At 42.3% G+C, this 60,948-nt stretch overlaps 1 protein-coding gene across 1 annotated transcript; it reads left to right on the forward strand.

The window, feature by feature from the left end:
• The first annotated feature begins 20,517 nt into the window (after positions 1 to 20,517).
• On the forward strand, positions 20,518 to 56,535 carry ELAPOR2 (endosome-lysosome associated apoptosis and autophagy regulator family member 2). Its single transcript, XM_082060940.1, has 20 exons — positions 20,518 to 20,696; positions 21,387 to 21,534; positions 24,283 to 24,369; positions 27,529 to 27,634; positions 28,275 to 28,427; positions 29,452 to 29,540; positions 32,680 to 32,860; positions 33,585 to 33,713; positions 34,777 to 34,867; positions 35,973 to 36,075; positions 37,221 to 37,358; positions 38,165 to 38,428; positions 39,547 to 39,720; positions 41,204 to 41,393; positions 45,253 to 45,349; positions 46,581 to 46,682; positions 48,945 to 49,071; positions 49,754 to 49,932; positions 50,927 to 51,092; positions 54,460 to 56,535. Exons 1-20 carry the CDS (start codon positions 20,533 to 20,535, stop codon positions 54,517 to 54,519), a joined length of 2,748 nt encoding a protein of 915 aa, XP_081917066.1. The 5' UTR covers positions 20,518 to 20,532; the 3' UTR covers positions 54,520 to 56,535.
• Positions 56,536 to 60,948: the final 4,413 nt, after the last annotated feature.

Below are 60,948 nucleotides of genomic sequence, written 5' to 3' on the forward strand. Positions count from 1 at the left end.
GCCCTGAAATGGACATTTAATTTGAGAGGAGCTGTGCCCTGTGTCTGTCAACTGTTGTAAAGGACCATGAGGTGACTATCTCAGATGCAGAACTCTGCACTGGAGACATCTAACACTACATGCACTGGGTTCAGGTACCTGGGCAAGGAGGACCACTTGGTGCCACTCGAAATCAAGCCAAGGTTTGTACGAGAAGAGGGGCAGTGGAGTTGGAGAAGACACTGAAGGGGATGTGCCTCATTGAATTGCCACTCAGCCAGCTCATGGTGGTCTGGGAGCTGGGGAAGCGCTGCAGAACAGGAGGTGCAGGTGCCGCCACAGAGCCAGGAGGTGTCTGCTGGAGGTTTGCACAGGATGTGTACAAGGGTGGCAGGCCCACGCCATCAATCCCATATCAATGCTTTTTGAACATAGGATGTTGGAAAAATTCTGTCATTTTCCCCCCTCCCCCACGGCAGAGCTGTGACCAGTGCACCATCTCTTTGACATCATGTGCATGCATGAGGGCATCTCTTTGTACACAATGTCCTTCAAAGAAAGCGTACGTACGTCAGATAGTTTCCTATAATGGCTTTGCGTGGTACTGCAGATGTGATTTCACTAATTCTCCAAGAATAATAACACAAGATTCATTGTAGGGTAAACCAAATGCACTTGCCTATTTTTGGTGACATTTTTCAGGTTACTATTAACCTTTCATTTGAAATTTAATGCTGAGGACTACACACTGATTCTGAGCAGCTTCTTGGAACAGCATCAATTTTCCATTTAGAAAATTGCTTTTATTTTAAGCTTAACCCTATATGTGGTGGTGTTCATTTTTTTCCTGAGAGACATTTTACTATGGAAACCTACTCTTTGAGTCTGAAACTCAAACCTTTTTTGCCAAAGCCTAGGATTTATGAGCAATAAAATAGGAAATGTTATAGGAAATAACAGCTGAACTGGGGGAGGGACATGTTTAGAACATTAGGGCCAAGCCCAGAAAAGTAATAAAACAGAGTCAGAACTACAGTTAAAACGAAAACAGGCCCATGGCCAAATTTAAAGATACTATATGTTTGGATGATAGTGGGGAAAAAACACTGAAAGCAAAAACAGAGTAATAGCTGGCAACAGATAACATCTGGCAATGGGTTTGCAATGAAATTCATTTCAGAGAATGGGTGGGTGAAGAAATTTCTCCATCAGGGAGGAGAAGAAGTCCCAGCATAATGGAACAGCACTTTTCAGTGAGATGCAAAGGTGGTGTAAGCATCCCATGGTGCTGAGGAGGCTCCTGTCAGCCTTCTATATTTGGAAGTTCAAATTGCCGAGGCAGATTAGAAGCGCTGAGCCCAGTAAGCCAGTGTTAATGAGCGATTTCCAGTGCTTGCATACATCATGTGTGTCAGTGCTGCCATCAAGGCTGCTTCCAACTCGTAGGATGGACCTGAGCTATGCTGGGTGCTGAGGACGGCATCACCATGGCTTCTAAATCAGCTTGAGATGCTGGATAATATAGCTGAATGAAAGATCTATGCATTTATATTCACCTGCTATAAGTAGCCAGGGTGGTTAATGTAAAGCTGGCAAGTGGTGCAGCCAAAGTTATGAGCTGTTGTCATGTCTGCGATGCAACACAGATATATTCTGGTTTTAAACAAGAGATACAGCTGTACCCTCAGTGGTTGTTTCTAGGGAGAACTATAGCATAAGGGAGAAGATGGTAGCTGGAATGGATTTTGGAGCGGTGTGTGTGTGACCAAGGGCAGAAATTAATTTGCAAAGTCATTATTACAGTCAGTTACCAGAGGAACAAGCAGGTCCATGGAGCAGTTTTTAGACATAAAACTGAGTTGGAAGTCAGATAGAAAACAAACAAAAAGAATCCCCCTTCCATAAGAGAACTGATCATGGTAGAGGAAAAAGCAATGGAAAGAGGCCATGTAAGAACTTTGTTCTGCTGTACAACCTTCCTAGTGAGTCTGGAGACTCGTCGGTGGACACAGCTAGCTGCACACAGAGATGGGGTGGTCAGAGGGAAGGACATTTGCTGGGTCTGTCTCCCCTGGAAACCTCATTTGGCTCATTAAATTTGGAGAGATTTCCATGAAGAGATGAAAGAGGAAGGATGGAGACCTGACTCTTCCGCCTGAATGTGGAATGAGAGCAGAAACCCTTTATTTCTTTATAATTTTAGTTACTGTCCTGACTTTTTAATCTCCGGTGATAGCTGACAGTCATCCACCATTAGAGGGGCTGTTCCTGCAGGGCATGGGGTGTCCCTGCCAGCCGCACCACTTCTGGGACACCCTGGCCCCTCCATGGCTGCAGAGGGGTTGCTGGCTCGACGTCCCTTGAAGTGGATTTTGAGAGGGTGGGGGGCCGTGAGAACAACCTGGATTGTTGGTACAAAACTGCTTTCTATAATTGCTTTGACCTGATATGAAATAGAAATGAGATCTGAAAATGAGTCAGATTCAGAGAGTTTCAATATCCTTTTCCTTACTTCACTCCAGTCTTGCATATTTAATTTAATAGATCATTTTTTCTTATGTCATATGAACTATGAAGTGGATCTTTTACAGATATGTTATTTATATATTCTGGTTGTCTTACAGGCAGTTTTCACATGAAGATGATTAGAGACTGTTTTTTTTTCTGTTTGTTGAAGATTGTATAATGAAAGAGGGAAAATGTGTATTTTAATTGAGTATATTCATAGAGTTGAGAATGTGGTATATCATATTTCATATATAGCTCTGGGTTTTATAGTATCTTCCTATACTTTGATTTATTTTTGAGACAAATAGTTTTTCTTTCTGCTGTGCTGTTAGTTAAGTTTTTAAACCACAGGCTGAGCCACAAAGGCATTTATTGAACCATGAAAATATTAATTCCAGAGAAATCATAATATTATTTGCACTTGGAAGCAAAATACCAAAGGCTTTAATGATATTTAGATAGAACTATATTAACGTCTGAATATCTCTGGAGAGCTATGGTAACAGTAAGAGAAGTATTAAACTCAGTGTTGTTTGTTTTTCTATAAGTAAATGAGCAGAAATGCAAGTCTTCTTGTGAGCCAGCTGAATATTTGCAGGGATTAACTAATTTATACCAGACCCAGCATGGACCGACCTTTTTCCACCTGATTCTCCCTGTTCTGCTCCATCATGTGGGATGTTGGCACTGCAGGGGGTTGTAGAAGGAGTGGGAAAAGATCTCCCCCAAAATAATCCTTGTGTGCACAGAATACCTCCTCCTCAGGGACCGTAGTTTAGGGACTGACGTCTGAAGTTGTGGTGGCACAGATCTTCAGGAAGGCAGATTTATGTTGCCTCATGGGGGAGCTATGCCAGCTAAGGAGCGCTTCTCCTCGTCCGTTGGGCGGTGGACATGACCATTGCCTTTCCCCACTTTGGTTTATGGCCAGTCCTGCCAGGACAAGCCAGATAAATTGAAAGGAACCAACACATTTTATAGATCCACCACATCAGTCTACCGTAAAGCTGTGTAAATCTTGAACCTATGGCTAAAGCTCTGGTCCCATTTTCCTCAGTCCCATGATTTTGTGTTATTTCTATGGGCCACATAGGGCTGTGCGGTGTCAGAGGTGGGGTTCCCCTGAGGAAATGGAGAAGTCTCCATCCAAACCAAGTGGCTGGTCTCCCTCTGTAGCCAGTGGAGAGAAAGAGACTTTCCTAGGGCCTGTGTTATCTCCTTATCCACTCTGGAGCAGGTATCTAAAATAAGCATGTGGCCAACACTTTCCCTCTGTTAACCGCAAAGGGAGCTGGAGGTGGCCTTGCCCCTGTGGAGCCATCTCATGGAGCTTGCCAGGATGTGTCATTTTAATATAGGTCTGTTCCCTTTGAAGAAAGGTATGCAACAATTCTGCCAGCTTCATCCACACTCTCTTTTGATAACAAACCAGTTCTAGAATGAGATGTTGCTGGGGTTTATTTAAGTAGTAAAATTCTGGGCCATGAATTTGGAAATAAAGCTACAAAGACAAAACTAAAAATGTGAGTCGATATGAGTCTTGATTGTATTTAGGATCTGAATCAATATTATTAATAAGATAACTAGCTAATATTCTCTTCTAGCTAGTGCTAGGAAGTTTATAGCTTTTCGGTTAGACTACTCAGGGTTTATGTTGGTCACAGAGACCATGGGGATGATCTTCCCCACATCCTACCTTGAGGCACTCCTCAGAGTTGAACCTGGATGGCATTTTCAGGGGTATCCCAATACTGGGTTTATGTCCCCTAATTTCTCTGGGCTTCCTCTGAAATTGGTGAAGAGGGGAAGGCACTTGCAAAAGATGATTCATCCCATCCATCTTAGACATCCAGCCTAATATGAGATGACTTGTGCTCTGGGTACATCTTGCTCTTTTGACCAAAGAGGAAGCCTGGCTGGGTACTGTAGATCACATACCATGATGGCCAGAAGTTTGAAATCAATCCTGCTTTAAGAGACTGGGAAAAGAATTCTAGTGGAATCTGTGTCCTGTCTCTCAAGTGCTTTTGCAAATCCCACCCTCTGCTTTAACATTTGTTCTGCACAGCGTCCGATGTGCTTTGTGCTTGCTCTGTAATGATACACGGTGATCATCAAAGCAGTGCGAGTGCTGCACAGTATGTTCCACTCCAGTTACTTCCTTTCTGGTTTAATTATAACTGAGTTTGCTAATCCCAGTCTTGATTAATGAGCTTAATATGCAAATGTTATGATGAAACTGAAACTCTTTGTAATTGCTTGCAGACAGATTACCACTTCGAGTACACCGAATGTGACAGCAGCGGCTCCAGATGGAGAGTGGCTGTCCCGAACCCATCGGTGGAGTGCTCTGGACTACCCGACCCGGTGAAAGGGAAAGAATGCAGTATGTTGGCATTTATCATTTTACAGACCACTGTTAGCTGTTTGTGCTATTTACCCTTGTGTGGCTTCTTAGCTCTGTCTCTGATGTCCTGAGCATCCCTGGGCTAGTCCATCCCCTCCAATCCTTCTATTCTCCTGGAGCTGTAGAGCAGGGATTGTCTTTGTAGTGTAGTTGTACAACTCAGTATCTGCTACAGGTCTAATTCATAGACAAGCAACGTCTCTTAAAACACCACTTGAAAAGATGTGGTTGCTTGTGTTGAGCTGCCATATTCTTAAGTTCTGCAGCTCTCCAGTTCGATTGTAGCTGTATTGGACAAAATGGTGACCAGGAGTGGCCAAATTGTATTTGCATAGTGTTCACATTCTCCTTACCTAACTAATCAGCTAATTAATAAGCTGAATGCATAAGTAGTGGCAAATATCTTATTTGCCTGAGTTATTTTCATGATTAAGCTTTTGCATTTTATTTATTTATATGTTTATTTTTAACAACTTGGAGTGTTTTCGTATGATGTGGTCCTGCAATTTTTTAAATGTTAACACACTTCTTTCTATCTGAGGACATAAGTGAACTGCTGCTCTGCAAGCACTTTTTATCTATTCCCTCACTGATTTGTAGCTTCCCAAGCTGAACGCCCGTTCCCATTGTACTTCCTTGCTCTAGCAATTCTCTTCACAAAAGATCCTACAAGTGCTTTACTTTCTTAATAGTTTGTATGAGGGTATAAATTTTTGTATCTGACAAGTGGGATGAACAATGGCAACATCATTTCAGTTGTACTGTAGGAACGGTGAGATTTTATTTACTTCTGACTCTCCTCCTGTAAAGGTTTATTGTTCATTTCTTTACGGCATATATTCCAGTGTAAGGCATATAAATGCTTTCTGTAGCAGTGTTGACCACTGGAAAGATATCTGATTGCTTGCAAGCATCATTTATAAAACTATCTGTGTCATTCCTGGCATTTGGGTTTAGTTTCTAAGGTTTTAAATGTGACATCTCTGTATATCCTTAGGATGTGTTTTTTAATTACAGAAATACAGGGCTGGGAAGCACCTCAGGTGATCCCATAATTCACGCCCCAGCCCAAATAGCAAAGTTGCAATGACTTTGTCGTTCATGGCTGCTGCTTGGCTGTACTGTTCTCAGAGACCCTGGTGATGAAGGGCCCGCAGGCTCCCCAGATATTTGCTCATCTATTTTGTTCTATTCATTTTCCCTCCTGTTATAGCTTTTTCTGCTGTTTAATCTCCCTTGTTGTACTTCAAGCCTGTTACTTTTTTGCTGTCTGCCCTATAAAGGAGCACATAGTGTTATTCCTTCTGCTGGGCAACCACTTGTGGTGTACGCCAGAGAACATAGGTATAACTAATTTTTTCAGTTTTTCTTCTTAAACCTTGTGATAAATGGTTTGAGGTTCAGCAATGTTGCACTGTCCTCGACTTATTGCCATAGATTTCAACAAATGGTGCACTTCCCTCTTCATCTCCTCTTATTTGTGTGTCTTTTTGGTCTTAAATCAATTTCAGTGAAAATTCAACGGTTTTATAACAATAGATTAATCTCTGGCTTCTCCATATCTGCCCCCCTGCTAGACAAGGGGAAAATTTTGCCCAGTCAATTGTCTGCGATATTATACACCAAAGTAGAAGATTCAGTTAAATACAGTGGAAAACTCATCTCAGTTGATGCTTCTCCTCGTGTTGCTGTTAAGTCCCATGACAGTTCAGCTGGTTTGAGAAGCAATTGGGTATTTGACTTTTTTTACTGAGCCCTTCAGATCTCATCTCTCTGGGGTCTTAAGAGTGCAGCAGTGTTAATGTAGTTCTGTCTTTTTTTGTGTGTGTCTGCAGTAGATTATCCGGCTTCAGGAGATGTCTGGCTGTATTCTGATGGCAAAAGTCATTTTAGGTTTCTTGTCTCATAGTCTTTCACCTTTTGCTTTAAGAACAGCTAATCTTTCAGGCTGAAAACATGAATCTGTCAACAGCAGTCAATCACTGCAGGAAATGTGTAGGGAACACCCCTCCCATTCGGCTTGGCTAACGTGGTGGCTTTTACTGCAAAATATTTGAACCAGCGTTAGAGTTTGGCTGACAGTCCATTCTGCAATGGGTGAGATATACTGGGAGAGGCAGCTTCTGAAAATTATGTGCCCTCCAGCTCTTCAGAGTTTGCACAATAGGGGTTGTTGACGGTGAGTTGTACTGAAAATGTTGCCAGATAGACTGTTCCTCACTGACTTGTCTTCTCTGAGTTGGTGGCTTCTGTCTCATCTGACAACACAGGAGCTGGAGCAAGCATGTCTTATACTAAAAAGCACAAATTGCTATAGCCTCAGGAAAATGAAAGTTTTTGTGTTTGGGGCTGCTACAACATACGTTCTCAGTGGATCATGTGTAGAGTGAGAGTTGTGCTACAGGCTTGGCCAGGGGTCGCAAACACATCTCACCAAGTAATTAATGATTCCATGGGATGCCTTCCTTTTCTCTTATGTCTAGAGTTATTTCATCTTGAGGCATATCAGGATATACCGTTAAGCATGGCATATCCTTAGAGATGAGTGATGAGTCTTTCTGGTCATTCTACACAGTTATTCAGATTCTACTACATCTGGTAGGTCCTACCCTACACCAGAGCATCAGGACACTGGGGCTCATCCTGATGATTGGTAGAGTCCTGAACTCCCTTAGATGTCTCTTTCAGTCCTTCAAGCTGCAAAGCTGGGGACCACAGTACAATCACCACAGGCAGATCTTCTATCTTCAGAAGTTTTGGTTGTTATCTACTAGTCCTGAGATATAACTGAGCCAACTATGTCTCTCCTCTTAAAAACGGGTTTCAGTTGTATAGCAGCATGAGTTCTTAGGGCTTTTTTTTTTGTCTCCTTGAGGCTGGCAGAGCCCTCAGTGGTCCTCGGCGGCAGTTAGGACACTGGATATGGAGGAATCTGGGAGAAAACGTGTGGTTTTTTGGAATACATCTGCCATTGCTGCTGACTTCATGATGCACTATTTTCAGTTGTTTTCATCTCTTCAGAAATGCCTGCCACTTGAGAATATCTGCTATTGATCTTTACTGCTCCCTGAAAACAGAAGTGACTTGCAGGCTCTCATTAATTTTGGATCCTGACAACACTCTGCCAACCTCTCCCACTTCCAAATGCTCAGCAGTCATTCTTTTTAAATTGTCCCTGAACTAGGAATTTGAAAGACGGTATAACAATGCGTTAAATGTCTCCAATCATCTCTGTAAATATGTCTAGTCTGTGGTCTCCAGTGGAGTGGAAAGACACTTGAGACTACTAAAAATGTACCAGCTCAGGTGCTTCACGTATCTGGAGCAATCTAACTGTGGCACTGGCACTTAGCCGGTGTCTCGAGATGTGCTCATTTTCAGGATGTTGTGTTTTATGGCTTTTCATTCGAATGAACCCATTTCAAATTAGGTTGGGTATCTCTGTGCTCTGCTGCGTTTTGAAGCACATGCTGACCTGCAAAGCACAGCTGACTGTGACCTGCCGAGAGCAACTGCCCGAAACGGCTGTAGGCTCCGAAACATGCCAGGATTCATCCCGTTCTGGTCTTCAAAATCTTAATCAGCAAAGTTTACTTGCAGAGAACACAGGGTCCTCTGAGAATTAATCATGAGGTTCAGCATAGAAAAGGCTGTAATATTTTGACTGCTTTATGACCTGAGTATTAGATGAAGGTTTTTTTTTCTTACTTTATCTTGCACTGAGCACAGAGCAGCGTGGTGAGACCACCTTCCCCTCCTGCCACCATCCCTACAACACCTTTACTGTCCAGGGAGGTAGGAAGAAAGGAGGAACCTCACCTGACAGATATTTGTGATGCTGTAGGAGGTCCTGCCATGCAGTGACCCCAGAAGTGGGAGGGAAGGTGCAGGAGCAGCTCTGCAGCACAGTAGCTCACTGACAATGAGCTGGGACAACATTCCCCTTTCTATATTTCACTCTCCTCTATTTTTTTTCTCCTCCCATCTGCTTGGCCCTGTGAGGCTGTGGCCATTGCCACTTTCAGACCCCACATCAAGGTGTCAGCCTGCATTTTGTCATTGGGTGCAGTACCTCAAGGTATAGCCATGCCAGACTGCTCGGCCACCTCTCCTGCTTGTCTTTGGTCAGAGATGGGCCATAGTTATGACACCGGCATGTGACAATTGCAAAGAATCCTGCAGAGAGGTATGTTAAAAGTGCAGCAAGGATCTTGGCCAGGAAAAACACAGTATTTATGACTCCTAAAGCTACTCTGTGTGGCTCTCCTCTGCTAGATGTTTAAGATGTCCCCTCTAGGCATCTTCCCAGAACCATTTTGGAGTCAGGGTAGCATTGTGCTGGGTGAGTGACAGACAGATATCCTCCCTCAGCAAAACCCCAACTTCTGAATCACTACATTGCAACTTGAATGTGCTTAACTAATTTGGTCTTGCTCACTTTTAATTACAACAGATCTCGCTATGATCTCCTCATGCATCTCATAGCAGGAAAGGAATTTAGCTCATAAGGATTGCTGCCACCAGGGCAGTGTGCCTGGCTTTTTAAACAGAAAATATTTATGGCAGTCAATGGGAACAGTTTACTTTGGGAGCTAAGCCATTGCCTGCACCCCCATAAGGCTGGTATCTCTGAAAACCCTCTGTTTTGGCGTGGGGGCTGTGTGCTGTGTCTAATAGGGACCATTCAGGGCCTGGCAGTGGGAACAGGACTTGGCATGATGCTCCCATTGACACTACACTGTGTTTCGGTGGCCACAGTCAGGTTTTTCTACCAGCCCGACCATCTGCTGCATGTTTTACAGTCAAATTAAAAGTCTGCATTTGGACGCTGCCTTCCTTCCACATCTCCTTTCCTTCCTCTCCTTTTGTCTCACTTTACTCAAGTACAACCCAAATATCTGGTTCAGAGAGTGCCCTTGCTGTGCCCAGGGGCACTGATAAGCTTCTTTCAGCAGAGTTTGTGACCAAAGAGGGCTTAAAAGGTTCACATTTGTCCTCTAATTCTTGTTTTAATATTAACTATCTTATTCCACAGAATATGAGTTATTTTTGCCATCCTAAACAGGAATGGGTTGCACCTTATTTCATAAGTATTTGTTAATTTTAAGGATGCCATGTGCATAATAAAGCAACTGTAGAGAGAATAATGGTGCAACTTCAAAATGAGCTGAATTTACCATGTTCAAGGGGGAAAAGTGCTGATAGGGACACTGCTATAGTCAGCATCTAAATACCAGCTGGAATCAGCAAGATTTCTTAAGAAAGGAGACACAAAAATATTGATAATATGGAAGAACTTGACCAACTACAGTGCTGTGGAGTTGTCAGTGTCTCTGCTTAGCAAACTCCACCTTTACCTGGTGCCACTAAGGCGGGAGCAACTTCTTTGAAATCAGAAACGTGCTTCAGTTTTGAGGTGGAGGCCTGTGAGCATGTGCCAAGAGGTCAGCATGTGAAAAGCTCCACTGACTTCAGAAAATAGACTGTCCTTAATTACAATGGGCTTTTCTGGGGCAACTGACTTTACTGGGGACTTTACCAAGAGCAAAATTTGCCTAGATTTATTGCTACTGAGCTGTGTTTATTGAGTTTATTCTAACTTGTGTAATCTGCTCCTAGGATACCATAGGAGGAGATATGGATCTTCCTGCTAATTGCTGTGCACTTTAGACACAATTAGGTCAAATGATCTTTTTTTAAGACTTGTAGGTTTTATAACACTTCAAGGCAATTTAAGTGATCTGCAGAAGTTTTAACATTATGCTTTTGTAACAGAAAACTTAAATAGAAGGTTTTAAATTGTGTTCTCTCAGTCTCTGGTAAGACTGGGTATCTCAAGCCAGTCAGAAGTGGGTCTGCTCCTAATTCCTTTGAAGTCATTGGGAATCTGGGAATTTTATAACATATGGTATATAAGCATACGTACCTCTGTATATGGATAATATAAAATCAATGTTATACATCTGGCAAAATCTGTGTGCTTGTGTTATGGCCTTCTGACAAGTTTACACCTGTTCATTTTCAACTAGATTTGTATTCAAGCAAATTCTGTGTAGTCTTTGTGCTAAAGAATTGATTCTTCTGGAGTTTTACTTAGAATTTTCAAATTTGGCTAAAAATAGCAATGATAAGTTTTAGTAGTTATTACACATGTGGATATGAATGTCCATACAAATACCCCCATGAGAATGGTGTTATTTATTAAATAGTCACATTTAATTATCTCAAAATACTTTGTTGTATAATCAAAAAAATGTATTAACACCGCAGTGTCATTGTCTTCATAAATGAATACATGTAGGAACTGCTTTTCATAGGGCTTAAATGAGTCCAGAGTTAGAGCCTCTTGAAGCAAACGGGAATCCCAAGAAATCCTCAGAAGGGTTTTTTTCCTTTTTTTTCTTTATTTGACATTCACTGAGGATTATTTTCAGGTCTCATTAATGGGCTTTGAAATGATTGGAACTTCTTTGTTTCAACTGAAGAGGAAATATGGTGACACCAGCATAGCTCTGAGGACTAGACATGTATCCATTCTCATTTTTTCTCATGGCTTGAAAGCACTGGATCTTGTCTTCATCAGCCTTGATGTACTAATAATTTTTTCATTTTTGTTGTCATTCAGACATTGCTTCTTTGAGTATTCACCTTGGAGGAAACAGTGAGGTCAAGCTATTAATGGCTGCTGGTGTTTAACCATGTCATTTAGATCTGACGTGTGCACATAGCTATACATACATAAGGTGACAGATGCTATTGGGTATCCTGAGCTGCAGGGAAGTACTATTTTGAGATAATGTTCAAAAAATGTGTTCAGAAGATCTCCCATTTTGTTCTTCCATCCTTGAGATTGCTCACTCGAATGGTACATGCTGATGTCTTCCCTCATTTTCACTAACACCTTCTCTTCTCCCCTCTCTGTTGAACAGTTGTACGGCTCCCACAAAACTGACTGTCAACATATAAGAGTCACATATGGAAGGTTGCTCTCTCAAACCTTAGTAGGAAAAAAGTGGATTCTTAGTGGGCATGAAATCCAGGGAATCTGAGAATTTCTTCATATGCTATAGATTTGGCCCTTGGCTTGTCATATATTACCTGGCAATTAAGGATGTTTGACAGAGAAAACAACAATATAACTTTGGCTCTCGAGCCACCTCTGACATGAACAGCAAGATGCACAAGAAGTAGATTTCAGAGTCCTGATCTTTATAGGGGCACTTTTGTGTGTATGGACAACAGGACTGTGCAACTCAATTTTATCTGGGTCTCTTTAGTACCTGTAGGAAAGTTTTAATGTATTTTCTGGAAGGAAAAGACAAGTCTAGAGCACCCTGTGTGGGGGACTAACACACATCAGCAGAAGCTGCTCTGAGGAACACTTTGAAGCTGAGGAATTAATGCAAGGCTGTCACGTAGCAAAGATGTTTAGCCAGCAGTGGCGTGCATGGCATAGTTTGAGAGCTGCTGCTAAAAGGCTGTGATTTAGCAAAGCACTCAAGCAGATGTTTATTTCTATTCTTAGAGCATCCCTGCTAATGCATGTTCCTAACTCAAGTTGGGTGGATAAGTCCTATTAATGGCATTAGGTTTACCACCTGAACTGAGGCTCGAGGCTACATTTTGGCATGGCATTTCGATCTGGATGTTTTCCTAATGCGTATTGATACCCTGAGAGATACCCCAGTTTTACAAGTAATTTCTTCCAGATTTTGTCCTCTGTGTATGAGCAATACATTGTCTTTGCAGAAAAAGTCCCATTGTTGGCTTTTTGAAGCAAAGATTCTATGATGTAAATAGTTAAAAAAACAAAAGGGCTTGCACTGAACCCACAGAGTTTAATTCCTGGAGAAGAGTTACTGCGAACTGCATGTGGATGTGTGTATAGAGACTTCCAAGAAAATTGTTTGCCTTAGTATCCTTTGATGATTTTTTCACCCTATTTGTGTAGATGGTATAATTAAATAAGTTAAATGCATCTTCCTCTGAGTCACTGATTTCTCTTTCAACAGGAAAGCAGCCGGAAAGACCTTGAGATTTGCTATGACTTGGTAGAGGTATGAGAGGCAATCACTGTGTGTATGTGTGTGCAGAGGACATCTCGAATGGCACCAGAAGCCATTTGCACCAACCATTTTGGTTGGTGAGCAATCAAAATAAGCCTGATGGAGTCAGTGGGGTCTGGAGTTGCCCCCATGATGTGTTTTCCTCTCACTGTCCATCAGGATATTTTCTATCCAGCTCTACAGACCTTAGGAGCTCAGATACTTGTTTCCTTGCTATTGGCAATCCCTTGTCAGGCTGATCCGAATCCCCATGTAAAGGTAATTGGTGTCAAATGTGTGTATGTGCATATTTGTTGAGGTGCCACAGAGACAAGCTGCAGGAGAAAGTATGAGGTTGCAGTAGTGCAGGGTAAGGATAATAGATTTGTAAGTGACAGAAAGGAACAGATGGCTTTGGTTGTAATGCCTCTATTTATATTTAATGTTAATATTCCTCTTGGAACACCAGCATTTCAGTGCTGGAGAGATACTTACTCACTTTAAGGTATTTTTCATGCTATCTCCAGTGCTGAACCATTAGGGTGGTTGCTGCAACCCTGGCAGCAAATGTGCTTGCTAACCTCTTGGTGATGACTGTTTTCCTCCACTGTATGCCTGATTTTCATGAATTTATTGAGTATTCCCATTCCAAAACCACACCTTTGAGTCCAAATGATGAAATAAAAGTGATAATAAAACTGTCCTATGTGCCAGGCCGACTGGGGTAAATGTTCCTGTCAAAGATGTGAACTGGAAAAAGCATTGCTCTTTTTTTTTTGTAATTTCTTGGATAAAAAGAAAAATTATTTACTTCTCTCCAAGTTACATCAGCTTTCAGTGTGATCACATTTCAAGCCTAAACGGCCTTGACAGACTTTTTCTTAAATTAAGATTCAGTCTGGTTCCTGGTAACACATTGGGATATAATGACTGAAGAAAACGAACATCAATTATTCACAGTCTATTGGAGAAGCCTTGTATAAATTATTCACGGGAGACATTCTGAAGCTAGCTGAAATTATAGGAAACATCAATAATGAAGCAATGATTTACTCCCATTCTTTAGCTTTCTTTTTGTCTCCTCATCCTGTACTTTGGTTGGTCCTTGCTTCTATGTTGTGTGGACCCTGATGTCCCAGGGTATCACTGAACTCTATGTACTTGTTTTTTGCCACATCTTCCCCTCCAGGTTTGTGGCATGTGTCTGCTGAACCCTGCAGCTGCTCAGAGGGACAACTATGGGATGCTGCCCATCTCATATTTCCTTTCTGAGCTACAGTTTTCACCTCTGCCCATGGGAGGCTGAGACAATTCAGCCCGACCCTGCCTGCAGGAGATGGCAACATCTCACCTGCATCCCAGGCAGTGGGGCTCTGGATGAACAACATAGGAAGTGAATGGAGAGAGATGGAAAGCCAGTGTCTGAGATTATTTTTCCTGTGTCTTTTCACTGGTTTAGGTAGAATTGCTCCATTGCTAGCCCCTTCTAATAATGTTATAATCTGGCAAAACCCAGTCCTGTGTCTTTTTTAAAACTGTAATGTGTTGAGAGCCAGAGGGACACAGAAGGATGCACATGAATATGCACGTGCTCAGTGGCAACAGAATAAACAGAAGAGCTGAAATAGTTCTAGGTGTCATAAGTGAAAAATGTCTGGAGAAAAATGTCTGTTGAGAAGACCAATTGTGGTAGAAGTAGTGGGTCCAAGTGATGTGGGATGGGAAACTACCTGAGGGAAGGTGTGAGACTGAGCAGCCAGTGCTGCATAAAGGAGGAAAACGATTAAATATGTTATGGTGTTGGTGCAGGGCACTGAGGCTGCTTTGATTGATCTTAGAGTGAAATCACAAATATTCTGATCCCTCTAACAGGGTAGCTGTATCTGAGAGATATTTGACATAAGAAAACACTCCAGATGAAAGTTTCATACCTCAGAAGAAGCTGAGTAGTAATATACTTGTGAGTATCTACTCTGTTAGTCCAGGTGTGTTCATGATTAGCCTGTCCTGAGTGCCAACATCAGAAAATTAAGCAACGTGAGATTGTTAGGGTCAGTGAACAGAAGAGAAATGTGCCAACTGACATTGATGCCAATCCATCAAAATCACTGGGAGGGCCACAGCTGTACTAAAAGCCAGAACATGACCCCGGAACCTTGCAGTCAAAGGGCAAATGAGGCAAGCCGATTTATGGTCTGTTTTGCCTTTTGGGGAGCTGTTTCCATGCCTGCAAAGTGATTGGAAAGTGCAATCAGATCTGCAAAGTAATCTGTTGCAAGCACTCCTTGGAGGTGGACACGCAGTGGGAAGGGGTTCTGCTTCAGGATGCCCCACATCTGTGGTGTGCCCCAGAAGGGAGGTACGAGACCATCCTTCTCCACTCACAGAGTTTAAGTGAAGGGAGGTTAATTAGATTCAGTAGTTTAACCTCTAAGATTGAATATAAAGAAGGAAATTGATACGAAGGTGAGATAACACCATCATATGGTGTCCAGTTATGGTATGAAGCACTTGAGAGACAAAGGGTCCATCACATGCCATGACAGATTGTTCCAGCAATCAGTCATTCTTTCTATTAGAAATAGGTGCATTATGTCCAATTGGAATTTATCAGGGTTCAGTTTCCAGAAGGTGGTTCTTCTTATGCAGTTCTCCTCTTGATTAAAAAGTCCAGTGTGATCCTGTGTTTTCTCCTTCTGGAGATACTTACATATTAATCAAGTTGACTCTCAATCTTTTGATAAACTAAGAAGACTAAGCACTTCAGATCTCTCACTGCAAGAGGTTACCTCTCATTTTAAAAGCACTTGAAGTCCTTTTCTTTTGCATTAACCTCTTAAAAATGCTGAATCACAACTATATTCAGTATTTGAACAATCCACTTGCCTGCAATGTGCTCTAAATATATCTGCAGATCTCATTAACACCTTTTTGCATGTCTTGATGAATAGTGGATCCACTCTGACCTTCAGGCTTTCTCTTCTCCAGGATACATTTCTGCCTTCTGCAGACTTTGAGTGGGCTCAGGCTTGCTGACAGATACGAGTCGCTCATGTTACTTCAGGGTTTATCACTCTATCAGTCTCTCACCAACCAATTTTAATACCTTTTTTTTTCCTATTAGCCTGCAGATCATTGATAAAAATGTGGACTAAGTCCTGGGGCTGGCAGAACTGGCCCCTTCCTCCCTGCTCAGTGATGGTTTCCCACCGACAGCCCTGTCTGAGACCTGTTACTCAGGTGGTTCTTAATCCATTTAAGATGTGCCTTACTGGGACTGTGTGGTGCTACCTTCATCAGGATGACGAGCAAAACTAAGTTAACTGTATTGGAAACCCTAAGTCTATTATATCCGCTCAGTTGCCTTTATCAAGTGACTTGTAATCCTCTTAAAGAATGAAATGAGACTTATACAATGGTTTTGGTGGGTATTTGGTGGGTATTCTATTCATAAAAAAATAACATGAGCTACAGTATTAATACTGTAGCTCATGTTAATTTTTTATGAATAGAATTTTGTGCCAGGTTTATTGCGTGCATGTATGAATGCATGTGGCTGCCTGTGGCAGTGTCTATCTAACAGTACTTTACAGCTTCTTTTGTGATCAAGACCAGTCACCTGTACAAACCACAACATTTTTTTTTCCCTCTGTATTTATTTTAAGAAAGCTACAGCTGCAAATCACCAATAATTGCATCGGCTTCGCTGGAGCTAGTGAAGACATCAGTGTATCCAGCACCACACCATGTTGGGCCGTTGTCAGCTGCCTCTGTAAATGTTCTTCCAGGTCATGAAACGTTTTAAAGCATTTCATAGGTTTTTTCATAGAAAGAAAGAAAATCAAATTCAGTCGTCACAATGTGTGTGGTTCTGTGTAAGCTGGTGTGTACTACTCAAACTGATATTCAAAAGGTGTAATAGCAAAATATGGAGCTGGAGAGGGAGAGGAATAGTAATGTCCAAACAGGATCAATAGTGTCAATTCTGGGAAAGATTTCAGAATTGCTCATGTGATTTAACACTTAATTCTGTTTTCTGAAACACGTTAGACATGTAAGGAGTTATTCAATAGAGATGTTTTCTCTGAAAAGTAGGTATCAAATGCTTAAACAAATAGCCTCTGGGGCTGAGGACAGGTGGTGTTCACAAAGGCTGCCTCTAAGCCAGGAGACTAATTTTCCCTCTGGAGGCTGAAGCAAGAGGGAGGGTTTAGTGGGTGATGAACCAGAGCTTTACATGCTTTAGATTCCTGAAACTTCACATTGCACCTTAACCTCCCATGTGGTGATGCTGTCCTTCCCGTTGACAGCATCTTGAGTGTGTCACCCCCACAAACATAGCGGTGCTGCGATAGCGTCAGATGTTTCTGTAGACAAGGTCAGCCCTGGATCTGTGCTCAGCAGTGTATAAGTGAGATGTAGCACCCACAAATAAGGTGACGTGCCAGTGCCCTGGGACAAATCATCTGTCTGTGCCCTGTCCCCCAGGCAGGTGCCTTCTGGTCCATCATGGGGGACATCTGCTCTGAAGGGTCCCTCTGGACACAGCCACAACCTGCCCAACTCCAGCTGGGACAGACTCTGAAATTGATGCTGCTTAGATTTAAGAGGGTTTAGCCTGGCTTTTGGTCTTCTCCCTTGCTGGAGCAGCAAGTTATGTGACTCTAGGAGATGAGACCATCTCAGTGCTTGTCAGACGCTGTGTTTCCTCCCTGTCACCATCCAGCTGCTCCCAACTGCCTGGAACGAGACCAAACGGTGCATCTGTTCCAGTGTCGAAAGTGGTTCATGTTGCCATTAGCCACGTTCAGCCCCAAATTGAACCTGGCAAGCAGCTGGCATGCTCAGAGCTTGTTTGCTTGCAGACGCATGTGTTTTGACGGGAAATGCTTCTGCCTTTGAAATACGATTCTTAGAAAAGAGAAAGAAGGTAATTCCCTCTTAAATAAGAAAAAGGCTCATCTCTCTCGTGGAAGGTGAGAGATGGATGGCAGTGTCCTGCGCAGCAGCCTGCCTGATCTCTTATACTTTTTTTTTCTCTAAAATGATCAAGCTGCAAGGAGTTAAAACATATTAGCACACTTAAAGCAATAATCTCTGCTCAGCCTCACTGGAATTGAAGAGGAGGCTCTGCTGCCGTCTGCATCTTCATTATGTCACGAATCTCTCGCAGATACTGAGTCCTTATTTGAAACTCAAAAATCTGGAACATGTGGTTAAGCAGCGCTCTCTATTTCTTGATATTGAACTTTCTTTAAAAAATGTTGAAACTGTTCATGAATTTGAATATGTCATGAGAGAGCTTACTTTTTTTTTTTACTTCACTTCCTGATGGCTTCCCTGTGCACTCTTCAAAAGAAAAAGATAAAGCAGGATTTATTAATAATGCCAAAGCAGTGAGTCAGGACACTTTCATGTATTTAAGGTGAAAAGCTTTATAATATCTGGTCCCAGCTGGGGAAGTGCTCACTGTTTTTCTCTGGGTCTCTGAAGAAAGCTGGGCTTCTGACCCCAGCGGCAGGTGCATCCTATGGCTTGAGCTGAGGTTGCAGATGTAGCCAAATGGGATGTTGGCCCTACAGCTCTGTCATCACTGCCTACAGAAAACCACTTTCCCCCTCTGAGTGTGGATTATTTTCCTGTCTGTTCGTCTTTCACAGAAATCCATTGATATCCCCACCCCAGCGCCCGTCCCTGCGAGGCTCCTGCCCACTTTCCATCCTGATCCATCACCAATGAGTGATGGGGTTAGAAAAACAGATTTGTTGGCTGAACCAGTCCACTGGTTCAAATTCAGAGTATGTTGATATGACCAAGAGGGAAAAATGACCCTTTGGCAGATCTTTTCATCAAAATGGACGTTTTATCTGGATTCCATCAAGGGTAATTACACAAGAAAATGCTGCAAGAGCCAGCACAGAAGTGGGAACCTGCACTGCAGTTGGATTCAGATGGAAATTAGAGTTACTCAGTCATGACTTCATCAAAGTACTTACAGCCAAACAAGTTTTTCTGCAGTTAGATAACTATCAGCACATCTATGGAACTGCATATGCTGGGATTTCAGCTGGCATCAGTTGTTTTGGGCCAGTTTCATCACTTTGGCTGGCAGTCTGGTCTCGTCCTACTGCCAGACTATGAATTTATGTCTCTTAAAGCAAGTATATGAAATATCCACCATTGCACAACGTTGCATGCGTGAAACAGTAAAAAATCCCACCATCTCTTGGTATGCGAGTTGTCTGCTTTGCTCTGAATCCTGCTTTGGCTAAACTGGCACAGTTAAGTTTAAAAATCTGCAGGCAACATAGGAAATACTGTGTTCTGCAGAAAGCGCTCATTTGTTTTCCATCCTGGATGTTCAGTCTCAGAGAGGACATGGTGCAGCATGGGGCTGGGGAAAACTTTCCTTTGAGGTGCCAGAGCCCTGGATCAGGCTGCCCAAATAGGTTGTGGAGTCTCCTTCTCTGGAGACATTCAAACCCACCTGGACACATTCCTGTGTGATCTGCTCTGGTGAACCTGCTTTAGCAGGTGGTTTGGACTGGATGGTCTCCAGAGGTCCCTTCCAACCCCAACCATCCTGTGATTCTGTGAAAGCAGGATGGTCTGCTGTTGCAAAGAGCGTCTGGGCATGAGTTACGATTCCTGGCACAGACATGAGTCTCTGTGGTCACACGGGACTTCAGCCACTGTCCAGGTTTCATCTATATAACGAGAATATTCTTCTCTTGGCAGGTAGAGGTGATCAGACTGGAACATGGGGTGCGTAGTTACTTGGAGCAAGTAATTTTAGAGACATCAGTAAAAACACTTTGTGGACATTCATTCTAAATTATACTTCCCCTAGTTACATATGCTATTACTGTCTTTGCTGTGCTGGCAACCGGTGTTTATTTTCTCAGCATGCTCGTATCACCCCATTTGCAAGACACAGGCCCATTAGTGATCTTTTCCAAGACCACCTGCTCTATCAGGCAAGATGTTCACTGCTTTGTCGGCAGCCCATGTGAGGAAAAATGTGGGGAGAGCCTTGGATTAGGCCTGCAACTCTCAACTGAGGCTTGTAGTATTTTATTACAGTCTGTATGCTGCCATATGCCCTTCTTAGCTACTGTACGGGTGTGTGATACGAGTCTACTCTGGCTCTCAGGTGCTGGTGATTTTAATTGAGTTCAAAGTATAACAGATGGGTGAGCAAGGGTGAGGAGGACTGGATTACAAACCCTCAGTCTCACGAATTGCTTTTGGACAGAGTCTGTGGGTAGAGATTTTGTTTCTAAAACCTTGTTTTGCCAACAGAGACAAGCTGCAAATCAAGAGCCGTCATCTGAGATCTGGTTTCAGTGCTGCTGCATCAGGGAAAAAACAGGCACTGGGGAACATCTCAATTTTGCAGCCCAAGTTGATAGTTCAGCTTTTGTGTTCCTGGGGCTGGGGTGTTCTTGTTTGATTCTCTTTAGTCACAGTTCACTCTTAATTAATTAAGCGGCATAAAATTAATGGAAATTAATTGGGATTAATTTATCCATTCATATGTTGAAAATTATTGTCTCCCCAGCTTTCTCCTGTGCCTCTGGTGAGTACCTGGAGATGAAGAACCAGGTGTGCAGCAAATGCGCAGAAGGGACCTACTCGCTGGGCAGCGGGATCAAGTTTGATGAGTGGGATGAGCTGCCAGCAGGATTCTCCAACGTGGCGACTTTCATGGACACGGCGGTGGGCTCGGCTGAGAATAAAGCCGACAGCTGCAACAAGTAAGAAGTTCTGTTTGCGTCTGGGTTATGCAGCCATGGGTGAACCTGAGACAGCTAAACAGCATAAATCATAGAGTTGTAGAGTCAGTTTGGTTGGAAGAGACCCTCAGGATCATCCAGTCCAACCCAGCTTAATGACTCACCCGAGCTCTCTGGAGGGTGACCAACCCCAGTAATGGCCAACAGCAGTGGCTGGAAAGCGAAATTTTTAGCAATCTCTTTGCTGTCATCATGGTCTCCTCAGGCTCATCAGCAGTTAGTGAGTCTAAGACCAGCCTGGAGCTGCTCTTAGTTGTAACTGGAAAGCTCCAGGGTCATGGTGGCTAAAATGTGGCTAAAATGTGGCTAAAAGGTACTTTCACAGCTTATTTAGAGACACATGGTGGTTGCAGAAGGCTGTTTCTGAGTGTAATTGAACATATGTTGGGCCTGGATAATGAACCTTTCCTATGTAGGCTAGGTCCTAAATTTCTAGTACCATCCCTTTTCCCATACATATTTTAATGAAAAGTATTATATTTACATGAAAAATAAATGGGATTCCAGTAATGAATTTAGAAATTCACTGCAGTTAGCTATTGTGGGATTCTGGGTTCTTTCTTAAGTAATAAGTTTTTGTATAGTAGAGTAAGAAAAGTCTCCTCAGTGTCTCTGCTCTCAGCTGAGGCTTGTTTTGTTTATGTTCATCAGCTCTTCGTGGACACCTCGAGGGAATTACATCGAGTCGAACAGGGATGATTGTACAGTTTCTCTCATCTATGCTGTGCACCTGAAGAAATCTGGTTCTGTCTTCTTCGAATACCAGTATATTGACAACAATATCTTCTTTGAATTTTTTGTAAGGCCTTTTATATGATGAATCCAACCTTATATTGTAAGAATTAAATCCAGATAAAGACCATCAAAACCAGCTTTTTCCTTCCTTTGCATTCCCCATATGCCCATAGCTTGTTAGTGCTGAACAAGATTTAAAAAAACAGCCCTTTTCTTTCTGCCACTTATGCTGCCTTTTGGGAATGAATTTCAGCTTCAAAACTCAAGACTAAACTGATTCTATCTACCATATGCTGGGATTTTTTCATTAGGGATCATGATGGTCTCAGTTAGTCCAGCCTTTTATAAGGCAGCTGTTGGTAGGTGCTTCAGTTTGGCAGTGGTTGACTTGAGATGCCTTTCAAGGCACTTGAAGTTTTAAAAGATTTCTTCCAAGGTGGACATCCAGAGCCTGAGGTGCTTCAAGGCATTAGTCTTAGTAGAGACTTTAGTTTTAGATCAATTTGGGTCATAGCAATTGAGATGAAAAGAAAAGCAGGAGAAGAGACAAAAGGATGATCCTTAAAGAAGAGACGGAAACAACAGTTCTCAAGAGAGATTTAGGAGTAAAAATTCCGATGACTTTCAGTAGGAACTAAGCTTTGAGGGCGCGTCCGCACTTCAAAAATGAGGGGCTGGGGATCATTAGCTCTGAAATGGGAGCAGCCTGACTGGGATTGTACCATGCTGTACCCAAATTACTAAAGCAGTCTGATGAGCAAGGATCTGAATGGGAAGGACAACCGTGCTCTGCCCACATGGATGGACTGGTTGGGGTCCAGAGAGCCAGAGGGTTCCCAGATGCCCCACATCACTGAGATGCTTTGGAAGTTTCTACCAAAAGCTACCTTGCTTTCCCTGGCAATGTTGTACCTGCCACTTGGGACAGAAAAAAACCTAATGGGAGGGCAGCTCAGAGGAAATGACTGGAAATTTTCAGTCTTCTCTGTTACTGCCTCTCTCTCTGTCTGGTGAGTTCCGGTTTTCATCCAAAAGACACAGCTCCTGGTATCTCACAGAAGTGCCAAACCTCAGCTAGTGTTGGTTAATGTTTCTTGAAGCTTGGAGAAAAGTGCAAAGTATCCTTATCCTTAGTAAAGATGGGAAAAGAAGAAAAATAAGCTGCTGGAGGAACCCTATTGCTGCTACATCAGTGCAATCTATTATGCTTTGATAATGGACAGTGCAGACAATATTATTTAGCATTTCAGTCTTATATTAGACTATCCTGCCTTCTTCACGGAGAAAAAAGCAGACTGCTGTCAGACGAATGCACCAAGATTACAAATCCTAGCTCCAGTTGCTTGGCAGACTGATTGCTCTGCTCTTGCAATGAAGCAAATATATTGTTTCTCTGAGCACTGGCTTTGAAAATGTTTTTTTCATTATTGCATTTATCCATACACCACTCATTCAACTCCTTAAATTTATCATTCGCTGTTCAAGCAGCAGCGAGTGGTGCAGTCCTTCATAGAAATGCCCATGTCAGTGACTCCTAGTCAACCTCGGTATTTCAGGGAAACCATATTTAACGTTGCTCCCAAAGTATTTTTTTTTTCTCCAGCATATCTTTGTACTTAAATATATTCAACAATGACACTTCAGCTCTGGACAGTGACATTTCAGTGGCAGTGGCTTGCAAGTTGCTGGGAAAGGGTGAAATTTTTGGGCTTGCCAGGCAGAGGTGGCTGCACTGCCAGTCTGAGGGTAAGCAAGGAGATGCCCTCAAATGTGGGAAGCAAGTGTGGGTGCTTCTTGTTAGATACCCAGTGCCTCTGCATTCTGCCCTTTCCAGATTCTTTTTACACATTGATGCCCTTTACACCTTGCGAGAGCAGACTACATATTCTTATCTCCATTTTGCAGATGGGAACTGAGGAACAAACATGCTGTAGTTCAGATTGTTTAAGATAATTAGGCAAATACCTTCTACTTAGATACTTCTTCTCACCTCTTTTCCTCAGATCTGTTGATCTAGGTGGGAATTAAGTGCACAGATGCTTTGGAGGATATGGGGTTACGCGACTCAGACTTGATGTGGAGCAACTTTGAGGAGGATGCTTGGTCCCATGTCTTCTGAAAGTGTTGAATTGGCCTTTCTCCCTGGTGGAATAAAAGCTGAGTAACTGAATTCGTACCTCAAAGGGATCTGACACTTTTTCTTCAGAGAAGACCATGATGAGAAGAAGGAAGTGGACCGTTGTGAGGCCGTGCACCCAACCCTGCTGCAAGGAAAGACTGCTGAGCTGCATTGGACCTGGGCAAGGGACAATCGACCTCCCACCTCTGCCAGGGCAGACCCTCCATGGCATGTTGCCTCTCCCTTGATAACACTACTCTCATCCCTGTTGAGGTCCAGTTGCAGGGAGATAAAGACATAAGAGATACTGGCTGCAGAGAATGCAGTTTGTCTTCTAGCTTTGGCCTGTCTACTCCTACCTCCCCTCTAATTTAGAAGCTTGTGGCCTCTGGATTTTAGAGAATTTGGTCTTAGTGGGCTCAGAAGACAGAGTCTGACCAGATAGTGAGAGGACAAGGCTGAGATCTCCTCCTGCTCTCAATTTTTGGTCTTCATCAGAGGTGGTCATTGGAGTCACTGTTAAGCTGCTAGCAGGTTTTGAAAGTTGAGGTTTTTCTGCCACAAATAAGGCAGCTGCTATCCTAAATATGTAGACAACAGAAACAAACCTGAATCTTATAATTCCTTGCCAGCAGTGATTATGCTGACAGATACATCTGATGTGGTCACTGATCTCTCGTTTTTAATTAACAGATACAAAATGACCAGTGCAAAGAGATGGAGTCCACAGCAGACAAGTGGGTGAAGCTAACAGACAATGGGGAATGGGGCTCTCATTCTGTAAGTGTGCAAAAAATTCCTTCTGAAACTTTTATTCCATTTGTAAATGTCTGTGATTTCCTCTGAGCACAGAGGAAATAAGGGCCAGATCCTGTGAATGCATCTGAGGAAGCGCAGCTTTCCTGGCACTGTGGGCAAAGCTAAGGGGCTGATCCCAAAGCATATGATATAGATACAAGACTTCATATTGATTTCCCTGGGCTTTGAATCAAGTGCTTTGTGAGGTAAATAGATTTATGCAAATCCACATGCCATAGTCACTCTGCATGATTATAATTGAAATCTTACACAAAATGATCACAAAACAGTCAAAGGGCTGGAACAGCTCTGCTGGGAGGACAGGCTGAGAGAGTTGGGATGTTCAGCCTGGAGAAGAGAAGGCTCCGGGGAGACCTTATTGCGGCCTTCCAGTGCTTAAAAGGGACTTATAAGAAAGATGGGGACAGACTTTTTATCAGGGCCTGTTGTGATAGGACAAGGGGTGATGGTTTTAAACTAAAGGAGGAAAGACTCAGGTTAGACATGAGGAAGAAATGTTTTACACTGAGGTTGGTGGAACACTGGCCCAGGTTGGCCAGAGAGGTGGTAGATGTCCCATCCCTGGAGACATCCCAGGCCAGACTGGACAGTGCTCTGAGCAACCTGAGCTGGGTGATGATGTCCCTGCTCATGGCAGGGGTTTGGACTAGATGGCTTTTGAAGGTCCCTTCCAACCCAAACTATTCTATGATTCTGTGATCTTCTACAGCAGTTGTTTGCTCACGAGAACACAAGATTATTCCCTGTTTCTCAGCAGAGCAGCGGGAGCGGTGTGTGTATGTGGAGAAAGGCAGGACTGGCATTTTATTCCCAGGTCTGTGCAGAAGAGCAGTGTGTGTATGTGGAGAGATACAGGACGGGCATTTTATTCCCAAGTCTGTGCAGAACAGCTGGACTGCACCCAGCTTGTGCTCCGTGGTGTTTTCCCTGGTTGAAAAGCAACTTGGCAGCCCTGGGATGGCTCCTGCAGCACCGATACGAGCATGTCCATGTTGGGAGCAGCAGCCGTTTGGCTGGCCTGTGATCCAGCTGGCCAAGTTTGCTCGGTGCACAGACCATGTGTAGACCAACTCAGTAGCTCATGGTGATGCCTGGCTGCCAATATACCATCATACCCTAATTCCCAGAGCCATACCAGCAAAGGCCCAACATATGTGACATTATGCCAGAAGGAAAAGGCTTTTTACGGGCATAGACAGCAGTCTGGTCTCTGTTTTCCATGGTCTGCTTGTTGTCCTGGAGGAGAAACCGTATCCCTGAGCCAACTCTTGTTGGCAGTGCCTGTTAGCTCAGGTGCAAGCCCTGCACCAGTCACATCAGGAGGCAGGAGAGCTGGGTGAGGAGGGGTGAGTGTCACAGGCTGAGATCTAAGGCCAAGACATCTACTTGCGTATGCTGAGAGATGTAAACAGTGTCTGCATGAGAGATGCTGCCATCTGAGCTCATCATCTGGGAAGTGCAAGTGTCTCCTCTGACTATGAAAGTTGCTTGGATGCCTGGCTGAAATGTAGACACAGGAGCTAAGTGAGATGACTATTCTGACTCCCCTCAAGGCTTTTGTCTTCACTGCAAATCCTGTCACGGTGGCTTCTCTGAGCCCATTTTTCCAGATCCTGCAGCCTTTGCTTTCAGCGTGCTAGTCCTGCTGCACTAGAACTGATGTTGGGTATCTCTGCACCACACAACATGATGTTTGGTTCAATATGGTCCCAGTTCTGTTGTTACCTGTGGTAACCCAGCTCTCTTCTGCTCCCCTGGAGAATAGCTGCTTGGGGAGTGGGAGATACAATGTGCTGTGTTTCCACTTTGCTGAATTTTTGGACTCTTTATCCTGGATGAACAAAAGCTGTGGTCCTGCCAGGCCTGTACAACAACTGTAAATCTCGTTTTCCTGGACCCCTATGCTGGTAGAGTTTATCCCTCTCCTTGTATGAAAATAGAGCACCTTCAGTCCAGTATCACTATGTTGTCAGTAGGTATCTTGTACTGGGCTAGTAGATATCATAGAATCATAAAATAATTTTGGTTGGAAGAGACCCTTAAGATCATCGAGTCCAACAATAACCTAAATCCAGCACTAAACCATGTCCCTAAGAGCCTCATCTATGTGTCTTTTAAACACCTCCATGGATGGTGACTCCACCACTTCCCTGGGCAGCCTGTTCCAATGCCTGCCAACCCTTTCCATGAATAAATGTTTCCTAATGTTCAGTCTGAACCTTCCCTGGTGCAACTTGAGGCCGTTTCCTCTCATCCTATGGTGCAACTTTGCAGAGCAGGCAGGGTCTTGGTAAACCTGCTGCTTTTAGTGAGCAGTGTGATATTGTAGTTACGCAGGTGGGTTGAAGGCAGCAGGCACCAACACTGCTGCTGAAAGAAGTTGTCCTGCCTTCCTTGTGCCCCTTATCCGAGCCATGGTGCCAGCAACCCACCACCTGTCCTGTGCCAGCACGGGGGTGGTGCAGCCGCTTGCTGAGCCACGCCGTGAAGACAAGTAGGTCAAGACAGTAGTAAACTGGGTTGTTTTGTGCATCTCGTCTGCTGTTCAGGGTCAGAAATGAGCAGGAGGGATGGGACTGCTGCTGGGGACATTAGTGGTTTGTGCCTGGCTTCCTGATCATGATGCCATAGTGTTAGATGTAGGCAGAGCTTGATTTTTAAAGCCTATAAACAAAACTCACTTGTGAGCCTGGATTTTTGAACTCTGGGTCATGTTTGGTTTCTTTATAAAAGTGTATCTCAAGGCTTGAAAAACAAACTGATTGACTATATCTGATCATAGAGCTAGAGATAAAAGCTCCTCAGTGTCAGGGGTATTGGATAAAGGCAGGAACAGCTTTTTACCAGTTCTGCTTACAACAAGGTCATGAAGAGCTCTTGGTGTTTGTCCATGAAACTGGAGTGTTGAGAAGCATTTTTATGAAGCATATGTAGATACTCCGCAGAGATGTCTCTAGAACATCTGCCTAGCTGTCTCCCTGTTACTTCTTGACTCACTAAAGCAGCTTAGGAACAGAAAAGATTTCTGCTAGGATGCAAGAAATCTGAGTAATGGAAGTAAGAAATAAATAAAATTATTGCTGAGGGGATAACTGCTCAGTGTCATGTGTGTTGTTGCAGGTAACGCTGAAATCAGGTAGCAACATATTATACTGGAGAACAACAGGGATTCTCATGGGATCCAAAGTAGTAAAACCAGTTCTGGTTAAAAACATCACAATTGAAGGTAAGTGATATTTGCCTTTTAGGTCTTATCTCACTCTTTCGTCACAGTGTTTGCCCAGTGCTATTTCTACTGCTGTGCCTAGAGCACCAAAGTGGCTTTTTTTAGCCCCCTTATTCCTTGTCTCCTCCTCTAAAGTGTAGAAACAGAGCAGCAAAACTTCGCACTATCAGGGAAAAGCTGAAAAAATTATTTAGCTGGTAAATAATGCCATCTACTGGGGAAGACTGGCTTAGCACATAAATAGGGAAAAATAAATGGGTTTTGCTTAATGTGGTAAAGACTATGCTTATTGGTAAGCCTCTCAACACTGATACATGAACGTATATATCATAACAGTGACAGCTAAAATACTATTTAAATAACTTAATTAATCTGGGATTGTTCTTTTGGTCCTGTTCTAAGTGTGATCAAACTCGAAGTATCATATAAGCTTCTTACATTGCTCAGCCTTTCATTGAGGAGCAAAAATTAAAAACTGAAATCGTGACTCAGCAAAGCCAAAGTGTCTAAAGTGAGCGGTGAAAGTCTGTGATGTTTAAGCTGTGTTACCCAGCTGGCTTGCTTTCCCCCATAAGCAGGCAGGCAGTAATGGGGCATACCTCTTTGCATTTTGGTGTTTTACCTATAATTTACCTTACAGGAGTTGCATATACATCTGAATGCTTCGCATGCAAGCCTGGTACCTTCAGTGACAAACCAGGTTCGTCTGGGTGCCAGGTGTGTCCAAGAAATACTTATTCTGAGAAAGGAGCTAAAGAGTGCACCAAGTGTAAAGAAGAGATGTATTATGCAGGTACAGAAATCAAATGGGTTAAGCAAAACCGGGAGAACCTGAGTACATAAGCTCACAAGCTGTTTCTGTGTGCAGATGTGAGAATGGTTTTATCCAACAATGAAGTTTAGTCTCCAGTCGATCTACCGAAAGGGAAATGAAGATGGGGCTTCCCAGAAGCTGCAGAGGGCACATATATACATAACTGGACATTCTAGATCTTGGCTGTCACCTGTGCTAGCAGGGAGGGATGGAGATCTTTTATGACCTCTAAGGGAATGGTTCTTCTGAGAGATAATAACAGTTGTGCTCTGCCCTCTTGTGGTAATTTGTGTTATCAGTTGGTGATGACCTGAACTGGCTTCAGCACTCGCTTCAGACTTGTCATGTTTCTAGGAGTCTCTTCTCTAAATCATCTCCTGGCCTGTCCCTGCCTCCTGTGTGGTTGGAAGATGTGGTGATCTAGTTGCAAACCCTAGTCCCCAAAGTTCTCTGCATTCCCAGCTGGTAGTCATCAAATATCACAGGCACAATCCATCCCTCATGGTCAAAATTATTTTCTTCGTTGTAGTTGTTTTATAAGACAGTTTTGAAGAATCATTTGCTGACTGTAGCACCTGCTATCACAGATTATGGCAAATGCTTGGGGACTTGTGCCTGTGCTCATGATGGGAATGGAAATTTTGCAAAAATATCTGGGGAGAGGAAAAATTGGACCAGTGTTGAAGTTTCTAATGGGTTAGAGAGTTTTTTGTTCCATATCAAGTGAAAACAAATTCCCATGCTTGGCAAACTACACAAATTACTGCTTGAAGCCGAAGGAGTGGGGTGAGGGGTTGAATGATTCCCTGGTTATACTAAATCAATGAATTTCAGTGTGACAGTACAAGCATAGCTCGTATTTTCCCTCTTTTGCCTCTTAATTTTGTCTTAATTTTGTATTTTTCTTCTGACTCACCTTGATCTCTGGATTTTAAGCTCATTACGGTTGTTTCCAGGGATCATTCGATAGTTTAACATCCTGTTCTTTACCCTTTCTTTTTAGAGGAAGGATCCAGTGCGTGTATAGAGCGACCTCCATGCACAAACAAAGACTTTTTCCAGATCCACACCCCATGTGATAAGGAAGGAAAAGTAAGTAGAAGGCACGAGACTATTTTTAAGCTCATTGAACTTACTGTGATCTCTTGATTTGAAAACAAAGTAGGGTTTCTAGGAATGACTTTCCCAACTGCTTTCCCAATTTTGCTTTCAGCATTGAATCTCTCTGATTTGGGCTTGTCCTTTAGCTACTTTCTCTCCAGCATTTATCTGTAAGAATCTGCCTGTCATGGGTCTGCTTAAGGGATCTTTCGTGAAACGATAAGATTCTTGCACTCGTGATTAGTCTGCCTGTGTCACCAGTGCTACCTCCACGCTCATAAAAAAACAGGGTTGGAACACAAGCTGAAGTACTGTCCCAGAACAAGCCGTACTGTTTAGTTGGTAGTGATCTTTCCTGGCATACTTTTGGCTTGTGACAACTTGCCCTGTCCCAGCCATGCCCGGACACAATTGAGGTGCACAGGAGCATGACCATGCCTGCTGCAGGCGAAAGAACATTTCTCTGCATAAGTATGATGTCCTCTGGTCATTCCATCAAAAAAGAACCCATAGTCTGTTGAAATAATGGTATATACATAGCCTGTGAGTATCCATGTGCAGTAGCAGAGATTAGCTGATAATAATGTGCTTGCCTCATGGGATGCCTCGGAACATCTGGACTCTCAGTAGATTATTTCACCCAGAGATCTTAGATCCACTGGATCTCTCATACAGGGACCTACTGGTGGAGCAGCATAGCTTTGGAGCACTCCTGCTCTTTGTCCCAGCAGTATTTTGGTGGGATTTGGAGAAGAAACTCCTAATTACAGGGATACAGAGCCCACAGAGGTGTGGACACATGCTCAGGCCTGTTTTATCTCTTTTTCTTCGCTTTTCCATCTCTCATAGATCTGGATGGGATAACAACTAGTCTCCTTGTCACCCAGTTCTAAAATGCAGCTGAGAGTTCACATGCTTTATTAACAAAGCATCAGTGAGTTTAGCCACAGAGCTGGCAGGGTCTACAACCTGTTCTTGACTCACTGATTAACTTTCTTTAATGACTCAAAGAATTAGCAGCAGTGTTCACTGTTACACCCCCAGGTACCCCTTTAATTGCAATCTCCTATAGAGTACCCTGTCACTGCTCTGTGCAATTCAAGGCTTGCTGGCTTTGAATAAGCTCCCGCCATTGATCCTCTTCCTGTCTTGTCAGTGGATTTTCCCTTCACTGATGGACATCATCAGAATACAGAGTGGTGGGTCTTTCTGCAGACCAGTTGCAACAACAACATGTGTCATAGATGCACAGATACTGGGTTTTCAGGACTGCTTTCACCACTTAGCGCTCTGCATCTCTGGAAATCAGTCTGCTTTTACTGTACTTGCCAGCCATAGAATCATAGAATAGTTTGGGTTGGAAAGGACCTTCAAAAGCCATCTAATCCAACTCCTGCCATGAGCAGGGACATCTTCACCCAGATCAGGTTGCTCAGAGCCCCGTCCAGCCTGGCCTGAGATGTCTCCAGGGATGGGGCATCCACCACCTCTATGGGCAACCTGGGCCAGTGTTTCACCACCGTCAGTGTAAAACATTTCTTCCTCTTCAGCTTGAATCTGCCCTCCTTTAGTTTAAAACCATAACCCCTTGTCCTGTCACAACAGGCCCTGCTAAAAAGTTTGTCCCCTTCTTTCTTATCGGCCCCTTTTAAATACAGAAAGGCCACAATAAGGTTTCTCTGGAGCCTTCTCTTCTCTAGCTGAACACCCCAACTCTTTCAGCCTGTCCTCCCAGCAGAGCTGTTCCAGCCTCGGATCATTTCTGTGGCTCCTCTGGCCCCTTTCCAACAGGTCCCTCTCTCCATGTGATGCAGTCCCATGAGAGGGCCTGACTCTGCAGCCCATCTTCAGGTGAACAGTGGCTGTAAAACAGCAGCCTAAGGGCCTATGGATCTGTGGCTTACTAAAATCAGCCAGGTGTTACACTGGAAAGACATTGTTGTCTCCCATCGAGTCCACCCATCAGTCAGGATGTGGATCACCCAGGGTACGTGACCTGGCACAGGCATGGCTGCAACACAGCTCAGGCAGGGATCAAGGGTGAGAAACTCAGCTTAATTGCAGCTCCCAGGAGCCAAGACCTGAGCCTGCACTGAGGCTTCTTCCAGCTTTTTTTCTGAACAGCTTCAAGGCTGGCGAATACTTCTTGAGCAGCTCTGTGGGCTGCTCAGAGGCTGATCAGAGGGCTAACGTCGAGCACAAGCAGCTCAATATTTGGCTTGGCAGGGGCACATGTTCAGGGCCCTGAACCAAAATCGTAAGGTGAAATCTCTCCTGACAAGCTCTATACCCGTGCCTCCGGCCTCAAAGATCCCTGGTTACACTGTTAGGATGAAAGGGTAGAACTACGTGGAGGGAGAGCTCTGGGCAAATTAGTCTTGCTAGTTGGGTTTCACAGCTCTGGAATTCAACTAATTTTTGTCTTGAGATATTAAACCCTTTCAGGGTAGACTCAAAGACACATAAAATTTGAAACCCAACACCATGGGTGATGCATCTCACCTGTGTGTTGTCAAAGAGAGGTGATGACAAAGAAGTGATCCTGTTGTGAATGGTAATGCCAAGGATCGAATCATGTTAGTGTTTATGGACTGCTCCTTGTGTAATCTGGAGGGACTGGATAGGGGTTGGAATTGTTCTCGTGTGGTTTTGGCATTTCCTCAGTAGGTAAAAATGGCTAGAGAGAAATTGAGGACATTTCAAAGAATGGGCCAGTGTGGAGAAAATGCAGAACTTGTGATGTTCTCTGTTAACAGAAGCCTTCTTGATAAAGGGATTTTATAATGCAGAAGTTATATTTTGGGTTACTATGGTCAAAATGCAGAGATTGCTTATGCTGTTGTTAGGATTATTTATCTGACATTCCTCAGAAATATTTTCATAGGAAAATCCACTAGATAAACATTTTTGCTCTGCTCTTAAGGCCTGAAATCTTGGAATCACCTGTGAACCCAGCCACTTCTGTTTCCTTTCACTGCCCTTCCCTTTATTGTCCTGGATGTGCAAGGTGTGTTTTTGGCCTAAAATGTTGGGAACACCCTAATTTCATTTACAAGGGGGACTTTGACTGGTGCGTCTAGTTCTAAAGCTTCCTAAAACACCCTGTGAGCTCAGTGTCTTCTCTTTCCAGACTCAGATCATGTACAAATGGATTGAACCAAAGATTTGCAGAGAAGATCTCCCTGATGCATTGACACTACCTCCTTCTGGAGAGAGGAAGGATTGTCCACCCTGCAATCCTGGCTTTTATAACAACGCCTCATCTTCCTGCACTCCTTGCCCACCAGGCACCTTTTCAGATGGGACACAGGGTAGGAGTCGACAAAAAAATTGCTTAGTGTCCCCAAAAGCAGTTGTCAGCTTCCATGTGACTTCGTTTAATGATGCATCACTATAAGCCAGAGTTCATTTTGCATAAAATATTTATGTAATAACATTGGAGAGAGGGATATGGATATCTGCTTTCCCTCTGAAGTCTTCTGCTGCTCTAATTTGACCTGCTGTGTTCTGGATGCATTTCTTGGCTGGTATAAACATCCTGAGGGTTATTTAAGGGATTCTGAGGAATCAGAACTTTTACAGTCAATAATTCCTCCTCACCCATTCTCCTGTCCGTGCCAAGTTCTTCCCTCTGAAAATACCATTTTAAGGACTGCCAGATGAGTCCCTTGCCAACATTGTCTAGCCTAAACTCTGGCTTGTTGATTCTGAGATGTATTGGCCCAATGGTCACCTACAGCATTTTGTGGAAACTCATGTTTAGCAGTATGATCAAAGCTTGAGCTGAAGCCATGCTTGGGGATCACTTGCAGATTACTTACCACAAGGTTATGATCTACGATTTATAAAATGCTAGTCTTGTTTCTACTTTTCTGGTCTTGATAAGTCCTTGACCATTTAATTATAAAGAAACAAATTATTTTCTTTGCTCATTACTTGCCCCAGAGAGTAAAAAAGTAATATCTATGTTCTTTAAAACACCTTGAGACATGCTTTGGCCATGTGATATCCTTTTCCTGCTCTCTCACCCTGTAGAGTGCAAAGCCTGCCCTGCTGGGACTGAACCAGCTCTTGGGTTTGAGTACAAGTGGTGGAACATCCTACCAGGCAACATGAAGACGTCGTGCTTTAATGTCGGCAACTCGAAGTGCGATGGGATGAACGGTGAGCCAAACTCCCCGTGTTGTTATGTGCCTGTCTTTCTCCTGCAATGGTCACTGTTGTAATGGAGCACCCATCAAGATGTGCGTGCTCTTTGCTGCGTGAGTCACAGCGCAGTTTCCCCTCTTTTCTTTAACTGCACCATGCTTGAAATGTCCTGTAGGAAGCAGTGTCACAATATCACAAGAAATTAAAAAATCTCTTGTATACCAGAAGAGGGCAGGAGCTGCAGCCTGTGCGAAGTCCCCTCGGCTAAGGACCTATCCCACCATTGACTTTGATGCATCTGATTATCCCCATTGAAAAAAACACAACTATTTGACTTCTAAGTTTATCTCCTTTCATGTTTTGTGACAACTGTGCCTGCTGAGGTCACACATAATTCTCCTGGAAACCTTAAGTAAAATCTGTGATTTTCTTCATTTACCACTCAGAACTTTCTCTCTGCACATATGCTAAGATTGCAGCAGAGAGCAGTCACAGCTTGCCAGTGAAAATGATCCCGTTTGGGACTTCTCCCACCTCTAGCCTTCTCTGAAAGGTTTTCCTCAGTTTGATCCACCCTGTCAGGCTGATATTAACTCAAGCTTTAACTTATGTGTGTTGAGAAAAAGGGCACTGGAGTATATGCTTGACATTTAGCACATAGATTCATTGATTCATCTGTTTTAAGGCTCAAAGAGATCAGATGGATCATCCCCCTTGAGCTGCACAGCAAAGGTCAAGGAATTTCAATTGCTTTGCTGATTTCACGTTGACATTTGCCTATAAAATCATCAGTTCATACAATTACTACAATTTTTCATTCAAAAGCATTATTGTACTGCTCTACAGCATCAGGAAATAGACTGCCCTAGCTTATTGAAGAATTTCTGGAATTCACGCCCAAGTCTCTGCTATGGGAAACCCAGGGAAAAGGAACTTCCCTAACAACAGTGTATACCACTCATCTTTAAAACATACTGAACTACCAAATTGCTTTACAAAGTGTGGTAACAGATATTTTTTTTTCCATATGACCCAGAAACCATACATTTCTTGATTTTTTTTTTTTTCTTCTGTAAAGGCTGGGAAGTGGCCGGTGATCACATTCAGAGTGGGGCAGGAGGCTCTGACAATGACTATCTTATCCTGAACCTGCACATCCCAGGATTCAAGTGAGGAACAGGATTTTTTCTTTTTAATCTGTTTCTCATTTATTTGTTTCTCTTACACCTATTTTGTATTACCCCTGGAATGAACTGAGTTTTCTTTTCTGAAGTGCAATGATGTCATGAGTGAGAAGCAAGAGGAAGCTTGGATTTTATTCCTGTGCCCTCAGTGAAGCCATTGCAGCAGACGATTCTCTAAGACCTTGGTTTTTAGCAGTCTGAGATGCCAGCTGGTTGGCTGTTTGGAACCAAGAAAATACATTCTTATGCCTCTGTTCCTAAATTATCCCAAGGTAACCAGCTGAACCTAACATAGGGTGGATACTGGTGCCTGCCCCAAAGGTTTTTCACGGAAATCCAAGTTACTTTGCGATGTAGATCTGGAGAGGTCCAGGAGAGGTGGGATGTCCTGTTCTCCTGCGGTGCCTCCTGGACTCTCAGATGAAATAGCGGCTTGAGGTGCTCATGTCTCTTTGTCAAAAGAGTGAGCTCAGACTCCTAGCTCAGACCAGGTGCCAAATATTAAGACACATAAGGTATGGCAAAACGAACCTCACCCTCCCTTTGTTGTACCTCAGCTGAGGGAGCTTGTGACTTCTTACACCCAGTGAGCAAACCCTGATTTTTATTTTACAGTATGGGCAAACAGCAATTAAAATAGAAGCAAGAAACATATCCATGGAGAAGCTCAACGTGTCCCAGTTTACAATTTACTGTTTAATACTTTTCAGGGGAGCACCCTGAATACTTCTGGTTTTCATTAAACTCCTGAAAACCAGTGGAGGGTAGATGCAATTAAATCACTGTAGATCACTTAAAGCATGTAATGCATTTAAGCAATAAGATTCCCTACTGATATAATAAAGTTCAGGTGTTGATTGTAAGGAGAGAACTGTACCATAAGGGAGTCAGACACTTAAAATCACCCTGCTGTGCCCAATACCCAGCACAGAGCCACTGTGCAAACCTGGCTTCCACAGTTCTGCAAGAGCAGGTTTTATGTGACAGGACTTTGATGGTTTTCCTGCTGTACGAAAAGCAATTTGAAGGATTGACTGCTGCCTGGCTGGAGAGCATCTTGTAAATGTTTCGTTCCTTCTCTGTTAAACAGACCTCCGACATCGGTGACAGGAGCGACTGGGTCAGAACTAGGACGGATTACTTTTATTTTTGAGACCATCTGTTCAGCAGATTGTGTGCTGTACTTTATGGCGGTGAGTGAGACCTCTCTCTCCATGACTGAGGACTGAGCCTGGTATTCCACATGTCACTTTAATACCTCTACATAGGCTTGATTAGTTACGCTTGGTTTGTTATGACTAAGTATGACATTAGTTTAATATCTGTGATGCCCTTGCAAGAAGGATTTTGTGAAGGACCTAGCAAAATTCCTCTACCCACATGAGTTGTAAATGAGTCCTGGTTATCTGTTTATTTTAAAAGAAATCACTGGACACTAAAGAGCCAAATTTTCCCCTGTTAAACTGATAAAATTCTCAGTGTCTCTTGTGCAGTCAAGTTAAACTCCAGAAGTTTAGTAGAGTCACAAGTTAAGCCTGGGAAATGGAAAATTTGGAAATTTGGTCTTGATCCTGTTGGTGACCCAGGGAGTTTGTATGGCAGCAAGCAGACATTTGTGAAAGCACAGTGTCATGTTTTTTACTTTCCTCATCAGCCGAGGAAGGTAACTGGATCTGCGACAGCTCCCTTGCCCCTTCTATTGCAAAGCGAAGCTGGTTCTTTTTATTTGTTTGTTTTGGTTTAGTGGTACTTCACACGAATCTGCTCTTAATTTAAAGAGATTTAAGTGGAAATTAGGTGGTAATTTGAAGGAATCTGCCTTTACTGATAATTTAAAGGAATCTGTTTTAAAGGAAAAGCATCTTTCACTGGAACATTTACAGCTGATGGAGAATAAGAAATACAAACAGAGATTGAACAGCATTTTCTTGTGTAAACTTTGACACTGCCTTCTTGGCCTCAGTTCTATTTCAGTAGAGACACCAACAAAGTAGGTGCCTTCCCCTTTCTGTGCTCTGGCACTACCCACATGTTTTACACATGAACAGAATTTCAGATCTGAAAGAACCACTGTACTAAATCTGTCCTCATAATGTTTATAACCTACTATAGGACTTTGAACTTAACTGTTGTGTGAATTAGAGCATATTTTGGAATAGACACCCATTCTCAGTTGAAAAATTGCCAATGGTGGAAAAGAGAATACATATGTTTGCTCTCCTTTATTAAACATTAAATGCAATTGTAAAGTATATACTAATCTCTATAGTATTACTGGTGTTCAGTGTGGTATGACCACACTTTCGTTTTTTAAAAGAGATTTACGTCCATTTTGTAGGACATTAATCGAAAAAATACCAATGTGGTGGAATCATGGGAAAGAAGTAAAGAGAAACAATCCTACACTCACATCATCTCCAAAAATGCTTCCTTTACATTCACCTGGGCTTTTCAGAGAATAAACGAGGGCCAAGATGTAAGTACTTGTTTATGTACATGGCTTTACAGCACAGCCTTCCTTGGACACTCACTGCCAGAGCTCTTGCCCTCCACTGAAGCTCACAGGCTTTTTGTAGAGGGTCAATGGCTGTCAGCTCACCCTTGGGAGGCGGCTGGGGATGAACCATATTGAAGAAGGGTATAAAAGGATATAAAGCTACTGGAGGGTGTCCAGAAGTTGGTGAAGGGTTTGGAGAGTGTCTATGAAGTTGGTGAAGGGCTTGAAGGGGAAGCTGTATATGGAGTGGCTAAAGTCACTTGGTTTGTGCAGCCTGGAGGAGACTGAGGGGAGACCTCATGGCGGCTACAGCTTCATCACAAGGGAGGAGGAGGGGCAGATACTGAGCTCTTCTCTTTAGCAATCAATGACAGAACCTGAGGGAATGGCAGGAAGATGTGCCAGAAGAGGTTCAGGTTGGACATTAGGAAAAGGTTCTTCACCCAGAGGGTGCTGGACACTGGGACAGGCTCCCCAGGGAGGTGTCACGGCCCCAAGCCTGACAGTGTTCAAGAAGAGACTGGACAACACCCTCAGACACATGGTGTGAACTGTAGTGTTGTCCTGTGCAGGGACAGGAATTGGACTCAATGATCCTTGTGTGTCCCTTCCAACTCAGGACATTCTATGTTATTGTTCTGTGTATTTTTTTTTTTTTTTTAATGAAAGTCAGGTGAATGCATAAGCCAATCCCTGAGTAGTTGCCCTGGTGCACAGCACTGGTTTTAGTGTCCACGTGCAATGGTGCAACAGCACTAGGGTGGTTTTCTTGCCTCTTGTTTCAGAGCAGACAGTTCATCAATGACATGGCAAAGATCTACTCCATCACGGTGACCAATGCAGTGGATGGAGTTGCCTCTTCTTGCCGGGCCTGTGCGCTGGGTTCCGAGCAGTCTGGCTCATCCTGCGTGCCCTGCCCGGCGGGACACTACATCGAGAAGGAGACCAGCCAGTGCAAGGAGTGTCCGGCCAACACCTTCCTGTCCATCCACCAGGTCTACGGCATGGAGGCCTGCATCCCGTGTGGGCCTGGCAGCAAGAGCACTAAGGTGCAGAAACTGAGTGTGTCTGAGATAGGGCAGGTTGGGATATAAGCACTCAAAGGGTCAATTTTAGTGCTTTCCTGCAGGTATGGGCATTGTGAGCATTGGAGTATAATTGTAACCAACGACCCCATTCTTCCAAATATGTCCCTGGTCTAATTTCTGTTTGTAAACATGCAATAAGAAGATAAAATGGATCACGCTGGCTCAAATAAAGGTTAATTTCAAGAAGCTGCATTGAGGACAACATAAGAGCACATATGTTAGTTCCACCTAAAACTGTCCCAGACTTCTGCTGTTTTAAACTCAGAGACTTCCTCAGCTGGATAATGTTTATGTGCCTTTAGAAACCTGTAACAAATTCCTCATATATGAAATTGCCCTTAAGGCTAGATAAGCATTTATCATGTGCAGCATCCTTTGGCAAGGAGCTGCACAGGGGCTTAAAGAACTGCTCCCTTTGGTTAATTTTCTGCCTTTCTCCAGCTGGGTTCATATTTTGTCCCTGTTTCTCGAGCTGTTTCTTGTGTTTCCTTTGCAAGATGCAAGTGTAACTGAGGCCATGTTCTGGTCTATCTACGGGGCTTTAAGCTGGGATATTTAGGCTTGATATTAGAAAGAAATTCTTTGCAGAGAGAGTGGTCAGGCATTGGAATGGCTGCCCAGGGAGGTGGTGGACTCGCCGTCCCTGGAGGTTTGTAAACTGAGATTGGACATGGCACTTAGTGCCATGATCTAGTCAATGGACTGGAGTTGGACCAAGGGTTGGACTTGATGATCTCTGAGGTCTTTCCCAACCCAGTTGATTCTGTGATTCTGTGATACTGGGATCCTAAAAGCACCTACAACAAAACAAAGAAAGAAACTGCATTTTCATGGCTAATGCAGGGGACAACAGAAAGGCCTGCTTTAGAGAATATTGAAGTCCTGATATGTGATTGCAGGGGACTGAAACAGGAATGGGAATTCTTCCAAGGGGAAGGTGAATTACAGGAATTGGAGAAGTTCTCCTCCATTCTTAACACAGAGAACAATTTTGCCTGTGCCTGCTTGCTTTAACTCCCGGGTGAATGGTTTGCTGCTGGTCCATAACTGCTCTTTAATGGATGCTTCTTCTTCTGAAGGATCACTCTGCCTGCTTCAGTGACTGCCTGGTGTCATACATCAAGGATAACCAGAGCCTGAATTATGATTTTAGCAACCTCAGCCAGGTGGGCTCATTGATGAGCGGACCCAGCTTCACCTCCCGAGGGACCAAGTTCTTCCACTTCTTTAACATCAGCCTGTGTGGGAATGAGGTGAGCTCACCTGGTGTCAAGGGTTGGGGGGTTTTAACCAATTTACTGCCTGTGTTGTTGTTCTGTGGGATCACACTGAGAAAGGACAAGGACTCCTTGCAGCTGAGCTGTCACCAACACTGTAAACACTTTTCTCTGCATCTTGCTTGGCAGTGCAAGGGGGCTTTTGAGCAGCCAAGTGATTTTCCAGAAAAGAGATGAGAGTGTTTTAGGCATAAGTGATGCTCAGAAGAAAAACCCTATCACATCCCTACCTTTTCTTAGTTCTTGTACCTTGAAGTCACTTGGGTCACAACTTTGACCTTTTGTGCTGACACCAAGGAACTCAACTGAAGAGTCTGAGTCTTTTGGTTGCCAGCTTCTTTCCATATTTTTCCCTCATGACTTGACTGGAGATGTTGCTGTCAGCAGAGCCCCTGGTGACACTGCTTTCTGCCAGTGGCCGAGGTGCCTGTTGCTGACTTTGATTATAGCCGTATAAAGTGGTGAAAATGTGTTTACTCCGTGAATGCAAACAGTCTTTGCCCCAGAATCAGAGTTTTTACATCTGAGCTTTGGACTGTACCAGAGCATGTTGTCACATACATACACTGAAATTTCAGAGCAGTACCAGCAATGTATATTGTCCCACAAAGGTCAGTGCATGCAGTTTACATTGATGTTCAGCCCTCTAAAGTTCTGAAGTCTCTCTCCCGTGTGCCAAAGGGTTTGCATGAGTTGAGGCAAATGAGTAGTCCCATTTCTTTACAGTGTTTTGCATACTTTTTGACTTAAACATGTTTTTACATACCCTTCTGAATTAAAGCTGCTGACAACTAGATGCACAAAGGTACAGCTATGCGCCCTCCCATGTGGTCTTCATTTTCCCAAATTACTACAGGGGTGCTACAGTACTACCAACCGTATGAGTGGGTCCTGAATGTTTGGTGTTTTATTAGAACAACTGAGTCTGGTAATTCATCTTTCCTTGCTGTTGCTCTGAGATTCCAGCACTGAACTCAGCATGTGACATTAGTGCAGCCTTGAAGACAATGTATCTATTTAGGGGTTTTATGTATTTGTGATTTGAGAATATTTGATCTGGATTAAATCCCAAATAAAGAGGTATTCTACAGTGTTTTAAAGGCAAGGGAAATATGGTTTTCCATTGCAAGCCATTTTATTGTGCTCTGCAAGTAAACACTATGCTGTCAAGCTAAACAAAAGAGAGTGCTTCGTAGCACAGGTTTCTGATAAGACACATACCAGAGGTGACATCGTGTTTATGGGTCTGTAAAAGACTTTAATTGAAGGTTTCAGAGTGGCACAGTTTGTTGTTGCAACTTGTCCCTCTCGTGACAGAAACATCAAGTTGTTTCTAAGGTGCAGGGAAGAAACTCATCCATCTGCAGTCAAGAAGTTTGCAATCATCTCTCCTTTTCCAAACTTTTTCACATCCTATCAACAACCAACAGCTTCCTTGTTTTCTCCTGGTTGTCCGCAGGGGAAGAAGATGGCTATTTGCACTGACAATATCACAGATGTCACCCTGAAGGACATGGTTGCGGAATCAGAAGATTTTTCCAACTTTGTGGGAGCTTTTGTCTGTCAGTCCACCATCATCCCGTCGGACAGCAAGGGTTTCCGAACAGCCCTGGCTCTGCAGTCCAACAGCCTTGCCGACAGGTTCTTAGGTATGTGGTTTGTACTCCCAAGTGTTTAGGGGGGCAGAGTAAATCCTTCCCAGCTCAGAAGTGCTGTATTATCTTGAGAGAAGAGCAAAGGGGCAGTCCAAGAGTTAGTCCCACTTTGTTCCTGTGAAGCACATGTGGACAGATGCTTTTTGTTGCTGTTTCAGTACAGCTAATGGCTGGAGTATGGAGTGCCCTCATTCTTTGCTTTCCATGCCCATATTACTCACTCCTCCCCGTGTTTGATCTAGTGGGTCCCATGGTGCATGGAGTTTCAGCACAAAAATTGGGAGGATGTAATTAAAAAGCATTCATTTTCTTTCGTATTTCCAACTCACCTCATGCAGGGCAAGACCAATCACTGCTGTAGTCACACTAGTCCAAGTGTTTCTGCCCATGCCAAGTCCCCACTTGGTGCTGGGGCACAATTAAGTGAGAAAGGAGGAGGCTTAGGGCAGCATGGGGCTGTGCAGATCATTAGGTCTTGCATTGCTCTGGCCCACAAGTTCCCAGAGTCTGGGGCCAGATTAGACAATGAAGTAATTTAGTCTGCTCACCTATCCATTACAGGCACTGAGTGTTTGTTCTTGCTCCCTGGCACCGAGCCCAGAAACTCATGTTTGACAAAAGCACATCTTTAGAAGAGCATCCAATCTGGACTTTTAAGACTGCCAGAAATAAAAGCTTTGCCACACTCATTGGTATTTTTTTTCACTGATCAAACAGTGTCTCTGTATTTTGTTTTAAAGCAGACTTGTTTCCTGTTTTAATTTGCTTGGCTTCAGTTTTCAGCTAGCTCTTATTATTATTCTTTCTCCATTTCACACCCACATTTTCCTCCTTGGAGAAATATTTTGTGTACTGGAATCATCACACCGTCCCTGGTCTGCTCTTCTGAATAAACTAATTAGACCAAGTTCTTCTAAGTCTCTTGCTATCATGTATTTCTCAAGCATCTGAATATTTCCTGAGGTTCTTTCTGCAGCCTTTGTAACTTGTTATAAGGTTTTCTTAAAGCATGGACATCAGAAAGGAATAGTATCCCAGTATTTAATTCAAAAGAATGGCAATAAAAATCCCTTCTGTATTTCTATTTACATGCAAGGATAGAATCCCTGAGTCCTTCTTTCTCCAGACTCATGGGGTTTCATGATGGCTTCTTGGATCCGATGTCCACTCTAGATCTTTTTCAGGTTTACCGTCTCCAAGGGAAAATCTCTCTTCCTTAGGACTGGCCTTCATCCCTTGGTGCACTTGTCTGCACTAAAATGTGTTTGGTTTGATAGGGACCAGCTTACCAAGTGAATCAAGTTGCTCTGTATTTTATTACTGTTCCTCTTAATCTTTGTCTCATCTACACACTTTACCAACAGTGATTATGTAGTTATTTTCAGATCCTTGATGATAATCTTGCATTTTGAGATTCCAATATCAATGCCTAGAGGAGTCTGGAGACATACCACATTTGATGACAATTTTCCATGGCCAGATAATTTTATAATTAGTTAGTTAAATAATTTTTAATCCAGAGTGTGCACTTAATTGATATTACACTGGTAAATTTTTAATGAAAATCTCATTAGTAATTAGTGAAACACTTGATAAATTTACATAATTTTCTGTAGCAACCAAATTCATCAGCACTCAAGGAACAAAATCAGATTTGTTCAACAAGAGCTGTTCTCCATGAATTCATGTTGACAGACACTCATTATCTATCTATCCATTAACTGGACAGTCATTCATTAGGTACCTCTCCATTAACTGAAACTCTTCTTCCACTTACCATTCCTATTATTTTGCCTAATCATGTTAGCCACATTGTCATTTGGCTCACCATATTCCCTCTCCATTAGTCTTCTAACATTTCACTATCGTTAAAAGCTTTATTAAAAGTCACTTTTTGTGCAGGTTTGCCAGTTTATAAGCAGCATGCCAAGTAGATGCCAATATCCTCTCCTGCCTGTAGGCAATGGGGTGTTCAGTCGTTGTCTTGGAAAGAAAGGAGGTAGTCCTGATTTTTTCCCCAAGACACAGAGAAGATCTCAAGCTCTTCTACAGCCTTTTCTTTATCACAAGTGTTCCATTTTAAAATGGGTGAAGTTTGTCTTTCCTGTCCATAAGATGTACTTTTATTTCTGGTATTTCTAAAAAAGCTCCAAACTTAGACTTTTTCTAGTCCTGCCAAACATAGGCTTTTCCCTGAAGTCTTTAGCATCCATTATAATTTTTCTCTAACTTATAACTTTTGATTTTATTTGATTCTGCATTCCCCCTCCATTAAGCTAGTGTCAATATTTTTGTTTGAATTGTTCTTTTACTGCTGTTCTGATCCAAAGTGGAGTCTTAGTCAAAGCTATCGTCATTCTTGAGAGAGTCATTGTGAGTTTTTAGCCATATAATTAATATCCTCTGAAGAATGACATTTTTTTTCACACTTGATTTTGCTTCTAGTGTTCTCATTTTTGAGAAACTGCACTTTGAGATGCCGTTTCTACAGTAGTGCATATTGGTTGGGAATATTCTCTCATTGCCTCTGTTGAATATAATAAGGTCCCTAGGAGCTCCCATCTTCCAGTCTAGTGAGTAACTAATCTCCATCCATTGTGTCACAATCCAAATTTAAGTTTCCCTGAGTTCAATGCAATGTCTTTGATGAGAGGAAATGATAATCTCTGCTGATGTCAGCATATGTTCTCAGAGGCCCCTCCACAATAACCTGACATCTTCCTGCACATGTTCCTGGTGGTTACTGCAGCACAGCTCATTTTATTCTGCTGATGGGATGCTCTGTAGCTGTCCCTCATGTGTAATCCTCCTGAGCATTGTTCCTGAGCACATTGACCCGCAATCCCAGTCTCTAACTTATTCTACACCAGGTAGTAGTGTCTGGTGCAAACTGTCACCTTAGTTATCTACTATATTTACCTAAACGGGTTATGACCAGACATGGATTTTCCAGCTGTGTGAATCATCCTCTCAAATGTAATGCCAGTCATGTCAAAGTCCTAAGAATTCAGCTAGGCTGTCTAAACTGTTGCAAGAACAAGGGGAAAACTTATTTTCTTCAGTCTTTCTCATCTTCCCACCCGTTGCTGGCTGGTACCAATTTTTCTTGTCATTCTAGCAATTTTTCATCTCACTGAAAGGTTGCAGCCTGTCCCATTTTTACACCTCCATGTTTTTCTGAAATATCGCAGTGCAGCACCAATATTTTCTGTCTTCTTTGGTTCATGGGGTTGGAAGGATCTTAAGAACTTTGGTTACTTGAATTTTCCCTTTTCAGCTCCTGTCCAAAATCCATACAGACCTGTGTAACCTGTGTTGTTCCACATACCAGCCTGTCGTTTGTTCCAAAATGTGCCATCAGGGCTTGCCTATAACTCCATAATCCTTCTGAATCTTGTCATTGCATCTTTCTGTTCTTCTCCCACAGTTCTGCAGATTGCTTAGAGTGTTACACGGTTATAGGTAATGGGGCTATATATTCAAGGCATATGCTTTGAGCAGTTGATTGGATCAGACATCTTCGGAAGTTATTTTCCAACCTAAATTATTTTATGCTTCTGTAATATCCCTTGATTGCTTTAAATTCTTACAAAAGTGTAAAACTTATTTACACTGGCATTGTTTTATGAATTTTTTGTTTTGTAATGTCTATATGAGGATATCAGACTGTATGAGGAACATAAAAATCTGAAAAGTTTACCTAGAATAGAAGAAAATGTATAATGTATAGTAATGTCATTATGTGCTATTAAGTGAGATCCGTGCCTTTCAGACTGAGAAAATGTTACACATGAACACCTCAGAAATCCATTCTTAGCTTGTTCCATTTTTTTTTTCTTCCCTCAAATTTTAGGAGCTACTATTGAAACAACACTAGAAAATATCAGCATCAAGACAGATATGTTTCCTCCCTCTCCAAGCAAAATACCTGATGTGCATTTCTTTTACAAGTAGGTTAAAAATACTGGTTTTTGGAACATCAAATGTCTTTGTTTGTTTAAAGGAAACTAAAACTGTGAGGGGAGATCTTCAATCCACCTTTAATCCTTATCATTTTAGTCAGTATCTGGCTGATATTGATTGGCATGTTGAGAAACATCTTATGAAATCAGCAAAAACTGTTTAGTCAAATGTACATTACACTTGATCTATAGAAAGTGACACCAGAGCTTTGATTCATCCAGATGCCACTTCCAGTATTACCTTTCTTTCCATAATTTCTTGTGTGTGGCTTTGATATGGCCACTTCCTGTTGCACATTTTCTTTCACATTCATTTGTATTTACTTTGATATTACAAAAATGAACTAATCATGCTTAAAAGTAATTGCTCCAACCTGCACAGTTACTAGTATGCTTTTCCTGTTCTTTGCTTTTCTCCATAAAATGAATACCTCAGCTTGGGTAAGAATCAGCTCAAAGATCACCTCGACTAAGATGTCTACATGGTGGTGTCTTCATGGCAACTGGGTTTCTAAGCTTGGACCCTGAAGCCTGTGTAGCTATTCAGCTTATCCTAAGGCACATACCTATATTTGTTCTACTGACTGGCTCTCTAGATTGTGTTGGCTTTAGTGCTGGCTTTAGATCTTAATAGGCTGTAGCACTTCAGATATCAGCACTTCATGCGTATGTGAATACTTAAATTACACGTCTGATTCTGCAAACTGAACCTCACACCAGTGACTCTACATTCAGTATATTATGAACTTAGCTTGCAATGTCTATCATGTTGGAATAAGGTCCATTTTTTGAAACCCCTTTGCCTTGCTCTCTTTGAGGACAGTGTGTTTCTCAGATTACTGGGCAAGGGGAGAGCCACCATAAGCTCTCCAGCAGAGTAACACACCAACCACAACACCTGCAAATCTCTTTTTTTAATCATTCCATTCTGGTTTATGGGCATGTTTATTTCTTGACTCAGCAGAGTTCAAACTAGCTAGAAAAACAGAGCAGTTCCCTGGGTGGCATCTCAGAGCACTTTGAGATTTAAACGAAGTGGTGAAACCCACCCTGCTTCTGTTGCTCCTTTTTTTTCTTACAGCTGACAGGGGCTAAAATGCTGTGGTAAATGCTATTTCTTTAGTATTACAGTTGCCTGAATGCACAGAGACCTATGAAAGAAAAACATGTATTTAGTATAGTGGAAATGTGTTACATATCTCCTCTCGTTTGACATTAGGTCTTCAACAGTGACAACCTCCTGTGAAAATGGCCGTGCAACTGTTGTGACAATGAGATGCAACCCAAACAAACCAGACCAAGGAGAGCTTTCTGTGCCCAGGTATTTAAGTATTTGTATCCTAGTAGTGCCAAAAACCTTTTTCTCCTCAGGTGATCTGCACGAAACTCATTAGTAATTTTATACTTAACAGCAATGAGGTGTGCAGTCTCACTCGTTTCTCCTGGGTGAAGGACGTGTGTGTCCATCACCTCCCAGCAGACCAATTGCTCTGTGTTTAGGCTGTGTGGTGAGAGAAGTCAGAGCTTGGGCAGGTTGTTCCAAGCTTAAAACGAAAAGAAAATGTAGTGATGGTTTATTGCCTCCTCTTCTCTTTTATTCAGTTCCTTATTTTGATCTTTGGCTGCCTGATTAGAACTACCTACTTGGTGCTTTGAGAGGTTATTTTTTCTTCTTTGATCTACAGCAGTGGCTGTGGACAAAGTGATTTTTTTTAAAAAGAGCAACCTGTTCCAGGAACTATGAAATCTGCTATTGCGATGCTGATGTGAGCTTTGACTCTGTGTAGTCCAAGTTCTATATGTATTTATGTATCTCATCATTCCAGCTTGTACCCTGGACCCCTTGTACCAGTTGTGTTAAATCTACCTGACCTTTTTTTTCCCCTTCTGATTCAAGTGACTTCAAAAAGCTTCTTTCTTCCAAAGTCCTGTTTATGCCTGCACCTGAAAAGTTGCAGAGAAAAAGCAATAAAAGAATGAATTCTATTACTGTTTAGCAACACCCTGTACATTCTTCAGCACTTCCCCTCAACTTTGGTAACCCTGCTCTTTGGCTGTCAAGACCTGTCTTTGTCTGGACATTACTATAAATCTGCTGATAGCCCTCTCATTTATCCTCCTTCCCAAAAGTTAAAAGTCCTCTTCCCAAAAACTGACAGTGTGAGAAGTGTTGGGGCCTCTTTGATCCCTGTCCCTCTTGGGACAGCTGAACTGTGCACATCTGATTGAAGGCAAAGGGACATCTGCTTCACAGGTGATGGATAAGTGATTGATGTTTGAACCTTTGGAGATGCTTACCCCAGTTTCTTAGGGACCTGACACACTATGGATTATTCTGGGCAACAAGCCACTATCTATCAGCTGCTGAGCCAAAATCCTTCAGGTGTCCTTCTAGTGTTGTAGGTTAAACATGATATGAGCTGTGAGAACTTATCAGTAGTGAAGGAGGAGTAACCTACCTTGCTTTTAAAAGTGCGAGCATGGGCCGAAACAGCACACAGCTGTCATGATGTACCTTATCTCAGTTCTTGTTGACTTCTCTCTTCCTAGCCCCCTTCGATTAGCTCAGCAGTCAGACAGCTGTTTTCAAATGATGAGGTATTGTCTGATACAAGTCAAATAATACTGCATGTAACTGCTTGATCCTTCAGACATGGTGTTTAGTATCGCATGCAGGTACAGTATAAGATGAAAGAGGTTGAGGAGAAAGATCTGTCAGTGCTCTTGCCATGTACATTGAAAAAATGTTCCAGAATCCAGAGAGGACAGCTGTCAGTTATTCAAATGAGGATAAGTCAGAATGGGCTTTCAGGGCTATGGATTTTTCAGTCCTTCAGATCAGGATAACAGATTTCCAGAGGATATAGAAAAAAAAACTTTAAATCAATTTTTCTCTATGGATATATTTCACATTTACATGACCTAGCTTCTTGCATGGACTTTTGGCTGCTGCTGCTGTTAGACCTGATGTAATTGTCAGTAACAAAACCTACGTGAACGTCCTGTCATTGCCAGTATAACTGCCTTTCTGCAGGCTGAATACAAAATAGGGCCATTAGTCTCTCTTAGACTAAGAGAAGCTGTTATCTCTTCATTAGCTGGTGAACATCCTTCTAGTAATTAACCATGACAGGACAAGTCCATTCCATATGGACAAAATCACCCAGACATCATTAGAACAACAGCAGGAACCAGATAGCAGCATTCATGTGGAACAGTCACCCAGTGCAGAAGAACAGTGGTAGAGGTGCCTGCTGGGCTAGTCCGTGCTGGTGCAACGCTGGAGTAGTTCTGCTGGTCTCCAAGGCTTGCTTCTTTCCCTTCTCTTCATTGTAGGTGTGTGAGTAGCACTCACTGCCAGGAACTGAGCTGTTATTTTAGACCTTTGACAACCCAACATCTGTTTTGATCTAAGAAAGCATTTTACAAACCGGGAAAAATTCTTCCCCGTGATTTTTCCATCTGGTGACTAGATGGATGTTTTGTTGTACTTACCATTACCAAGCTTTATCAGCAGAATGTGGAGTGAGGATGCAAACCCCACTGTTTCATAAGTGATAACTAAGCTTTGCTCTCCTCCTAGCTCATGCCCCGCGGGCACCTGCGATGGATGCACATTCTACTTCATATGGGAAAGTGCAGAAGCTTGCCCTCTCTGCACGGAGCAAGACTACCATGAGATTGAGGGAGCCTGCAAAAAAGGATTTCAGGTACAGCAACCTTGTCTGCAAGTCAGATGGGTTTGTTTGGGTATAACTTGGACTCTGTTGAAATTCGCTGTGCAAAGCGATATGCAAGTGCAGGTAGAGTAGAGAAATCTCTGTCCAGGCTCTGAGCTGGTTGAGTGCAAATCTTGCTGGTGAGGTGCTGTGCTGAGACTCAGCAATATTTGTGTCCATGGCAGTGGGGTTCCTGGAGGAGAGCTGGCTTGTGCTGAACAGCCGTGTGGGTAGGGACCTGAACTCTGTATGCATTTGTACATACAGGCAGGTTATTTGTGAAGGATGGAGTGCCCAAAGGACTTTAGTCCTTTAATAGCCATAAGCATCAGGGGCAGACTAGGAGAGGATTCAGAGTTTCCATTCAGAAATTCATCCTCCCTTGCTTACAATTTTTTTGGTTCTGCCTTCTCTAGTCAAATATTAGGAAGTCCTATCACAGGTTTGGAAGCTCCAAAGCTCCTTTTGCCATGTCTGAACCTGCAGGTGTAGTCAAGGGGACAACTGAGTAGACAATAAAACCCCACTTAGAGTCAGAAAACCTGAAGAACATGTTTAGGTTTGCCTTCATTGAAAAGATGTTTACCCTTTCTACCAGCTTGTTTTCTTCAACTCTAAATAGTTTTCTCTTTTCCTACAAGTGGCTCACTTTTTGGTGTTTTGTTTTTGAAAGGAAACCTTGTATGTCTGGAATGAGCCAAAGCATTGCATTAAAGGGGTTCCCTTGCCAGAAAAAAGGACTAATACTTGTGAAACAGTGGATTTTTGGCTAAAAGTTGGAGCTGGTGTTGGTGCTTTCACAGCTGTTCTGCTCATAGCCTTGACCTGCTATTTTTGGAAGAAAAACCAGAAGTAAGTACTGCAAATTGTATGCCATATAAAAGTAAGCTAAAAATTTGATGTAGTGAACAGAAAGACATGTCATGGATCTCTTATGACAAAGTTGATGAGAAATAACGTGTTGGATCAGTCTATCAATCTACCAGCTTGAGGTTTCTTCTGCCAAATGTGACTATCAAGAATGCTAGTGAGGAAAGCATGGGAAATCCACAGTATTTTGTTATGGCATAATTTCCCAATAGGAACTGTCTTTTCAGTCCCTGAGAGTTTGAAGTTGACCTTGGGTTCTGAAGCAACAGGGCTTTCTTAAGGTCTGAAGACCAAAAGGATATCTCTTCAGTCTGATTAGTCCCTTTCAGATGGGTTAAAATAAGGTTCTTGATTTTAGGTGTATTCTGGCAGGACATGTCTGGTGCACACCCAAAAGATCCCTGCTTCTCAGAATGAACATACTGACTATTCCCTGTCCCCATTGTCCCCTGCTTCCCAAATCTCATGCCATAGACTTTCAAAAGGTGGTTCCACCTCCATGGGATTTCATCACCACATAGCATATCCACCTTCATCAAATCCAAACTCCGGTATCATGGTCCCCACCTCTTGCTGCCTCCTGCCACACACTGTTACATGTCTCTCCTCTCCCTCAGAGCCTCCTTGGACAGGAGTGTGATGCAGAGTCTGACAAAGGCTGGAGTCAGACCTGCTGTTGCCCCAACCAACACACAAGTCGCACTTCTTCATGCAGGCAATCGTCTCAACCTGCTTGTGCTCTTCTGGGAAAACACGGTTCTTTTATAATGATGGAGGACTAACCTGGAGAGCAGGAGCTCCATGTGTCATTAATACTATTTTGGTTACATGTTTTTAATGATTGAAAAGTATCTAATTTCCAGTAAATACCTCAGCAATAACTATTTGGAAGGGCTGCAGATAATCTAAATTACAAAAAACTTGAATATGTGACATTTGTAAAAAGATCTATGCCTGTCTCTCTTTATATCTTCAGGCTGGAGTATAAATATTCCAAATTAGTGATGACAGCGAACTCAAAAGAGTGTGAACTGCCAGCTGCTGACAGCTGTGCTATAATGGAAGGAGAAGATAATGAAGAAGAAATAGTATATTCAAATAAGCAGTCACTGCTGGGGAAGCTCAAGTCCTTGGCAACAAAGGTGAGTAGTAATTACTACTATTAATACTAAAAATAATTATTACCTTTATTTATTACTGGACGTGATGAGGCTGTGATGCAAATTTGCACAGTGCGTTGTGCAGCCACCCACGTACACATCACCCAGTCCATAGTCAATCTACTGAAATCTGCAGTATGGATAATGGTAAGAAATGTTGCAGGGTATTGAGTAAACACTCCCTCTTCTGCAGAGAGATTTTAATAGTGTTCTTTATGGTGTGGGTGATACCTAAATGAAGCAGCTAATGGCAGGAGGAGCCTCTCTACCTGGATTCCTACTGGACACTGAGGCAAACAGAGGTATTATAGGCACAGAAAAGTAAAATTTGGCACATAGCCACCAGCCATCTGCTTGCAACTCACCTGGGCTGGCTCCATAGCTGACTTGAGCACCATAATTCTGACTGCTATGGGATTCAGTTAAGAGGAGGCATCAGCCACAGCCTGTTACCCAGCACAGCAACCTCCTCCATTTCACTGGGAAGCAAGAGCAATAAGCGTTTTTTTTTTCTGCAGCACAAGTGATGTGGGATGTTGCATGTCTGAATTCATTGCACAAAGGTGTTTGGTGTCCTTGGAACATTCCTGAGAGGAGCAACAGAGGAACATCATGGCAGATCCTGCAAACACTTTGGTCTTTACTCCAAATGCCTTGAAGCCAATGGGAAGAGTAGTGTTGTCCAGCTGGGGCATCTATTATGGCTTTGATTAGGATAAAGGTGGAAGACATTGTCCCTTTCAAACAGTTTTGCTGAAGAGGGTTGTTTCAAAATAAGGTTTCTTAAAAAATCAAATATTTTTTTTAAAGTCCCTCACTTGTTTCTTGTCCAAATAATATTTCAGAATGTTGAATGTTAAGATTCTTTCATTTATTCCTTTTTTTTTCTCTCTGTGACTGAGTGCAATGTGTACCTCCTTTCTTTTCCCTTATTCTTCTTCTCTTCTCTTCTCTTCTCTTCTCTTCTCTTCTCTTCTCTTCTCTTCTCTTCTCTTCTCTTCTCTTCTCTTCTCTTCTCTTCTCTTCTCTTCTCTTCTCTTCTCTTCTCTTCTCTTCTCTTCTCTTCTCTTCTCTTCTCTTCTCTTCTCTTCTCTTCTCTTCTCTTCTCTTCTCTTCTTTCTCTTCTCTTTCTCTTCTCTTTCTCTTCTCTTCTCTTCTCTTCCTCTCTTCTCTCTCCTCTCCTCTCCTCTCCTCTCCTCTCCTCTCCTCTCCTCTCCTCTCCTCTCCTCTCCTCTCCTCTCCTCTCCTCTCCTCTCCTCTCCTCTCCTCTCCTCTCCTCTCCTCTCCTCTCCTCTCCTCTCCTCTCCTCTCCTCTCCTCCCCTTCTTTTCCTTTTTTTTTGTTTTTAATTAGACTGCTGTCCTCCTTCCATGCTGCCTTCTCCCCGGATCTCCCTCCTAGGAGATGTTACCATTACACAGCTAATATGCAGAACTTCCCCTTGACCCCAGCCTGCCTCTTTGTCTTGCAAAATCAATATTGTTCCTTGTGGAAAGGAGCAGAAATTCAATACTAGTTCTTAATTCAATATTAAGAATATTGAAAATCTAAACAAAATCAAGTCACATCAAATTTTGCAGTGGTGTTGCAAAAATGGAAGCTGATGCCATTTTGAATCCTACAGGGACTGGCTTTGAAATGATGTTTTTTGACGATGTTTTTTTGTCCATGAAATGTCTTGGCTGGCTGTGGAGGAGCGTAATGACCAGTGCTGCTGGTGAGGGTCATGTTTTGCTCTATGTCTGATAAGTGTAAAAGCTTTACTGACTCCATTTCCAGCACCAACCACTGGCTCCTTCCTGATTAGAAGTATAGAGATGAGAGTGTGGGAGAAGTGGCTTTCTTTTTCTTTCTCTTTAAAGTAAGCTTTAGTCCTTTAGTATTCAGACTGCTTGAATACCTATTTGGACTCAAAAAGAGTTTTTTTAAAGTTTCTATATCCATTGTAGCAGACTCCCTGCGTATTCTCTCCATTTTAAACAAACCTGTCAGATATTTCTAAGCTGGTTCCTTTTTTCCTGCTAGATAATCATAGCTGGCAAACTCAGCTTCCAGTACCTCATTAGCTTACTGAAATCTGTGTCCTGTAGCCCTGCAGATAACTGGAATTTAATATATATTTCTCCAAAACAAATGTTATAGGCATCAGGTTTGATTTAAGCAGAAGATGAGGAAATTAATCTCCTGCTGCATATGTGTGTAAAATACATAAAAAAGGTACAGAGGAAAAACAGGGGAGAAAAAGAGAAGAAATGTAAACAAAGAAAAATCTGAAGTATCCTAATTATATGTTCAAGCTTCAGACAATGGCATTTCTATGAAAATGAAACATCTCCTGAAGCTACTAGTGGTTTTGAGTACCCAGAGAATTCAGGGCTTTATTAAAGAACGAAATAACTGTTATTTTTAATGAGAATATACAAGTAAAATAATTATGAAACTGTTTCAGGTTGGAGGCTGTTCTGGTTCCATCTGTTGTCTGCAGCATAACAATACCAGATCCTTCAGAACAAGAAATAGATACTTTGCAGTAGGCAAGCATAGGACAGTTTTCTTCCCTGGTCTTTCTCACATCTGTACCAGGTTCTCCTGGTCTGTGAAGGAAATGCCTTTAAAGACCAGATCATGAGGTTAGTTTAATGTAGTTTCCAAACTGTTTGTGTACATTGCATGTAAAAGGTAGGTACACGAAGCAAGAACCAGCATTTTCTTGTGAGTAGTTTTATTAGAGCTTCTTCATTCACTGCTTCTGCATGGAGCACTGGGTTGTTCACACACGCAGTACATACGTCCACACTTCTCACCCTGATGCTTGCTGGCCAGATGGGCCAGGCTGTCACCCAGCAAAAACAAAAACATAAAGAAAACTCATCCCTCCAGCCCTGATTTTTAAGATGGTGGAGGATTTGTAGACTCTTTTTGTCCTGTGGGCCTCCCAGAGAGGAGTTGGGATGGGAATTTGGGAGTGAGGTAGAGGTGTTCACATTCAGAGACTTTGCTCCAAACATTTTATTTATTGTAGAAAACATAATAATAACCATAGATATGATTACCTTGCAATTCCCCAGCTCTGGCTACCTGTGCAAACTATGAGTATGAAATACAAACTTTCATGTACCCTCTGAAGTAATTACCATAACAATACATATGGCATAATTTTATTAATTTTGCAAATTTTTACAGAATTAGTAGTGTTATTAAATAATAAAGGGTCAAAATGTGTACTTAATGACTGTGGTGGAAATAAGGAAAAGGCTGCTCTGGAGATATTAAGAGAAAAGTGATTGTAGTAACTATTGGAGTGAATTTGATGAATTCCAGTTGATGGGAACCTGTCTTTTCCATTGCAGGAAAAGGAAGATAATTTTGAATCTGTTCAGCTGAAATCTTCAAGATCCCAGAATATATGAAGAATTAATACTGCCTTCAAAGAAAGAAACCGAATTTCTATTTTTACAGGACCATATTTTAAACATACTCTGGCACACATTGTAGTGGTGATCTTGGTGAGAAATGCTTGCCCATTTAGGACAAAATAAGACAGGAAGCAAAACAGAAAATTGGATTGCCTTACCATGTGATTGAGTACCTTGCCAAAAAAGAAAGCAGTTGCTTGGATTCCAAACTGGGAATGAAATTCAACTCAGGAAGAGATATACATACTGCAAATAACATGATTTTTTTGCATTCTCCTGGGCATTGCTCAGACATACCTTATGATTTATAGGTACCTTTCATTTCCTATCACTCCTTCAACATGTATTCATGAGAAATGATTTTCTGAGAGGCCTGAAACCTCCTGCAAATGTTGTGTATTGTCCTTTAGTAGCATAACTATGAGTCTCTCTTAGAATCAAACTTGTGAATAGTACTCAGAATGAGCCTCAGGTGAGTTTTGAACTTTAGAAAATACTTTTGATTTTAATACTTTGAAGGGCTGGATGGTCTGTGCTGGCCTCTAGTACAAGAGGCACGGTGTTGCACCTGCAAGTTGAACCCGTTCTGATGCCTAAGTCATGGCCATCAGGGCTGAGGTAAAACCTGGTGCTATTAAATTTAAATGTGTTAACTACTGTTGTATGAATTGTAAGTCCTGGCCCATGAGTTTATAGGCCATGGCAGACTCAAACTCTGTAAAGAGAAGGAAAGTGATGCCTACAGAGCAAACTGGACCTGTCCATCTCTGTGGAAGCTTGTCCTTTCAAGAGAGGTCATTGGCAGTTTCAGAACCCACCCTTGGGCTGCTAATATGTCACCTTTCCCTGGGCCACAAGCCAACAAAGCCTGAACTCTGTAGGTAAAGCAAGAATCTCTACTTCTGGAAACTAGGGATCAGCTTTGTCAGTTGGGAGGCTTGTTAGAAATCCTCGGCCACCTTTAGTCCTGGACCCATGTGAGGAACAAGCATGGATGCCCAGCGGGGCTGAGCGTGGGTTACGTGTTTGTGCAGCTCAGCATCTAAATACTTTCTGCTGTCACTTCAAACAGAAAGGAGGGCACAAATGGTGCCTTGAAAACTGGAGGCTAGGTGGACTTTTTCATAAAATCAGCCACATTATAAGCATGTGACCTTCATAATACCTGCTGTAATAATTTCCTGAAATTCCCATTGAGGTTGTACTCAAAGGAATCTGAAACTTAGGCAAAAAATATTTGAGTAAAATTATGCAAGACTTGTATAGAGCCAGGAGAAAAGGAGGAATGAATCTTATATTGACTTCTGGTCAGACTCATATTTCCATTATAGAAGAATTATGTGAATTGTGGAATGCATTAAAACCAGAAAAGACACATGGGCAGAAATGGTCTTTTTACTATAAGGAACACAGATTTTTGATTTTATACGACTGAGGTAGATCTATCAATAAAAGAGGGCCCACTTTTAAGTAAATTTAAACTGAATTTTCTGCGCTCTAAATATTTTATTATACTGTAGATGTCGACAAAACTTTTATGGAGATTAGATTTTTTTTTTCTTTGGGGAAAATTCAGCCAAGTTATTTTATATCTCCAGTCAAAGAACACAGGCTTTACTCTTTTGATGGGAGATACTTCAGGCATCTTAACTGAAGTGGTGTATATTTTTTGTTGTTCTTGAAAAGGCACTTCGCTTTCCCAAAAGATTTTTATGGGGTATTGTTGAATGTATATTAAATACACATTCCTTTTTGTATATTTTGTACCATTGCACACTTATTATTGTACATTGTATTTGTTGTCATGATGTCATTTATATATGGTTGTCGAAGATTATATGATCACTGAGTAAATGGTTACGGCTTTGGGATTTCACTTCTTGGATCTTTTATGAAGAGGGTTTTTATGTTGTTGATTTTTATTCAGCTAGTGTGCCGTAGCATCAAAGATATATATCTGATGGGCATTCATAAAATAAAGTGCAAATATATTTGAAATTTTGGACTTGAGATGTTTGGTGGAACTGCAGCCTTTCGTGAACACTGCAGGTCAGCAGTGGCAGCTTGAGCTTTTCACTGCCATCAAATTGCTTCTGTCTACATCTCCTTTATTTATTTTTTTCTTTCTCTTTCCATATGTTTTCCACGCTATAGTTGGAGTTCATTCTCCAGAACATCATTTCTTCTTTCATCGCTGGACCCATATCTCTGTAATGTCAAAATGCCTTAATTTTTATGAACTATATTTAATTTTACTTAATACCACAGAGGGTTTGTTTAGTTCCCTTCTCTTTCCCTTTTATTTTCCAAGTAAAGCAGAGAGTGAGGGTTTTTTTGTCAGCTCTAACAGACTTTGCTGTATGACCCTTCTCCTCTCTCTTTCAAAATGGTTTGTCATGATATTGTTCAAAATCGTTCCAGTCAATCTAATAATATATCTGATGCAGTGCTAACTTAGTGGGATATAAACCAATACTGTAAACTTTATTTACCTCAAATCCAACACTTAAGCAAGTTAAAACTGGCATATTTTAGCTGGCTTCTGCTATTCTTTTTTTTCTGTTGAAGATATAGTAGAGGGGAAGTTTCCATTTTCCAATAATAGACAAATTCTGGAAGCCTTTAATACTTCATTAAGAAATCAGCTTTCTGTGACCTCTTCTAGTATTCTGCCAAAATATACTTACAGCAACCTCCCCCTTTTCTCCCACATGGAATCACATCAGAAACTGTTGTTTGATGCCGTAAAACAATGTGAATCAGTCTGTTATGTGTTCACTTGATTAAACAGAATGCATTTTATTGCTGCATTTGCATGCTTTTATTTGAAATCTGCAGTCAAGACACTGAATCTCTTTGAGAATTAAGCACATTTTAGTGGTGTCTCCGTATAAATTATTGGCAAATTAGCAGAATGTTATTTTCTCAGCTTTAACAGTGCTTGCTAGGGGGGAAATGAGCCAAGAATGTATCCTATCTTGGCTCTGATTATGTTGGTTAATGTTTGAAACATATAACATGATTGATGAAGACTCCAGGTTTTGGGAAAATTAAGTGTCTTACAGCCACAATGGAAAGTTACTGAGTAGCTTCAAGGAGCTGTCATCTTTGTTCAAAGAAATAATTTGACTATTTGCTCTTGAAAAGGAGGTTCTGGGACTCTGTTAGTAAGAGGAAAAGTTTTCAAGTTTTGGTTTGTCTGTCCTGCCAGACCCAGTAGTGCCCATAAAATCAAGATACTTAATTGTTAGCAGTCAGGATAGCAGCAGATGTTGCCATTTAGGAGCCAATGGTTATTGACTCATGTCCAGCAGTGGCATCACAAATGCTTCAATGTAAAAGTAGCTAAAAATGTTGCTGACACACGAATGCGGATATTTCTTCCTAAGCAAAGAATGCTGCTGTTCGGGCCATATGATAGAATCATAGGGTCACAGAATCATAGAATAGTTTGGGTTGGAAGGAACATTTAAAGGGCATCTAGTCCAAACCCCTTGCAAGAAACAGGAACACTTCAACTATCAGGTTGCTCAGAACCCCGTTGTACCTGACTGTCAGTATTTCCAGGGATGGGGCATCTACCATCTCTCTGAGCAACTTGTTCTAGTTTTTCACCACCCTCAGAGTAAAAAATATTCAAAGACCACAATAAGGTCTCCCTGGAGCCCTTTCTTCTCCAGACTGAACAACCCCAATTCTCTCAACCTTTCTTCATAAGAGAGGTCTTCCATCCAACAGGTCCATGTGTGTCCTGTGCTGAGGAACCAGAGCTGGACCGGCACTGCAGGTGGGGTCTTACCAGAGCGGAGCAGAGGGGCAGAATCACCTCCCTGACCTGCTGCCCACGCTCCTTGTGATGTAGCCCAGGATATGTTGTCTTTCTGGCCTGCAAGCGCACATTGCTGGATCATGTCCAGCTTTTTATCCACCAGTACCCCCAAGTCCTCTTCCCTAGGGCTGCTCTCAATCCTTCCATCTCCTAACCATCATGAAGTACGGAGGCCTTAAATAGCTATGCTAGGAATTGTAACAGGGAATGATAACCTCAGGCAAAATCTTAGGAAGTTCTGCTTAGCTTTGGTGGTGTTCTCAGTCTTTCGCCTTGTGTACTTCTTTTACTGAAACCCTTTGTTTCTATTTCCTGTTGCTTTTGAATGCTTGTGAACTGTGCTGCTTTGGCAAGCATGTAAGGAGATGGGAACAAAAACTGAAGGAGGTCAGTCTCATCCTAAAATACACAGTGTGTGATGGAACTTATGGTGACATCCCCAGCCACTTGGTTGGAATACAGGGAATACATGCAGCAGGAACAAGAGAGACATGAGAAGTGAGTCGATGCATGTTTTGGTTATTCCTCTGCATGCATAGGTTTGGAACTCATCAGGAAGAAAACTCTAAGGTCCCATTTGCTGTGAGGCTGGTGCTCTAACAGCACCTAAAAGCCAAAGTGAAGTTGTGTGGATGTGTATTTTCTTGAATAAAAGAAGCACAAGAGTGATCTCTGAGAACTTTGCTGTTACATCCAGCCCATTCCAGTCCTTGCCCCTTTCCATATTTAAAATGGCAACGTACTAGAAAGTCACTCTCTTTAGAGGTAACATGCTTTGTTTTCCAGACGGTTATAGGCAGTGAAGTCGTTACCTGGCTTCCCGTTGCTGCCTCTGAAGAAGTGGTTGGTAAGTGGCACTGCTGGGGAGAGAGAAGCCCCTTCCTGACCTTGCCATTTCCTTAGAGGCAGAAGAAGCAAGAAGATTGGCACTCTGGGTCTGCCCCAGCCTTTGCATCCTACCCATCCTCTTCCTATTGCAAAACCAGCCCAGCCTGGCCTTGGCATCTTTTCTTCTTGCAGTGACAAAACTCAGCTCTGCCCATGTTGCTGAGAAGTTTCGAGGTGGATCTGGATAAAGAGCTTCTGCCTTCACAGAATAATATCATAGAATCAAAGAATCATTTTGGTTGGAAGAGATGCTTAAGATCATAGAGTCCAACCATTAATCTAACTCTGGCACTAAACCATGTCCTTAAGAACCTCATCTACACATCTTTTAAATGTCTCCATAGATGGTGACTCAACCACTTCCCTGGGCAGCCTGTTCCAGTGATTGACAACCCTTTACATGAAGAAATTTTTCCTAATATCCAATCTAAACCTCCCCTGGTGCAACTTGAAGCTGTTTCCTCTCGTCCTGTCTCTTGCTACTTGGGAGAAGAGACCAACACCCTCCATGCTACAACCTCCTTTCAGGTAGTTGTAGAGAGCGAGGAGGTCTCCCCTCAGCCTCCTGTTCTCCAGGCTGAACCCTCCAGGTCCCTCAACTACTCCTTATCAGACTTGTGCTCCAAGTTCTCATAAAACTTGTTCATCTTGCAGACTGCAAACATTAATGGGTAGGCAATGGCATCATGGACATCAGACTGCATTTGGTGATGAGTTAAGGGTTTCTTTTGGTCTGCCTTACTCTAAGTGTACTAAGTGAGTGAAGGACTGTAGCGGACATCTCTTTAACTAGAGCTGAGAATTCTGGGTGGAACCAGCTGATTTTTGGCATTTGTTTTGTTCAGGTAGAACATGGTATTTTTTTAAATAAGTTTTGATCCATTTTTAGTTTCAAAGGACAATTACTTCTGAAATTTCTTTGGCTATGACTGAAACCAGTTGTGTTCAATAAATTCAGGAAAAACAATCATTTGAAGACAAAATAAAATGTTCTGTTTTACTGCAGTAGATTTTGGGTTTACTTTCAAACTACTCTCAAGATTTGAAAAAAAGAAACACCTCTCCTATAAAAAAAAAAAAACAAACCCAAACAAACAACAACAACAACAACAAAAAAACACACAAAAAAATCCAAACCCAAACTAAACCAAACCAAAACACACCCCCACCCCGAAAAACAAAAAATAAAACCAACAACAAAGACAAAGGCAAAAACCCCACAAACCTTATTTACTTCAGATTGACCTGTGATGATTTTTTGAGTCTTATTTTTCTGCTCAGCCAAGAAATAAAAAGTGAACAGTATTTCACTCTTGATTTGTATCAGTTAGCTAAGGTACTCTGAAGTTATGGCTTATGAATGAGAAACTAAAAGCTTTTATTTATCCTCCAATAAGGCACCATGATGCTGGGTTAAGCCTGGCTCTCGTCCCCAGCATTTCTCTGGGTTGTCTACGTGCAGGGCTCAGAGCAGTGTGACAACTCTTCAGACACACAACCAAGGTACCTGTTGTCCTTCCACCATGCAAGGAACTATGACAGGACCCTCTATGCTTTGAGGTGAATTATTCAAATCTTTGTATATGATGGGAGCAATAAAGAGACCAGAAGAGGTTTATACTCTAAAGCCAAGTTTTACACAAATGCGAAAAAAAAAATACGAACTGTTTTAAACAGAGAAACTAAAATGATAGTGTGAAACAAAA

Source organism: Streptopelia decaocto (assembly GCF_964273445.1).
Source record: "Streptopelia decaocto genome assembly, chromosome: 1".
Lineage (NCBI taxonomy): Eukaryota > Metazoa > Chordata > Aves > Columbiformes > Columbidae > Streptopelia > Streptopelia decaocto.

Coding starts and splice junctions, on each gene's coding strand:
- ELAPOR2 (XM_082060940.1), top strand. CDS start 20,533: ATGAAGAACCAGGTGTGCAGCAAATGCGCAGAAGGGACCTACTCGCTG. Junction 32,861..33,584: donor CTTTTCAGATGGGACACAGG/GTAGGAGTCGAC, acceptor CTCACCCTGTAG/AGTGCAAAGCCTGCCCTGCT. Junction 38,429..39,546: donor CTGGCAGCAAGAGCACTAAG/GTGCAGAAACTG, acceptor CTTCTTCTGAAG/GATCACTCTGCCTGCTTCAG.